General features: G+C 35.5%; 1 protein-coding gene across 1 annotated transcript; it reads left to right on the forward strand.

The window, feature by feature from the left end:
- Positions 1-29,557: 29,557 nt before the first annotated feature.
- Positions 29,558-34,539, forward strand: LOC149155129 (coniferin beta-glucosidase-like). Its single transcript, XM_089445052.1, has 13 exons — positions 29,558-29,653; positions 29,747-29,909; positions 30,018-30,084; positions 30,181-30,239; positions 30,357-30,432; positions 31,434-31,505; positions 31,640-31,727; positions 31,872-32,124; positions 32,221-32,336; positions 32,466-32,689; positions 33,576-33,607; positions 33,697-33,799; positions 33,884-34,539. Exons 2-13 carry the CDS (start codon positions 29,769-29,771, stop codon positions 34,213-34,215), a joined length of 1,563 nt encoding a protein of 520 aa, XP_089301178.1. The 5' UTR covers positions 29,558-29,653; positions 29,747-29,768; the 3' UTR covers positions 34,216-34,539.
- The last annotated feature ends 37,550 nt before the right edge of the window (positions 34,540-72,089 follow it).

Here is a 72,089-nt window from a genome sequence, read left to right on the forward strand (position 1 = left end):
GAAAGGATTAAGAAAGCACAGAAAAGTCCTCGAATACAAGGAAAACGTTTACCATAATAACTACTTATATGATTATTGAGATGTAACAACCCCTCATTGTTTTTGCATGTAAAAAAAATAAGACCAAGGTTATGAGACAAGTATTTGAGGTTGAATGGTGGGTAAACATTATAGTGGGCATTGCCTGGGTTTATTGATGGTTGTGGAAATTGACAATCACATTGGCAAAGACAAAGACACAGTAAATGACAATTTAATATAGGAAATAAAGGAAAATAGAATAAAAGGAAGGTGAAGAGACACAAATATGAATGCAAGGGAAGTTAGAGTTAAATGAATAAAAAAGGGAAATAGAAAATGAAGAGAGTACACATCAATTATTAAAAGTAACTAGAGAAATAGTTAACAAATTTTGGTGATTATAGATTTTGTCAATTTAGATTTTGGCTCTCTTTTTCCATAATCATACACTCTTGAGGACCTATAGCTTTCTTGGAGCCTCCTAAAATTCCCTTGGACGTGGAGAGGAGAAATAAAAGAACAAGGAATTAGATGACAACATAAAAGAAGGTTGGATTAGAAGCTATAACAAGAGTTAATTGCAGGTAACATGTTACATATGTAATTTCCTTGCTAAGATTTTGATCGATGGTATATGCATGTGCTCCATTGGTTATTTTTTTTTCATTGACATGGGATTTGTCTATATTAATAATTTTTTTCACCTTGCCTTGCCATTTGTTGGTCAGCCATGATATAGTGGGTTCTCTATTTGATTTAGCTTTAGATGGTAAGTAGACTTACATCCTAGTTGAGGTAGTCTAAGGAAATTCCCAAGGGTTAATGATGGAGATCATATTTCTCCTATAACTATTGATGGATCAATGGAGACAGGAAAATTCCTCTGGACCTAGTGAAGGAAGTCGAAGCCATCTAAGTGTGTTTTGATGTTAGTGATTTCTAGACTAGTTTAGGTGAAATCAATGTGGTAGAGAGGTCCTGAGGTGGTTTGGCCTCTGGAATCCCTAGTTGGTTATATTTTGATTCAATCCATATGATCCCACATTCATTCTTGGAATATGACACATGGGTGATTGGTTTAAAAAGAGGTTTGACTCGGCTCAATCTATCATTGGGTTGTATGTGGAAATCCATAGCTTGGTTGGCTTTTGCATATGTTAACATAAGCTATTTCATTATTGTGATTGATGAGAACTTGTACTAGTTATTATGTTAATCTTCTGGCTGATTTGTTACAGATTATATGATGGTTATATGCATGATTATATGATGTGATCTAGCTATGGATCTTCTTCATGATTTGAAGAATTATTTAATGATTGATGAACTCATGGGCTAACAAGTGTTGTTACAGCTGCCTTGAGATGAGATTGGACCTTCTTGATAATTATCTGATGTAGTTCTGATGTTAATGATCATATATGCATCCATTACTCATAGTTTATATCTTTAACATCTCTTTGACAAAATTTGTACCATGTATTAGGTATGTCTTGGTAAAGATATTGCTTGAGTATTGTTCATTCAAAATTTTCATCACTAAGTGTATTCTAGAAATTTTTTGGCACTTTTGGGCAGTGTTTTGAAGGCTAGCCTTGACAAAGTGGCATAGATCTTGCCACTACATCCACAAATTTGGGAAATTTTGATCATAACTGCATGTAGGCAGACTTATGCATCTAGTTGGAGCCTCATAACCACATGCATAGTGTGTTATTGGTGTAGTTATGGATTCAAGCTTATAAAGTTGAGTTCGAGGTTAGTGATTTATCATCATGGTTGGTTGTTAGGCCTTTGAGCGATCTAGTGTCCCAGAGGGGTTGTAGTATCTGTTTCAGGTTTGTAGGCTCCAATTCCATAGCTAGAACTTGAAGGTTAGTTCATATCATAGTGACACTTAGCACATGTTTTCCCTAGAGAGCTTGTAAAAGTGGTTAAATGTGGGAGGCAACATTGCAATCTGGTATCAAAGCTTCCAAGTTCAAAGAATTGAACTAGATGTGTTAAATGTGATTGTTATGCATGCATGTTAGTTGTTTATGTGTTTTTTATGCATGTATTGTTATGTTTATGGTTATAATATGAATTCTCAAAACAGAAAAATATACAATGCTCGGAACATAAAACAAATATACATAGATATTTTCCCCTGGGTCCCAAAATCTGGGAATACTAGATTGATTTTTTATTATAGTCCTTTCAATATTACAATACATATATATTCATGTTGAAGCATTCATAAACCCCAGTCTATTGCCCCTGGATTACAACATAACCATAGTTCCCTTGACGAGATCTACAAATACCATGGGAAAAAAAATTGTGCCCAAAAACCATGCACAAAAACCATGTGGAAAATCATGGATAGATCTTACCACCATCTTTACTTTTTCCCCGTATCCTTTGGTTTCCCAACTATTGTTGGGTCCACATAATTTTTTTTTAAAGGTGTTGCCTCGGACCCCATAGCGTGTGGAAATAATATAACACACTCTCAATATTCTCCTAGTTGTTGTTTCCTTTTAACAACAAGGGTCACAGGAAAGCTTAGTCATTGGTCCAATGCTAAAACTCTCGTTGTTTGTCTACACTATGAAAAAATCTCAGTGCTTGCAAACTTTGTTATTTCATGTACACATTCATTAGAGTTTCCACCTTTACCAGAAACAACCTTTTATCTTCAAACATGTCCCTCACAAAGTGATACTAAACATTAGTGTGCTTTGTCTCTGAAATATAAGAATGTTTATTTACCAAGAAAATTCCAACTTGGATATCACAATCTAGCCATATAGCTCATTTTTCCAACCCCATACTTGAACATAATCTCTGCAACCAAACTTCTAACTTGCTTGGATGAATGGATGACATGTATTCAACCTCTCTATTTGAAAGTAGCTCTATATAATGTCTCTTTCTCATGTAACTAACTACTCCTCCAAATAGGTTAAACACATACCCACTTTTAGATTTTATGTGATCCAAATCTCTAGCCTATACTACATCAACAAGGCCATGTATTTCTAAAACTCTATCCAATCTTGGCATTCCTTGATAGCACAGGCCATAATCACTAGGGCCATGGAAATACCTGAAAACTTGATTCACTACTATCCAATGCTCCTTCCATGGGTTTGACGTAAACCTTCTCAATACTACCATTACATGCGCAATTTTTGGTTCGGTATAGACCATTGCATATATTAGGCTATCAAATTCACTCGCATATGGAACATAGGACATGTCCTCTTCATCTTCCTATGTCGTAGGACACCATTCGATAGATATCTTTACACCTACAGGAATAGGAGCCTTTACCAATTTGATATCCCGCATATTTCCATGCCCACAATTTAGTTTGCAGCACCAATATCCTTCATGTTGAATTTAGAGGAAAAATGGATCTTCAAATATCGAATAATTTAATATTCATTCCCAATTAGAAACATATCATCCACATACAAGACCAACTAAATAACTTTCTCACCAATTAATTTTAAATACACATAGTGATATGCTTTTCTCCTTGTGAAGCCAAGTCCCCATATATATGTATCACATTTCTTATACCACGTCCTTGGTGTCCTCTTTAACCCATACAAATAATTTTTTAATCTGCATACAAGTTCTTTCTTACCCTTCACTGCAAAGCCTTCTAGTTTCTTCTTGTAGATCTCCTCTTCTATATCCTCGTGAATAAATGTTGTCTTCACTTCCATATGCTCTACCTAAAAATGAAAAGGAGAAATATATAAAAATAATCTAATATATCTAAGTTGGAAACAAGAGAAATAATGTGACCAAAACCAATTCCCAACACCTAGGAATAGCCTTCTGCTACCACCCCATATTTGCACTTGTCAACCATTCCTTATCCATTCATCTTTTCTTAAACACCCATTTTCTACCAATGGGTTTCCTTCCAGCCGACCACTTCCCCAGATCACATGACTCATTTTTTTCCAAATATGCCATTTCATCAACCATGGACTCCTTTTAGAGTTTTCCATCCTATTAATCCATTAGCTCCTCGAAATTTCTGGGAGGATCATCGATAATAGATAAGGAAAATTTTGAAAAAAAATAAGATGGACTATACCTCTTTGGTTGCCTTCTCTTTCAAACTGATCTTCTAAAAAATGGAGTGTGTGGTTCTTCTCCTTCTAATTCTTGTTCTCATGTAGAGTTTGAATCTTCCTCCTTCAGTTCAAACTCTATATTCTTAGGTTCTTTTGGTAGGACTTCATGTTTAATAGTATATTTCACTTCTCTAAACACCACGTCTCGTCGATACACAACCATCCTTGTTTCTGCGTTCCAAAAATTATAACCTTTTAAACCATCCTTATACCTAATAAATATGAACCTTTTATATTTAATATCCAACTTGGTTATTTTCTCCTTTCCAACATGTAGATATGCATCACATCGCAATACCCTAAGATGTGAGAGACAGGGTTTCTTACCAGTTTATAACTCATGTGGAGTATCATCCTCCAACAATGGTGAAGGTGATCTGTTAAAAAAGTAACATGTAGTATCCATGGCCTCTTCCCATAATTCTTGTCCTAACCTGACACAAATAATCATGCTTCTTTCCTTCTCCATTAACGTCCTATTCATCCTTTCTACAATTCCATTTTATTTAGGTGTGTAATGAGTAGTATTTTGTCATGTTATACCACACTTCTTATAGAACTCTTCAATTTATTTCTTGTAGAACTATCTGCCATTATCTGTCCTTAACACCTTAATCTTCTTCCCTATCTAATTTTCAACAAGAGACTTAAATTATTTAAACCTGTTAAATACTTCATATTTCTTTTAGAGGAAATATATCCATGTATTGCTTGAGAATTCATCTATAAATGAGATATAGTACAAAAAAATCCCTTATGATGGAACCAACATATGTCCAAACACATCACTATGCACAAGATGTAATATCCCTTTCCCCCTCTTAGCACCAGAGAGCAATCTCACCTGACTCTACTTCCCATATACACAATGTTCATAGAAATCAAAAGCCATAGAGGAATTAGACATACCTTCTACCATACCATTACCATGTAGTATTTGAAGGTCCTTCTCTCGATTGTGTCCCAATCATTGATGCCACAACATATTCTTTTCTCCATACATTAGAATATTTTCTGCTTCACCTTCAAGAACCACATAACTATTATGCTAATCAATAACAATATTACCCAACAACTTATACAGAGTTCCAATCTAAAATCCCCACATAAATATGAGTTCTCCCCAAACCATCTTGCAAGTATATTTCTTGAACATTTTTTTACATCTACATCATCCATATTTCTTACAAAAATCATATTTTTCGCCAATGCGGGAATATGTAGAACATCAGGAAGTGCTTTGATCCTTTCACCTTAAAACTTCATATTGAATTTTCACACCCTATGATTCTATCCTTATCTTCATGCCCTAGGGGGATGACATCACCATCATATTTCTCATCCTCACATAACCACTCCCTATACAAAGTGAAGTGAAAGGATATAAATAATTCAAACAACCATGCCTCATCTTCTATGTGTGTACTTGAAGAAGAAGTCAAGTACACATACCCGCCTTCATCTGAGGTGGTTTTTTCCTCAATAGAATAAGATTCATCAAATCCTTTTCCATTCTTAGGAGTTTTAGATATGCATTGATTTTTGTACTACCACTCATTTATGCATTTCTAGCACACCTTTATAGGTTTTCCTAGAGATTTAGATCTCCCTCTAGATTTAGATCTCCCACTTGAGGACTTATTTTTTCTTTTCTTTTAAGGTCATCCTCTCACGGACAAAGAATCTCAATTTTGACTATCTATATTTTCCATCTCCACTCCTATGACAACAAGGATGAGACTATTTCATCAAACTTCAAGGTAATTGTATTGCTACCTATTGCAACAACTAGATTATACCACAAGTCTCTTTAGAGAACACAACAAAGCGATGCACCTATCTTTGTTTGAAATTTTAATATAAATTAATAAAAAATAGCTTACCACATTATTAAATTCTTTTATATGCTCTTTCATCAAATCTCCATTTTTCATCCTCAGGTTATAGAACTTTTTCCATAGGAATACTTTGTCAACTAGAGATTTAGATTGACATAAAGTCCCTAACTTTTCCCAGAAATCTTTTGTTTTATATTCCCCTAATACATTCAACAATAATTAGTCTAAGAGACATAATAGTATTATTCTCCTTTCCTTTTGATCTAACATCATCCACACCTCTTCCAACATTCTTGTCAGTGTCGTACCTAGATCTATATCAACCCACTCATCTCTATCTGCCAAAAGATCCTCCATATTGAGCTTGCACAACTCAAAACTCTATCAATTGAATTTCTTGATCTTTATCTTCCCACTTTTCGCCATCTTCTTTCACTACAAGAATTGATCACATAGATATCCCACTAAAATAGTCTCTACCAAAAGCCTGAGAAAAATCCCTTAGTAGAGAATATGTCCCCTTGAAGCCAAAATAACTCTAATTCCAAATGAAGGTTTTAACCCTATACATAAATTACTTGTAAACGAATTCTTATAACAAAAGAAAAACAATGTCAAGAACATACAATGAATATACACAAAGGTTTCGCATGGATCCCAAAAACTTGGAATACCATATTAATTTTCATTATATTCTTTTTGATGTTACAATACATATGTATAAAAGTCAAAGCATTGATAAACCCAATCCACTAAGCACAGATTAGAACATAATTGTATCTCCCTCAACTGTATCTACAAATACCATGGGAAAAAACCAATTTACCCAAAAAACATGTGCAAAAACCATGTTCAAAACCATGTGTAAGTCATCCCACCATTTTTGGATATTCCCCCCATCCTTGCATCCACCCAACTATTATTGGGCCCGAACCCAATGATGTGTAGAAATAATATAACACACACCTAACATTTGGCATGGTATATTTTCAAGAAATAGGAGATGATATATGGAGAGTAGAGTGGTGGAATAAAGTTGACATGATTTCCGTTATAGTCGAGATGTGAAATCAATCAAATGGGAAAGGTTGGTTGAACAACAAGGAGAAGAGTATTTTCATGATCTAGCAGATACAGTGAGAAGTTTCAAGAAAAATAATAATATTTTCATTAAGGCATGGGAAAGCTTACCAAAGCTCAAGAAAATCAAGAAAAATTCAATGCAGTGATTCTTCAGAGTATTATGGTTTTGCTCAAGCATGGATTGTTGGAGAATAATCATGGAGATAGGCAATGGGAGAAGGTAAATGGGGCATATGGTTGCAGGTATTAGAGGAGATACATGATGGGAAAATATGATATAGTCATAGGTGGCAGATATTTGGATACACCAAACAGGTGGGGTAACACTTCTTCACCCCTGTGAGCATCACCCAATGCAATGAGTGCTAAGTGGACTATTCAAAAATCATGAGAAATTAGTCAGTTACGACTACCTCTCATGGAAATGGTCATATGTGAATGATTTACTTAACACAGTTGAATACAAAAAATGATATCTAATATAATGCACTGCGTAAACCCCCTAATACTTAAATTCAAAAAAAGAGTGAAGGGATCTATTCTTGAATGTTTCATGAGGCACAATACTTGCTAAGATTTTGCAAATGGGGTAGCAGGCTAAGTGGGTTTGATTGTGGGGAAAACTCCACAGTTAAGCGCGCTTGAGCCAGAGGAGATCTGGGATGGGTGACCTCCCGGGAAGTCCTGGTTACGGGGTACAAGCCCCGAAAGTGATGATTGACGCTATGTGATTAATTTCACTAGTTTCAATCCCACTTCTTCACCCCTGTGAGCATCACCTGTTGCAATGAGTGCTAAGTGAACTATTCAAAAATCATGAGAAATTAGTCAGTTACGACTACCTCTCATGGAAATGGTCATACGTGAATGACTTACTTAACACAGTTGAATCCCAAAAATGATATCTAATATAATGCACTGCGTAAACCCCCTAATACTCAAATTCAAAAAAGGAGTGAACGGATCTCTTCTTGAATGGTTCATGAGGCACAATACTTGCTAAGGTTTTGCAAATGGGGTAGCAAGCTAAGTGGGCTTGATTGTGGAGAAAACTCCACAGTTAAGCGTGCTTGAGCCAGAGGAGATCTGGGATGGGTGACCTCTCGCGAAGTCCTGTTACTGGGTGCAAGCCCCGGAAGTGATGATTGACGCTATGTGATTCATTTCACTAGTTTCAATCCCACTTCTTCACCCCTCTGAGCATCACCCGATGTAATGAGTGCTAAGTGAACTATTCAAAAATCATGAGAAATTAGTCAGTTACGACTACCTCTCGTGGAAATGGTCATACGTGAATGACTTACTTAACGCAGTTGAATCCCAAAAATGATATCTAATATAATGCACTGCGTAAACCCCCTAATACTTAAATTCAAAAAAAGAGTGAAGGGATTTCATTCAACTATTCAAAAATCATGAGAAATTAGTCAGTTACGACTACCTCTCATGGAAATGGTCATACGGGAATGACTTACTTAACGCAGTTGAATCCCAAAAACGATATATAATATAATGCACTGCGTAAACCCCCTAATACTTAAATTCAAAAAAAGAGTGAAGGGATTTCTTCTTGAATGGTTCATGAGGCGCAATACTTGCTAAGGTTTTGCAAATGGGGTAGAAAGCTAAGTGGGCTTGATTGTGGGGAAAACTCGACAGTTAAGGGCGCTTGAGCCAGAGGAGATCTGGGATGGGTGACCTCACGGGAATTCCTGGTTATCGGGTGCAAGCCCCAGAAGTGATGATTGACGCTATGTGATTCATTTCACTAGTTTCAATCCCACTTCTTCACCCCTGTGAGCATCACCCGATGTAATGAGTGCTAAGTGAACTATTCAAAAATCATGAGAAATTAGTGAGTTACGACTACCTCTCATGGAAATGGTCATACGTGAATGACTTACTTAACGAAGTTGAATCCCAAAAATGATATCTAATATAATGCACTGCGTAAACCCCCTAATACTTAAACTCATGGATTTTATTATAGCTTCAATTTTGATAGGTATCATCGTCATTACCACTAGAACCATTATAGGAGGAGTGAGAGGGCATACTTTCTAGTTGAGTTTAGGAAATCCAAGCCTCTTGCTTCTGATGGGGAAATGAATGAGTTAGAAGATGTAGAAACATGGTTGCTCGGGGTGAAGAATTTCTTCAGATTGCGTGACTATTCAGAGAACATGAAAACCAATATAACGATATTTAGTCTCAAGGGAAAAGCACATATCGAGTGGGAATATGTTAAGTGGGTTAGAGGCATTAGGGAAGATGAGCTGAGTTGTCATTGGTTTGAAAGACTCTTCAGGAAGAAGTACTTGTCTGAGAGATATTATGATGGGAAGTCCAATGAATTATATGAGTTCAGAATGGGTTCCACGATGGATGAAGAGTATATGACTAGGTTTCTGGAGATGTTGAGGTATGTGCCCTTCCTTAAGGAGGAGAAAAAAAAGGTCCAAAGGTTCATGAACATACTTTCATTATAATTCAAGGATCAGATTGAGTATGATGAGCCTCGGTCATTAGAGGAAGTCAATGGGAAGTTGAAGTATTGTTATGAGCAGTCTAATTGAAAACGTGAGTTCAAGCGTGATTAGAAAGGGAATGAGAAAAATAAAGGAAAGTGGCCTAAGAAGAATGGAAGATCTTAGGATGTAGGCGATAAGAAGAATGTGGAATCCCATAAGAAGTTCAATGTAGCTGAGAGAGAACATGGGTCTCAGCCTCAGGAGCAAGAGAAAAAATGCAGTGGTGAGAATCCTCTGAGGTGTTGAACTTTTGGTGGATATTATTGTAGGAGAGACAATCCACCACACCAATGTGACATGCCTTAGATTAAAAGTTCTCATGAGGCACCTATAGTTGGAGATATAGGATAAACTATTCCTAGGATTTATGCAATGGTGGATAATAAGAATCCTGATCATTCAAAATATATTATTGAGATGGAAGTCTGCTACATGGACCAAGAGAATATTTCATCATTGACTTAGATCTTTTGCACTTGAGATGAATCATATGCCTAGACCATCATATATAAATTTGCATCCTTTGTGATCATGTAGTATGCTTTTGAGCATGGATTGGTTGTTCATTCAGAAGACTAAAGTGGATTCTATGACAAAGATAGTGAGTTCTTGGACAATGATGGAGAAAATATAGTCTTGTAGGGAAAGAAGAAGCCTTCATCAGTGAGAATGGTTAGATATATGGGGGAAAAGCACAGTTGGAGGAAGGGATGTGTATTATTTTTATTTCATATTTCTAGTAACAAAGGGAAATAAGAGGAGGATGATGAATTCTGGACTAGGTATCCTAATTTGTAGTAGTTACAAGATATGTTTCCTACAGAGATTCTAGAGTTTATCATCATAGATAGATGGAATTTTCTATTGACATGATGTTGGGAGAAACACCAACATCTAAGGCACTGTAAAAAGATGAGTACTCTAGAATTGGTGGAACTGAAGTTGTAGCTTAATGAAATTTTTTATTAGTGATACATCAAGTCATGTGTATCTCTTTGGGGTGCACCAATATTGTATGTAAATGATTTTGGTATTCTCATATTGTACATTAATTATAGGAAGCTAAATAAACTGACTATGATGAATAGGGATCCATTGCCACAGATTGATGACTTATTTGATTGGTTCAAGGGAGCTACAATGTTTTCAAGGATTGATCTTAGATCAAGAAATGATCATGTGTGCATAAAAGAAGAAGAAATTTACATGACTGCATTCTGCATAAAGTATAGGAATTATGAGTTTTTGGTGGTTCCTTTCGGTCTTACTAAATCTCTATCCACCTTCACATCTTTATGAACAATGTGTTGTGTCCTTATCTGGTCAAATTTCTAATAGTGTTTATTGATGATATATTAGTATATTCGAAGAATGAGGAAGAGAATGCAAAACACCTAGAACTATTGTTCATATTATTGAGAGAGCATCAATTATATGCCAATCTTAGCAAGTGCAATTCCTTTAAGTTTCATATTCATTACTCAGGACATGTTGTTTCTAAGGAAAGAATGGAGTGTACCCAAAAATAAATAAAATCTATCATGGAGTGGCCAAATCCTAGGAATGTGGATGAGTATAGATTATTCATAGGAATAGCAGGTTATTATAGGATGTTCATAAGAAATTTCACAAGAATTGGTTATTTTATTACATGTCTATAGAGGAAAGGGAAGAAGTTTGAATGGACTAAGTAGTATGCATCTAGTTTTGAGCAGCTCGAGACTTTTCTTACTAATGCTCTGGTTTCGAAGATTGCATATCCTGATAAGGAGTTTCTGGTTTGTACAAATGCTTTCAAGGAAGGGCTAGGTGGGTTCCTAATGTAGGAAGGGAAAGTGTTATGCTATGAGCCAAGGAAGTTGAATAAGCATGACAAGAACTATGTGACTCATGATCTTGAGTTGACATCAATCATTCATACATTGAAGATGAAGAGAAAATATCTCCTTGGCATGAGGTTTGTTCTAATGAGTGATCATAGTTGACTAACGTACCTATTTAACCAACCTAATCTGAGTGGAAGGAAATCTAGATGGTTGGATATGCTTAGTGAGTTTAACTTTGAGATCAATTAAATTAAAGGCAAGGAGAACATGGTTACAGATTCTCTGAGTATGAGAATGCAACTAATTCATATTTATGTTGTGTGTTCTTGTCAGACATATTTATAGGAGCATATCTTACATGTAGGGAAGCATGATAAGAAGTACCACAAATAGAAGAAGAAGTTGCAGCAAGGTGATAGAGATGAGGAGTATCAGCTCACTGCAGATGGCTTAGTGAGATTTAGAAATATGATTTATGTGTGAAATGAAAGTGAGCTCAAGAAGCTTATGTTAGAAGAGCTTCATATCAAGTCATATTGAGGCCACCGAGGATATCCGAAAACTTAGATATTTGTTCATAAGTTCTATTGTTGGATCAACTTGAAGAAATAGGTGGTTGTGTTTGTTGCAAGATGTTTGGATTGTCAACAGGTCCAAGTTGGATGTAAGCATTCAACTGGCTTACTGCAGACTACTTTGATTCCATAATGTAAATGGGAGGTCATTTCCATAGACATCACTTTATGATTTCCTAGGACATCGAGACAACATGATTCCATCATGGTTGTCATTGATAGGATGAACAAAGTATCTTACTTAATTGTAGTGCAATATACTAATTTATCTAGTGAGGTAGCTCAAATATTCATTAGGGACATAGTGAGGTTTCATGGTTTTCCAAAGAAGATTATATAAGATAGAGATGTCAAGTCCACTTCTAATATTTTGAAGGATTTATTTGGAGTCATAGGGATAGATTTAGCCTTCATCACAACTTATCACCTGCAGAAAAATGGACAAACAATGAGGGTTAACAAGATTCTTGAGGACACCTTGAGGATGTATGTCATACATCAACAAACGAAGTAGGAGGAGTATCTTTCACTGGTATATTGTTCATATAATAATGGATACCAAAAATCCTTAAATATGAGCCCATTTGAGTCTATTTATTAGAAAAGTTGTAATACTCCTATCATTGGAGTGATCCAGTGAACAAGGTGATGATTGGAGTAGATATGTTAGCTGAGATGGAGCCAAAGATGTAGGTTATTAAGAGGAGTATCAAGGCAACATAGGACATGCAGAAGAGTTATGTAGATCAACGTAGAGCATTCAAGGATTTTCAAGTTGGATAGCATGTGTACTTGCACATTAAGCTCAGAAAAACATCATTGAGGATTAGGTCATGTGCCAAGTTGGCACCTCGATATTGTGGGAATTTTGAGGTCCTTGAGAGGATAGGACCAATAGCACACCAACTTGCACTGATGCCAATTGTGTAAGTCCACGAGACTTCACATTTGTTATTTCTTAAGGGATATGCGTAGGATGTTGATAAGGTGATTGATTGGTTTGTAATCCAAGTGGAACAAGAGGGAGAGTTCCAACCAAATCCACAATGTATATTATAGTCAAAACAACTCATGATCTGGGATAGAGTAATAGAGAAGGTTGAAGTGTAGTGTAAGCAAATCGGGCCCGATGTAGCTACATGTGAGATGGCTAATAAGTGTGGCCATTATATCCTTATTTATTTGTTGGTTGAAACAAATGGGTTTTTGGTGTGTATATCTATATATATATATATGTGTGTGTGTGTGTGTGTGTGTGTGTGTGTGTGTGTGTGTGTATGTGTGTGTGTGTGCATGTATGCATGTCATTGTAAATACAACACTGAGATGTGTTATAAAGCTCCAATAAGTGGTATGCTTGTCATGTTTGTTATGTTGGTTATGGTTTTTACTTGTTGTTTATTGCAAATATTGCATCTATTTTTGTTATAAATCTCCATAGGAAATATATTTTTCTATTCATGTTTGTCATCAAACAACTAAGATGGTGTTCCCATAAGGAGGGGTTGTTTGTAACGACGCTGGATTGATTTTCCATTTAAATAAAATAATACTAAGGTCATGGGAAACATATCCGAAGTTGAATAGTGGGTAAACATTATAGTGGGAATCACTTATCATTTATTAATGGCTATGGAAATTGGAAAAGGAATTGGCAAAGGAAAAGATGGAATAAATGGAAATTTAATCTAATAAATAAATAAAAATAGGATAAAATGAAAGTGAAGACACAGAAGTATGCATGCAAGGAAATTATAGAGAAATGAAAGGAAAATGAAGAAAAAAATTAAAAAGGAAAGGAAGATATTAGACATCAATGATAAAAAGACATTAGAGAAATAATTCACAACTTTTGGTCAATACATTTTTTGCCAATTTAGATTTTGGATCACTTCTTACATACTCTTACACTCTTCCACACTTCGAGCATTCTTGGAGCATCCTAGAATTCACTTGGACTTGTAGAGTAGAAAGAGAAGAACAAGAAAGGAATTAGAGGACAGTAGAAAAGAAGGTTGGATTAGTAGCTACAATTCGAGTTAATTGTGGTTAAGAGGTTGCATGTTTAATTTCCTTATTGAGAATTACATGCATGGTATATGCATGTGGTTCTTTGGTTATTTTTTGTCATTGGCATGGGATTATCCTTGATTGCGAATGGTTTTTCCCTTACCTTGTCATTTATGGTGAGCCATAATGTAGTGGGTTCTCTATTTGATTTGGCTTAGGAATTTCGGTAGACTTGAATCCTGGTCGAGGTGGTCTTAGGAAATTCCGAGAGGAGATGGGATTTCTCCTAGAACTCTAAACGATTGAGTGGAGAAAATAAAATTCCTCTGGAGCTGGTGAATCAAGTTGGAGGCATACAATCTTGTTTTGATGTTAGTGATTTATGGACTGGTTTAGGTGAAATCACTATGGTATAGGGTTGAGGTAGTTTGGCCTCTAGAAGCCCTATTTAATTCTATTTCTTTTAACCCATATTATCACACATTCATGCTTGGAATATGGCATGAGGTTGATTTGGTGAAAGAGAAATTTGGTTCAATTCAATTAAGGTTGGGTGGGACATGGAAATACTTGACATGGTTGGAAACTACATATGTTAATACAAGTCATTTTCTTATTATAATTGATTAACACTTGTACTAGTTATTATGTTGATTTTGTGGTTTATTTTTTATGGATTCTATGTTGGTTATATGCATGATTATGTGATGTACTCTTGCTATGGATGCTATGCATGATTTGACGAGTGATTGAATGGTTAATGAATTCATGGGATAACAATTGTTGTTGCAGCTACCTTGAGAGGGCATTGCAAATTTTTTATAATTCTCTGATGTAATTATGATGTTTATGATCAAATATTCTGTGATGACCTAGTTTCTATGCTTACCATCTATTTGACCAAATGTGTACCATCTATTAGGCATCGTCATTTATTTCATTGTGGAAATTTATAGGAACCTCTAGGAAGTGGCTTGAATGCTAACCCTGAAAATGTGGCATAGATATCACCACCACACGCATAAAACTAGTAAAATTTGGTCATAACTGCATGGAAGCAAGATTATGGGTGCGGTTGGAGCCTCATAACTATAAGCACAATATGTTATGGATGTAGTTCTAGGATCAAGCTTATGAATCTAAGTTCCAGCTCCGGGATTGATCACCAGGGGTGGCTGTTTGGCTTCTGAGTGATCTAGTGTCCCTTAGGGGTGGTAGTATGAGTTCTAGTTTGGACGTCCCACATCCATAACTGTAAATTGGAGGTGAGGTCGTATCACAATGACACTGAAATCATGTTTACCCGTGAGAGCTTGTAAATGTGGGCAAATATCGCAGGAGGCATTATAGGAGACTTACCCAGAAATCAAACAAGCAGAGAACATCCCTTCTAAGGAGTCTTCTCACTCTAATGATTTGCTCCAACAGTTTAATTGAAAGACTACACATAAGTGAAACAAGAAACAAGTGAGATAAATATAGATGATGAAACCTATGTACTCTAGTTATTCATAACCAATCAAGTAAATGGAACTAAGTATTAGGGGGTCTACGCAGTGCATTATGTTAGATATCATTTTGGGATTCAACTACGTTAAGTAAGTCTTTCACGTATGACCATTTCCATGAGAGGTAGTCGCAACTGACTAATTTCTCATGATTTTTGAATAGTTCACTTAGCACTCATTGAATCGGGTGATGCTCACACGGGTGAAAAAGTGGGATTGAAACTAGTAAAATGAATCACATAGCGTCAATCATCACTTCCGGGGCTTGCACCCGGTAACCAGGACTTCCCGGGAGGTCACCCATCCCAGAATGCCTGTGGCTCAAGCACGCTTAACTGTGGAGTTTTTCCCCACAATCAAGCCCACTTAGCTTTCTACCCTATTTGCAAAACCTTAGCAAGTATTGTGCCTCATGAACCATTCAAGAAGAGATCCCTTCACTCTTTTTGAATTTAAGTATTAGGGGGTTTACACAGTGCATTATATTAGATATCATTTTGGGATTCAAGTGCATTAAGTAAGTCATTCACGTATGACCATTTCCATGAGAGGTAGTCGTAACTGACTAATTTCTCACGATTTTTGAATAGTTCACTTAGCACTTATTGCATCGGGTGATGCTCACAGGGGTGAGGAAGTTGGATTGAAACTAGTGAAATGAATCACATAGCATCAATCATCACTTCCGGGGCATGCACCTGGTAACCAAGACTTCCCGAGAGGTCACCCATCCCAGAATGCCTCTGGCTCAAGCGCGCTTAACTATGGATTTTTTCACCACAATCAAGCCCACTTAGCTTGCTACCCCATTTGCAAAACCTTAGCAAGTATTGTGCCTCATGAACCATTCAAGAAGAGATCCCTTAACTCTTTTTGAATTTAAGTATTAGGGGGTTTACGGAGTGCATTATATTAGATATCATTTTTGGATTCAACTGCGTTAAGCAAGTCATTCACATATGACCATTTCCATGAGAGGTAGTCATAACTGACTAATTTCTCATGATTTTTGAATAGTTTACTTAGCACTCATTGCATCGGGTGATGCTCACAGGGGTGAAGAAGTGGGATTGAAACTAGTGAAATGAATCACATAGCGTCAATCATCACTTCCGGGGCTTGCACCCGGTAAGCAGAACTTCCCGGGAGGTCACCCATCCCAGAATGCCTCTGACTCAAGAACGCTTAAATCTGGAGTTTTTCCCCACAATCAAGCCCACTTAGCTTGCTACCCTATTTGCAAAACCTTAGCAAGTATTGTGCCTCATGAACCATTCAAGAAGAAATCCCTTCACTCTTTTTGAATTTAAGTATTAGGGGGTTTATGCAGTGCATTATATTAGATATCATTTTGGGATTCAACTGTGTTAAGTAAGTCATTCACGTATGACCATTTCCATGAGAGGTAGTCGTAACTGACTAATTTCTCATGATTTTTGAATAGTTCACTTAGCACTCATTGCATCAGTGATGCTCACAGGGGTGAAGAAGTGGGATTGAAACTAGTGAAATGAATCACATAGCATCAATCATCACTTCCGGGGCTTGCACCCGGTAACCAGGACTTCCCAGGAGGTCACCCATCCTAGAATGCCTCTGGCTCAAGCATGCTTAACTGTGGAGTTTTTCCCCACAATCAAGCCCACTTAGCTTGCTACTCCATTTGCAAGACCTTAGCAGGTATTGTGCCTCATGAACCATTCAAGAAGAGATCCCTTCACTCTTCTTGAATTTAAGTATTAGGGAGTTTACACAGTGCATTATATTAGATATCATTTTGGGATTCAACTGCGTTAAGTAAGTCAATCACGTATGACCATTTCCATGAGAGATAGTCATAACTGACTAATTTCTCATGATTTTTGAATAGTTCACTAAGCACTCATTGCATCGGGTGATTCTCACACGGGTGAAGAAGTGAGATTGAAACTAGCGAAATTAATCACATAGCGTTAATCATCACTTCCGGGCTTGCACCCGGTAACCAAGACTTCCCGGGAGGTAACCCATCCCAGAATGCCTCTGGCTCAAGCGCACTTAACTGTGGAGTTTTCCCCCACAATCAAGCCCACTTGGCTTCCTACCTTATTTGCAAAACCTTAGCAAGTATTGTGCCTCATGAACCATTCAAGAAGAGATCCCTTCACTCTTTTTGAATTTAAGTATTAGGGGGTTTACGCAATGCATTATATTAGATATCATTTTGGGATTCAACACGTTAAGTAAGTCATTCACGTATGACCATTTCCATGAGAGGTAGTCATAACTGACTAATTTCTCATGATTTTTGAATAGTTCACTTAGCACTCATTGCATCGGGTGATTCTCACAAGGGTGAAGAAGTGGGATTGAAACTAGTGAATTGAATCACATAGCGTCAATCATCACTTCTGGGGCTTTGAACGGTCACCAGGACTTCCCGGGAGGTCAGCCATCCCAGAATGCCTCTGGCTCAAGTGCGTTTAACTGTGGAGTTTTTCCCCACAATCAAGCCCACTTAGCTTGCTACCCCATTTGCAAAACCTTAGCAAGTTTTGTACCTCATGAACCATTCAAGAAGAGATCCCTTCACTCTTTATGAATTTAAGTATTAGGGGGTTTACACAATGCATTATATTAGAAATCATTTTGGGATTCAACTGCGTTAAGTAAGTCATTCACGTATGACCATTTCCATGAGAGGTAGTCGTAACTGACTAATTTCTCATGATTTTTGAATAGTTCACTTAGCACTCATTGCATCGGGTGATGCTCACAGGGGTGAAAAAGTGGGATTGAAACTAGTGAAATGAATCACATAGTGTCAATCATCACTTCCGAGGCTTGCACCCGGAAACCAGGACTTTCCAGGAGGTCACCCATCCCAGAATGCCTCTAGCTCAAGCGCGCTTAACTGTGAAGTTTTTCCCCACAATCAAGCCCACTTAGCTTGCTACCCCATTTGCAAAACCTTAGCAAGTATTGTGCATCATGAACCATTCAAGAAGAGATCCCTTCACTCTTTTTGAATTTAAGTATTAGGGGGTTTACGCAGTGCATTATATTAGATATCGTTTTGGGAATCAACTGCGTTAAGTAAGTCATTCGCGTATGACAATTTCCGTGAGAGGTAGTCGTAACTGACTAATTTCTCATGATTTTTGAATAGTTCACTTAGCACTCATTGCATCGGGTGATGCTCACAAGGGTGAAGAAGTGGGATTGAAACTTGTGAAATGAATCACATAGCGTTAATCATCGCTTCCAGTGCTTGCACCCGATAACGAGGACTTCTCGGGAGGTCACCCATCCTAGAATGCCTCTGGCTCAAGCGTGCTTAACTGTGGAGTCTTTCCCCACAATCAAGCCCACTTGGCTTGCTACACTGTTTGCAAAACCTTAGCAAGTATTGTGCCTCATGAACCATTCAAGAACAGATCCCTTCACTCTTTTTGAATTTAAGTATTGGGGGGTTTATGCAGTGCATTATATTAGATATCATTTTGGGATTCAACTGCGTTAAGTAAGTCATTCACGTATGACCATTTCCATCAGAGGTAGTTGTAACTGACTAATTTCTGATTTTAATAGTTCACTTAGCACTCATTGCATCGGGTGATGCTCACAGGGGTGAAGAAGTGGGATTGAAACTAGTGAAATGAATGACATAGCGTCGATCATCACTTCCAGGGCTTGCACCCGGTAAGTAGGACTTCTCGGGAGGTCAGCCATCCTAGAATGCCTCTGGCTCAAGCGTGCTTAACTGTGGAGTTTTTCCCCACAATCAAGCCCACTTAGCTTGCTACCCCATTTGCAAAACCTTAGCAAGTATTGTGCCTCATGAACCATTCAAGAAGAGATCCCTTCACTCTTTTTGAATTTAAGTATTCGGGGGTTTACGCAGTGCATTATATTAGATATCATTTTGGGATTCAACTACGTTAAGTCAGTCATTCATGTATGACCATTTCCATGAGAGGTAGTCGTAACTGACTAATTTCTCATGATTTTTGAATAGTTCACTTAGCACTGATTGGATTGGGTGATGCTCACAGGGGTGAAAAAGTGGGATTGAAACTAGTGAAATGAATCACATAGCGTCAATCACTTCCGGGGCTTGCACACGGTAACCAGGACTTCCCGGGGGGGTCACCCATCCTAGAATGCCTCTGGCTCAAGCACACTTAACTGTGGAGCTTTTCCCCACAATGAAGCCCACTTAGCATGCTACCCCATTTGCAAAACCTTAGCAAGTATTGTGCCTCATGAACCATTCAAGAAGAGATCCCTTCACGCTTTTTGAATTTAAGTATTAGGGGGTTTACGCAGTGCATTATATTAGATATCAATTTGGGATTCAACTGCATTAAGTAAGTCATTCACGTATGACCATTTCCATGAGAGGTAGTCATAACTGACTAATTTCTCATGATTTTGGAATAGTTCACTTAGCACTCATTGCATCGGGTGATGCTCACAAGGGTGAAGAAGTGGGATTGAAACTAGTGAATTGAATCACATAGCGTCAATCATCACTTCCGGGGCTTTCACCCGGTCACCAGGACTTCCCGGGAGGTCACCCATCCCAAAATGCCTCTGGCTCAAGTGCGCTTAACTGTGGATTTTTTCCCCACAATCAAGCCCACTTAGCTTGCTACTCCGTTTGCAAAACCTTAGCAAGTATTGTGCCTCATGAACCATTCAAGAAGAGATCCCCTCACTCTTTTTGAATTTAAGTACTAGGGGGTTTACGCAGTGCATTATATTAGATATCGTCTTGGGGTTCAACTGTGTTAGGTAAGTCATTCACATATGACCATTTCCATGAGAGGTAGTTGTAACTGACTAATTTCTCATGATTTTTGAATAGTTCACGTAGCACTCATTGCATCGGGTGATGCTCACAGGGGTGAAGAAGTGGGATTGAAACTAGTGAAATGAATCACATAGCGTCAATCATCACTTCTGGGGCTTGCACCCGGTAACTAGGACTTCCAGGGAGGTCACCCATCCCAGAATGCCTCTGGCTCAAGCACGCTTAACTGTGAAGTTTTTACCCACAATCAAGCCCACTTAGCTTGCTACCCCATTTGCAAAACCTTAGCAAGTATTGTGCCTCATAAACCATTCAAGAAGAGATCCCTTCAGTCTTATTGAATTTAAGTATTAGGGTGTTTACATAGTGCATTATATTAGGTATCATTTTGGGATTCAACTACGTTAAGTAAGTCATTCACGTATGACGATTTCCGTGAGAGGTAGTCGTAACTGACTAATTTCTCATGATTTGTGAATAGTTCACTTAGCACTCTTTGAATTGGGTGATGCTCATAGGGGTGAAGAAGTGGGATTGAAAGTTGTGAAATGAATCACATAGCGTCAATCATCACTTCCGGTGCTTGCACCCGATAACCAGGACTTCTCGGGAGGTCACCCATCCTAGAATGCCTCTGGCTCAAGCGCGCTTAACTATGGATTTTTTCCCCACAATCAAGCCCACTTAGCTTGCTACTCCATTTGCAAAACCTTCGCAAGTATTGTGCCTCATGAACCATTCAAGAAGAGATCCCTTCACTCTTTTTGAATTTAAGTATTAGGGGTTTACACAATGCATTATATTAGATATCATTTTGGGATTCAACTGCATTAAGTAAGTCATTCACGTATGACCATTTCCATGAGAGGTAGTCGTAACTGACTAATTTCTCATGATTTTTGAATAGTTCACTTAGCACTCATTGCATCGGGTGATGCTCACAGGGGTGAAGAAGTGGGATTGAAACTAGTGAAATGAATCACATAACATCAATCATCACTTCCGGGGCTTGCAACTGGTAACCAGGACTTCCCGGGAGGTCACCCATCCCAGAATGCCTCTGGCTCAAGCGTGCTTAACTATGGAGTTTTTCCCCACAATGAAGCCCACTTAGCTTGCTACCCTATTTGCAAAACCTTAGCAAGTATTGTGCCTCATGAACCATTCAAGAAGAGATCCCTTCACTCTTTTTGAATTTAAGTATTAGGGGGTTTACGCAGTGCATTATATTAGATATCATTTTGGGATTCAACTGCGTTAAGTAAGTCATTCACGTATGACCATTTCCATGAGAGGTAGTCATAACTGACTAATTTCTCATGATTTTTGAATAGTTCACTTAGCACTCATTGCATCGGGTGATGCTCACAAGGGTGAAGAAGTGGGATTGAAACTAGTGAATTGAATCACATAGCGTGAATCATCGCTTTCGGGGCTTTCACCCGGTCACCAAGACTTCCCGGGATGTCACCCATCCCAGAATGCCTCTGGCTCAAGCGCGCTTAACTGTGGAGTTTTTCCCCACAATCAAGCCCACTTATCTTGCTAACCGTTTTGCAAAACCTTACCGAGTATTGTGCCTCATGAACCATTCATTAACTGATCCCTTCACTCTTTCTGAATTTAAGTATTAGGGGGTTTACGCAGTGCATTATATTACATATCATTTTGGGATTCAACTATGTTAAGTAAGTCATTCACGTATGACCATTTCCATGAGAGGTAGTCGTAACTGACTAATTTGCCATGATTTTTGAATAGTTCACTTAGCACTCATTTCATCGGGTGATGCTCACAGGGGTGAAGAAGTGGGATTCAAACAAGTGAAATGAATCACATAGCGTCAATCATCACTTCCGGCGCTTGCACCCAGTAATCAGGACTTCCCAAGAGGTCACCTATCCCAGAATGCCTCTGGCTCAAGCGCGCTTAACTATGGAGTTTTTCCCCACAAACAAGCCCACTTAGCTTGCTACCCCTTTTGCAAAACCTTAGCAAGTATTGTGCCTCATGAACCATTCAAGAAGAGATCCCTTCACTCTTTTTGAATTTAAGTATTAGGGGGTTTACGCAATGCATTATATTAGATAACGTTTTGGGATTCAACTGCGTTAAGTAAGTCATTCACGTATGACCATTTCCATGAGAGGTAGTCGTAACTGACTAATTTCTCATGATTTTTGAATAGTTCACTTAGCACTCATTGCATCGGGTGATGCTCACAGGGGTGAAGAAGTGGGATTGAAACTAGTGAAATGAATCACATAGCGTCAATCATCACTTCTAGGTCTTGCACCCAGTAACGAGGACTTCCCGGGAGGTCACCCATTCCAGAATGCCTCTGGCTCAAGCACACTTAACTGTGGAGTTTTTCCCCACAATCAAGCCCACTTAGCTTGCTACCCCATTTGCAAAACCTTAGCAAGTATTGTGCCTCATGAACCATTCAAGAAGAGATCCCTTCACTCTTTTTGAATTTAAGTATTAGGGGGTTTACATAGTGCATTATATTAGATATCATTTTTGGATTCAATTGCGTTAAGTAAGTCATTCACGTATGACCATTTCCATGAGAGGTAGTCGTAACTCACTAATTTCTCATGATTTTTGAATAGTTCACTTAGCACTCATTGCATCGGGTGATGCTCACAGGAGTGAGCCAGAGGCATTCTAGGATGGGTGACCTCCCGGGAAGTCCTGGTTACTAGGTGCAAGCCCCGGAAGTGATGATTGACACTATGTGATTCATTTCACTACTTTCAATCCCACTTCTTCATCCCTGTGAGCATCACCCGATGTAATGAGTGCTCAACGAACTATTCAAAAATCATGAGAAATTAGTCAGTTACGACTACCTCTCATGGAAATGGTCATACATGAATGATTTACCTAACGCAGTTGAATCCCAAAATGATATCTAATATAATGCACTGCGTAAACCCCCTAATACCTAAATTCAAAAAGTGTGAAGGGATCTCTTCTTGAATGGTTCATGAGGCACAATACTTGCTAAGGTTTTTCAAATGGGGTAGCAAGCTAAGTGGGCTTGATTGTGGGGAAAAACTCCACAGTTAAGCGCGCTTGAGCCAGAGGCATTCTAGGATGGGTGACCTCCCGGGAAGTCCTGGTTACCGGGTGCAAGCCCCGGAAGTGATGATTGATGCTATGTGATTCATTTCACTAGTTTCAATCCCACTTCTTCACCCCTGTGAGCATCACCCGATGCAATGAGTGCTAAGTGAATTATTCCAAAATCATGAGAAATTAGTCAGTTACGACTACCTATCATGGAAATGGTCATAGGTGAATGACTTACTTAACGCTGTTGAATCGCAAAATGATATCTAATATAATGCACTGCGTAAACCCCCTAATACTTAAATTCAAAAAGAGTGAAGGGATATCTCCTTAAATGGTTCATGAGTCACAATAATTGCTAAGGTTTTGCAAATGGGGTAGCAAGCTAAGTGGGCTTGATTGTGGGGAAAAACTCCACAGTTCAGCGCGTTTGAGCTAGAGGCATTCTGGGATGGGTGACCTCCCGGGAAGTCCTGGTTACCGGGTGCAAGCCCCGGAAGTGATGATTGACGCTATGTGATTCATTTCACTAGTTTCAATCCCACTTCTTCGCCCCTGTGAGCATCACTCGATGAAATGAGTGCTAAGCGAACTATTCAAAAATCATGAGAAATTAGTGAGTTACGACTACTTCTCATGGAAATGGTCATACATGAATGACTTACTTAACGCAGTTGAATCCCAAAATGATATCTAATATAATTCACTGCGTAAACCCCCTAATACTTAAATTCAAAAAGAGTGAAGGGATCTCTTCTTGAATGGTTCATGAGGCACAATACTTGCTAAGGTTTTGCAAATGAGGTAGCAACCTACGTGGGCTTGATTTTGGGGAAAAACTCCACAGTTAAGTGCGATTGAGCCAGAGGCATTCTGGGATGGGTGACCCCCCGGGAGGTCCTGTTTACTGGGTGCAAGCCCCGGAAGTGATGATTGACGCTATGTGATTCATTTCACTAGTTTCAATCCCACTTCTTCAACCCTGTGAGCATCACCCAAGGCAATGAGTGCTAAGTGAACTATTCAAAAATCATGAGAAATTAGTCAGTTACGACTAACTCTCATGGAAATGGTCATACGTGAATGCAGTTGAATCCCAAAATGATATCTAATATAATGCACTGTGTAAACTCCCTAATACTTAAATTCAAAAAGAGTTAAGGGATCTCTTCTTGAATGGTTCGTGAGGCACAATACTGGATAAGGTTTTGCAAATGGGGTAGCAAGCTACATGGGCTTGATTGTGGGGAAAAACTCCACAGTTAAGTGCGATTGAGCCAGAGGCATTATGGGATGGGTGACCTCCCAGGAAGTCCTGGTTTACGGGTGCAAGCCCCGGAAGTGATGATTGACGCTATGTGATTCATTTCACTAGTTTCAATCCCACTTCTTCACCCTCATGAGCATCACCCGATGCAATGAGTGCTAAGTGAACTATTCAAAAATCATGAAAAATTAGTGAGTTATGACTGCCTCTCATGGAAATGGTCATACGTGAATGACTTAATTAACACAGTTGAATCCCAAAATGATATCTTATATAATGCAATGTGTAAACCCCCAAATACTTAAATTCAAAAAGAGTGAAGGGATCTCTTCTTGAATGGTTCATGAGGCACAATACTTGCTAAGGTTTTGCAAATGGGGTAGCAAGCTAAGTGGGCTTGATTGTAGGGAAAAACTCCACAGTTAAGAACACTTGAACCAGAGGCATTCTAGGATGGGTGACCTCCCGGGAAGTCCTGGTTACCAGGTGCAAGCCCCGGAAGTGATGATTGACGCTATGTGATTCATTTCACTACTTTCAATCCCACTTCTTCACCCCTGTGAGCATCACCCGATGCAATGAGTGCTAAGTGAACTATTCAAAAATCATGAGAAATAAGTCAGTTACGATTACCTCTCATGTAAACGGTCATACGTGAATGACTTACTTAACGAAGTTTAATCCAAAAATGATATCTAATATAATGCACTGCGTAAACCCCCTAATACTTAAATTCAAAAAGAGTGAAGGGATCTCTTCTTGGATGGTTCATGAGGCACAATACTTGCTAAGGTTTTGCAAATGGGTTAGCAAGCTAAATGGACTTGATTGTGGGGAAAAACTCCGCAGTTAAGCGCACTTGAGCTAGAGGCATTTTGGGATGGGTGACCTCCCGAGAAGTCCTCGTTACCGGGTGCAAGCCCCGGAAGTGATGATTGATGCTATGTGATTCATTTCACTAGTTTCAATCCCACTTCTTCACCCCTGTGAGCATCACCCGATGCAATGAGTGCTAAGTGAACTATTCAAAAATCATGAGAAATTAGTCACTTATGACTACCTCTCATGGAAATGGTCATACGTGAATGACTTACTTAACGCAATTGAATCCCAAAATGATATCTAATATAATGCACTACATAAACCCCCTACTACTTAAATTCAAAAAGAGTGAAGGGATCTCTGCTTGAATGGTTCATGAGGCACAATACTTGCTAAGGTTTTGCAAATGGGGTAGCAAGCTAAGTGGGCTTGACTGTGGGGAAAAATTCCACAGTTAAGCGTGCTTAAGCCAAAGGCATTCTAGGATGGGTGACCTCCCGGGAAGTCCTGGTTACTGGGTGCAAGCCCCTAAAGTGATGACTGACGCTATGTGATTCATTTCACTAGTTTCAATCCCACTTCTTCACCCCTGTGAGCATCACCCAATGCAATGAGTGCTAAGTGAACTATTCAAAAATCATGAGAAATTAGTGAGTTACGACTACTTCTTATCGAAATGGTCATATGTGAATGACTTACTTGACGCAGTTGAATCCGAAAATGATATCTAATAAATGGAACTAATTGAGTACAATTGTATAAATTAGAACACAATATAACATACGTAACTCATGCAAGAATAAAGTGCACAATCTATTAATAATTTGGAGAATAAATTATACAATGGTTGACACAACCTAGTTGTTTAGTTGATAGAAGCGCATAGAGCTACCTTCTACATTAAGAGATTTGTCAATAAAAAAGGGATTTCTTAGATGATCAGGAAACTTAAAAGATAGATAATATTTCATACCTGTAGAATGTACTTCAGTTTGATAGCACAATGGTACTTCCATTCTTTTTCCACTATTTGCTTGATTAAAAAATCCTCTTAGGTGATTGAGAATGGTATATAGAAAGTAAATTATGAGTAAAACCCATAAACCCTACCAAAAAAAAAACTATTATGCAAGAACTTTATATTTGAGTGGAAATGGAGATATATGATAGTTCCTAAAGGGAAGAAATCATATTTGTGTGCTTTGTCTTTGAAGTAGTGTATACGTACATGCATTTATTTCAAAGATATCATGTATATGCACTCCAAAATTATTTTCTAAAGATTTCCAAGGAAGAGGGATGTCTACCAAAGTATAGAGATGATGAAGCTAGAAAATAACAAAAAATAGTGGAAAATCATGTTACAACAACCATGGCTTCCACATGGCCCTTGCCACATGCCATTGTCACACTACCATATCATTTGAAAAGTGACTCCCATAAGGGCTCTACATCATCAAATATGGAAATGGTAAAAAAAATTCCATATTTTTACGGTGATGCCTAATTTCAAATTTTGTCCTTAACTAGCATGGAAACACTACAATCATGCTCCTTTGAATCAATTAACAATATGCACAATGAATTTCACCTTTGTGATCCAAAAGTTTGGAATTTTGGAACCACTTTAGCTCACACTTGCACCCACTAATTGGGATATTTTCTATATTTCCCCAACTCAGCCATTTGTACGAGACACTCTACAATTTCTCCAAGTATGACCAAAAAGACCTCTATAGGTGGTTACTTTAACCTCTACAATGCAAATTTCCTCTGGAATTCACTTAGATATTGAAAAAAATTTCAAATTTACTCTAACATGAATTTGCAACCATAATTTAGCCATTTGCATGCTTGAACTCACTTAACGAAAATAAAAATTAGACCTTTCATTCCTAGATCCCCAATATCCTTGGATTTTCCTACAATTATCTTAATTTATAATAGGAAATTCCATGAAATATATTGTAAGAAGCCACTCAGTAATTTTCTACCTCTTTGATTTATTTTATTGTAGCTTTTCTATCCTAGCCCATATTGGCCTACTGTTGAAACCTAATTTAATGAACCAAAAAACATCAAGTTGGACAACGCTACCATAGAACCATTTTTTAACACCAAAATTTTAAATTCCTTTACGAAATATCACTCTTAATTTTGATCATTACAATTATTATACCATCTTATGATTATGTCGTGGATATGCACCAAAGTGTGATTCCAACAAGATACACTACCATACACAATTAAAGTATAATTATCAAATATATATAATGCATGATATTGATAGCAACAACAATAGCAATTATACATAGAAATTAAACAAAATTAAAAATAATAAGTGCAAACAAAAGAAGAACACTTATCTTTTATTAAAAGCACAACTAGCTATGAACTAAGGATTTTCCTCCAAATCTTAGCCTATGATGTGAAGAGTACCTCAATAGAAGGCCACCCTTATGTTAAGGCTATGATAGCACAAGGGAAAAATCTCACTCTAGTGTTAGGCCAAAAGCTAACTAGCATTTAGGTTGCTCACTCAACCAACCATTCCAATCACGAGCTCCATTTCCTCCCTCGACCCATAAAATCCATTAGGGATATCCCTCCTTTTCCATTTTAGCCCCTCATGTTAACTCTCTCTTTCATGGCTCCACCTAGGAAGATTAAGACACCAAGGGTGCTTCTATGGAAATCTTACAATAGATTCACATTCAATTAAGCTACATGCCATTCTTATCCTACTCATTTATACCGCTACTCAAATTTTGGTAGCTGGGAATGGAAAGATGAAAATGGTTGAATGAATGGAAGAGCCCCCTGCACACAGAGGCATCACTTTTGTATGCATGCATCTATCTTGACACTTGTCACATGGGAAAGTTCTTCCCAACCCCTTGAAAAAATCACAAGAATAATATTCTTTGAGGTTTCAGACATATAAAAATAAGCTTTTGCCTCTTTGGTCCCTTATCCCCTTTTCATTCCCTCTCATGTGGATAACTCAATACTCTTTTCATCCCTCTATTTCATAGCTATCCATGTATTTTACTAATATTATTATTTACCTTTGTTACATGCGCACACTTGCCTTTCATCATATCCTCTTATGCATATATAAACAATATGTAAAAGCACCTAACAAAAATAAGAGTATTACGCTTAACAAAGATAATAAACACTTCTATAATATTAAAGTTAAAGCATTTATCTTGAGAAAATCTTAAAACTAATTAGAAATCAAAACAGATTGGTCTGCATTAACATTTATCTCAAAACGTTGTAACATTTAGGGAAAAAGAAGTAATTATTTGATACTCTAAGATAGTGAGGGTTCAATTTAAAGTTCTTTCATTTTCATTTCTTCAAATAAGCGAACCATCCCTTTATACACTCCCACTTTTACTTCATGGAAAAATTGAGAATTACACTTGCACATGGAATATAAATATGGCTTAGTTATTTGTGTGTACACTTCAATTTGAAATTTGTCACGGAATCTTTGCGATCCACCCTTAAGCTTAATAATTGTATAAAAAAAATTGTAAAGAATAATAAAAAATATATTTTATAGCGGATTTAAATTGACAATAATAATAAAATATTTCAAATTTAATCCGATCTAAAAATAAAAAGTGACCCGATAAGAATAATGAGATTGTAAAAGCTATACAATAAATAAATTAACATAGAAAAGAACTCTATGTTTCCTTTTATGGATGTGCAAAATTTAAATAGAATGATGCCAACAGCGAGATCCTGGAAGCAGAAATGATAAAACATGAAAATTCCACCCAAAATAAAAATCGAAAACCTTTTTGTTATTTGGATGTGCAAAATAACCCTAAACCCACTCATGCTCCGATTGATGAGTCTTTTCAAAAACTATATAGGTGACAGGTGACAAGATATTATTGGATGTCTTATGTAATTATTCAGGTTGTCTTGGAATCTTTGGTTGCTCATTCATGTCTTCGCGTCGATTTGGTCTTGTATTCTTTCCTAGTATAACTTTTGTCTCGTTCCATTGTTAGCAGATCCGCTCATTTTAACCACTCACTAGGCATCTCTTGACCCGAAACATCGCGAATACCTAATGATGAGGGTGGGGATGCTGACTGTGAGTGGCAGTAACACGACACAACCACAGATACAACCAGGTAAATTCATTTTGCGTGCCCTAGCTTCTATCCCTGAATGTATTTATTCAACTCCTTGAATGTATTTATTCAGGTTCAATTTCACTTCTCCAGTGTATTTCGGATTGGAACGAAGATGGCGAGATCTGCAGTATTTGTGTCAATGCTAGTCTACATTTTGTCAAGGGAAGCATTAGCACAGAGATGGAATGTGAGCTCAAGTAGGAAGGATTTCCCTCGGGACTTTACTTTTGGAGTGGGGTCATCTGCTTTTCAGGTCTGCGTCTCTCCAATCAATCTAAAACTAACTGTTCCCTTGGGTTTGTGTTGTTTGGAATTAACTTGATTTCGACGTAACGTTTGTATGAAATCATGTGCTCTACAGTATGAGGGAGCTGTAGCAGAAGATGGGAGAAAACCCAGTATTGTTGACACATATATTCATAAACCAGGTTATGCTGTGGATCATTAGGGGTTTTTTGAGTCATGGAAAGATTTAGGACAAGAGTTTTTAAATTTTTTAAATGTTGGATAACTTGGCTTAGCAGGTGTTGTATTGGATGGAAGTACTGCAGACATTACTGTCGATCAATATCACCGCTACAAGGTGCATATTTTCGTTTCTGGCCGCAATTGTGGCTGGTAAATCAAAATAAATGCTCCCCACCTTCTTTATATTAAGTGGCTCAAATATCTCTATTACGTTTTTTTTGGTTGGAAATAGGAAGATGTAGAACTCATGCATCAACTGGGGATAGATGCCTACCGTTTATCGATATCCTGGTCTCGCCTTCTCCCCGGTAAGTTTATTGTTTCTTGATTTGTACCGCGATATTATGATTTTCCACTTTTATATGGATAGGTGGTATTACACGGAACAAACAAATAAACAAACGAGTGCTCGAAGTCTCGGGGGAAGGTGGAGTTCTCTAATTTGCTTGTTGGAATAGCTTTTATATTTAGAGCTTATATACTTTCGGTTGTCCGACTTTTAAAATTTCTTAAAAAAAAAATTACGTCAAATATGTCTACTAATATGCTTGTTGGAATAGATTTTATATTTATAACTTGTAAATTTTCATTTGTATTTGTAAAATTTCTTAAACCTAAAAGATTGTATGATACTAAAGGTAACAAATATGGTTTGAGTTCCAGACATCAATTGCAAAAATTTAGAAATTAAATATTAGTAAAAATATAATAATAATCAATTAAAATTATAATTAATATATATATATATATATATATATATATATATATATAAAATAAATGATTGTTATTTTTTCAAATTAAATTTCACTATTGATGTGTAGATCATCTTCCTGATTCATCCCATCTCACTTCTTTTTAATTTTTTATTATATATATATATAAAACCTCAGATTACAGACCTAAACCCCTCCCCTTCTATGGATTATCTTTCTTATTAAGTCTACGCATTCCCTAGATCACAGATTTTGAAGGATTTTTAGGGAGCATAGTCAGAGAGTTAGATGGAACCAAGAATCTAGATTTAAATACATACAATTTTTTTTTAAAAAAATAATAATAATAATTAAATATAATTTTGATAGGAGAAAAACGTTTTTATTTTTTTATTTAGTTTTTTTATACAATAAATTAAACTTATAATAAACATTTCTTTATAATAATTTGAAAAAATATATATATATGTGTCCTTTCTTTTGTTTTTTCCTTCTAAATAACATGAGATACAGTCATCCATAACTATAAAATAAAATATTAAACTGTCACGCAATTGGCTTCTCTCAATATAATTGTTTTTTCTCTTACGGTGCAGATGGTAAAGGAACTATTAATCCCAAAGGACTCGAATACTACAATAATCTGATCAACGAGCTCGTTTACCATGGTAATAGAATTTGCTTTTCAAGTTGTGCATAGGGAAGTCAAAATATAGGGTTAAATTGTGCATATGGAAGTCAAATTAAATTGATTACGAATTTACTTTAGCTATATTATACATAATTGCTTACTGAATAACAGGAATTGAACCATATGTTACTCTCTACCACTTTGATCTACCCCAATTTTTGCAAGATGAGTATGGAGGTTGGCTAAGTCGATGGATAGTGTAATTTCTTGTTACTTTCTCCACTCTCAGCATTCATTCTATTTATCATATTCCAAGTTTATGATGTTACCAGTTCAGAATAAATATTCAACCCTTCGTTAGTAATACTTTTGTCGGCATAGTAAGAGTCTGGATTTATTACAGGGATGATTTTACAGTCTTTGCAAACGTCTGCTTCGTGGAATTTGGCGATCGTGTAAAGAATTGGATGACTTTCAATGAACCCAACTTTTTTTCAATGTCCGGCTATGGTTCTGATATCTTCGCCCCCCAAAGATGTTCCCCAGGGTTCGGAAACTGTAGCGCTGGGAATTCATCAGTGGAGCCATATATTGTTGGCCACTATGTCTTGCTAGCACACGCAGCAGTGGTTGAGCTCTATCGACAAAGATACCAGGTCAATTTAAGCTATTATATTTCATAAACTTATCTGAGAACTAGATGATCTTGAGAATCTTACTAGAGAAAAATCAAAACGCCGTTGCTTTTGCAGGCACAGCAAGGTGGCTCTATTGGTTTGACAATCGTTTCTCTGTGGTTTGATCCCCTCACAGACGAATTTAATGACCTCGTCGCAGCCCAAAGGATGCGCGATTTCCAGATTGGATGGTAGACTGCTGCCCTTCACTATATAAACCTAATAAATTTGTCGATGTTTACATTTCATTAGTATTTTGGTACTCCTGTTTTGATTCTATATGATAAAACTATAGAATTACTGGTTGTATTTGAATGCAGGTTCATAGATCCTCTTATTTTTGGAGACTATCCTGCTTCCATGAAGGAAAGGGTCGGTTCTCGTTTGCCCTCGTTCACCAAGAAGCAGTCGGAAAAATTAAAGGGATCCTTCGATCTAATTGGCGTCAATCATTACAGCACATACTACGTGGCCGATCTTCCAATGTCTGAAGATGAACCCAAAATAGAGAGCTACTGGACAGATCCTTCGGTGTCTGTTGGAGGTAATGACCTGTTCTATATTGGCAACATGAAATATCAAGTCCAGGAGCACTTTGTCAATCAGATTACTAGGAATTTAAGACTTTCACTATAATATCAACCATATATCCAACACAAAGGACAAAACTGTAGCCCAGCACATGGGATAACATCCATGGTGACAACTAACCGAGCACATGGGATAACATCCATGGTGACAACTACTAGGTAGTCACGAGGAGACACGGATGAAACCATTACCCACTGTCGAATATACTGTTAATAAATGTAGATACTCTTAATAAATGCTGCTTGGCGATGGGCTGAGTAGGATGGCCAATCAATGTTCTTGCTAACTTATTTGTTCTTTTAATATATGGTGCCCACATATGCCCTGAGTAGGATTTTGTTTTTTCCTTGATTTTTTTCGGAATATTTTTTATAGATATGGATTATCTTGTTAATAAAAATTTTAGAATATTCTAGATAAAAATAACCCCTAAAAGGACTATTAGTTCTAAGGAAATTCATTAACAATCATTCTCTTCTTTAACAACAATAATTAATGATCTATTTATGCATGGTTCCGCTCATTTTCGAAGAGAATTTGTAAAGAATTTATCTTTCCACTCATTCGCAATCATTCTTTTCTTTAACAACAATCATCAATGATCTATCTATGCATGGTTCCATTCATTTTCGAAGATAATTTGTAAAGGATACCGTTTTCGTTATGTTTTGTATTTGAGAATTTAGGAAGCCATATGTTTGGTCTCCGCACCGACCATAATTGATTAATCATCTCTTCTAAACAGCGTTAGCATGTATTTTGGGCATCTATGTTTCAAGAAATTTCATGATGTTTTCTTACATCGTTTCTTTTTGTCATGACTGTGGTGGAGGAACCAGTGGAGCGAAATGGAATTCTTATTTCCAATGAGGTAGAGTCATAAATTTTCTATAGTTAATGGCGTTGTGGTGCGATCAACAAAGGGGACTATTGATGTTGATTATATTGTTGCCCCTGCAGACTTCATTTTACGGAATGCCTGTTGTTCCGTGGGGTATCCAACGGCTCCTAGAATACATGAAAACACATTATCATAATCCTCCAGTGTCAATACTTGAGAATGGTGAGTATAATTCTTCAAACTGTATGGACAGTGCCATTAACTGTTAAGTTAACCTTAATAAAACGCTCATTTTACTGTGAACAGGATTCGCTCGTCCAAAGGACTCGTCTTCATTAGAAGAGGCGTTGGATGATTGGTTTCGAGTGGACTTCCTCGCTGAATACCTGAAATACGTCAGTGCGGCTATAAGGAATGGATCAGACACTAGAGGATATTTCATATGGACTCTACTCGATGACTTCGAGCTCTTGACAGGCTATTCATGGGATACTGGATTATTTTATGTGGATTTCAATGACAATCTGAAGAGGTACCCAAAGAAGTCTGCTTTCTGGTACAAGGAATTCCTTCAAAGAGATACAGAGATAGAACTGCTTGAAACACCGGCAGACCACAGGAAGGATTCGGTGCAGTGAGAATTAATCAGTTATAATTGTAAGTGGGAGAAAAGGAAATAGATGTTTTAGTGTAGGTTCGATCTCACTTAGCTCCATTTGTCTTTTAAAAACTACTGCACACTGTTTGAACTAGGAATATTGAAAGTGATTACAGACTATTAAGAGTCATACTGTCTTCTATGCCCTCTTTCCTGGATATCTAATTTTGTACTCCATCGCTTTCCTGCATGTCTTATTTTGGACATCAATTGCCTTAAGATGGAACTGTAGTTTCTTAATTGCAATATAGAAGTGAGAAGCAAAATTGGTAATTATAAAAAAGGCAGTTATAATACATAAAAATTGTTCAATTTTTATTTGTGCCAGAGTAGTCGACTCACTTTAACAATTGAAATATATTCATGTGCCACTACTTCTCTCCAAATTCTTGAACGATATGGAAGCGCATATGCTACATTTTTAAATCGCAATAATGGTGAAGCTGTGTTTATAGTCAAAGAATATGGTGAAGTATAAAGTAAACTTTTCTTGGTTGTCCAAAAAGTTAGTGAGATAGAAATTAAACATTTCAACTTTTAAGATTCGATTATCAATTTATGATAATTATGAATGCGTCAAAACATTTAGTTTTATAATTTGTATAAATTTCTTTTAAGTTTACACTCATGCATTTTTATCTTTAAAAAAGTATTATTATTAAATTAAGTATATTTTTATTCTAAATTAACAATTTATTCGGGTAGTTTAGATTTATCTTAATTCAAGATATATTGAAGACCGAATGGAATCAAATCTCTTGAGGCTCAAAGTTTTTTTTAGGAAAGAAAAAATTGAGAAAAGACTTGCACCTCTAGAAATTTGATCCCTTTATGAGCTTGACACATTCCCATTTAAGATGGATCTATGCCCATTTAATTATTAATAATTAGAAATAATAATTGTATCTTATTTTTTTATTTTATTATTACTTAAATATAAAACATATTTAACTATGGTATCAATTTACATAATTTATATATCTAAAAGGCTTATTTATTTGAGTAGGAAATAGATTTATGTCACCCTTAGAACAATAGAAGCAGAGTGGTTGATGATTGAACTCTGTCCTGAGAGCGAAACCAACATAAAAGAGAGATGGCTAGGGTTTCAGAAGCATATTTTTACACCGCCGCTGCACTGCAAACTAGCGATCGGAACTACAATGGAACAACATGCAGATCGGCAGCTGGTTTTGTTGACCATGACTTTCAATCCATGGTTTTTCTTGGACTTGAACCTGAAAACATTTCCTCCATGGCGGATCGACTCTCTCTTAGGCCAGGGGTGTGCCTTCTAACTCAAGGCGGATTTTTATGGGCAGAGCAGGGATCAATACTACCGAGAAAAGGAATGAAAGCCACAACGCACCATTGACTAGACCCTAGCTTCAATCGATTTGTCATTCACAAGTGAAATAACAAAGGTGAAGCCATCAAACAAGACAGGGTTGCACATGCAGGATAGAGGGCCGTGCAGTTCGTTGCACCCCCACTCTCATTCAAACTGGTGCGGCTCGATGCCAACAAGGGGAAGAATCGCCATGCACCTGGAGGACCGAGATTTCCTAATAAATGCAGGTACTCTGGGCATTATGATTGGGCCTCTGAAAAATGACCTTGGTCAGTGTGAATAGGAGATAACAGGGTACAGACAGTTTCCCAAACTTTTCGGTGCTCTTGGGCAGACAGAGAAGGCAGATCCAACAAATTGAGGGCTAGACAAGCCTGATCCACCAGGTATGAAGGAAGATCTGATGCAATTTTTATCAGATCGATAAGAGGCAGACATTATTGCATACAGATCAACAAGGGGATGAGAATTAAAGAGTTAAAAAGGAGATCCAAATAAAACTAGGAACCCCAAAAACATACCAAAATATGATATATACAAGATACAGTTTGCAGGATAATCACACGCTTCAGGACTGTGGCGTCACCAAAGATTCAACTATCATACTAAATTTGAGACTGCAAGGTGGATGAAGGGAGCCAGCTCTAAAACTTCAGGCTCGTTTCATGATGCAGTGAAAGGGTAGGAACACATCCAAAACAAGCCATCACCAACATCAGAGCTACCAAGCCCCTACATCGTGGATTAGAAACCAGAATCTCCAATGCTTATAGTATCTCTGCTGGAGGTAACTGTTCTATACACAGATTTAGCCCAAAATTTTGTTATCTGTAGATTTAATGGTTACTCACCAAAATCTGACACACTGCATCAATGGATCTCCTCCACATGGTCACCCAACTATGAAATTTATCTATGCCCAAAAGGATTTTTCATAGTCAGGTTCAACATAAAACAAGAATGAGATAACATCATCAATCAAGGGCCTTGGTTTTGGGGCAATGCTGGCCTTTTCATCACTCCTTGGTTCCTGGAATTTGATGCCAGTACCATGGTAGTTTCAACAATGTGAGTTTGGGTAAGGCTACATAACCTCCCACTAAATTTTTGCCATCACAAAGTTTTAATAGCCATTGGGAACTCCTTGGGGAAGTTCCTAAAATTAGATGGAGACAAGGTTATTCGAAGAATCTTCACATTTGCCAGAATATGTGTAGAAGTGGACCTGAGTCAAAGACTACTAGACCACATCACGTTGAATTTTAATAATTCATTATGGACACAACCACTTGACTATGGGAACATAGCATTCAGATGCCGTGAATGCTTGCAAACAAGGCACCTCCAATACGTCTGTCCACTAGCTAGGAAGGAGCCTAATGGGAATAAGAAACAACATAAAAAACCCAAAGGTTGGCAGCATAAGACAGATCCTCAAGGCGAGCAAATGGGACAGGAAAACATACAAGAAAAGAATACCCATGAGACAAACTTGGGGCAAAACAATATGAAACAACAACAAGAATCTCAACTTGAAGTAAGTGGCATCAAATGAACTCGCGGTTCGAAAGGATCAGAATCTGACAAAGGACAACCACTTAATACAATGGAAAACTAGCAACCATTATTGCTCCCACTCCCAACACTGGAGGTTGGCAAAGAGTGGAGAAGAAGAAGGGCAAGAAAGCATAGGCCCACTAGATCATTTTTTTATTTTCTTGTTTTTTTGTATTCTTTGACATCACCCTGCGTTGTGTAAGGGCAAACACAACATATGCTGAAAAGCATCTACAACATGTAATTTTTCAATTATAATGAAAGATTATGATTTTTCTAGTGGAAAAAAAAGGCTTATTTATTTTCACTTGGATAAAAGTTACCTCCCACAATTTTTTTTTAACTACAATATCAATTCAAATAATATTTTTGCTGGATTAATTTTACCTCACAAAATTTTTTAATGATCATATCAATTTAGGTTATTTATATTTCACAAAAAATTAACAAAATTGATTTAAATTGACATTTTATCATTTTCTATTGTTCTCTACTTTAACAAAATTTAACTCAAACAAAAGCTTTTTTAACTAACATATCAATTTATTTAATTTAAATATCTGAAATTGTAATTATGTTTTACTCTCATAAAATTTACCTCACACAAAGACTTTTTAACTATAATGTCAATTTACCTAATTTTGTAGGTATTTACATAATTTATAGATCTAAGAGGCTTGTTTGTTTTCACTTGGATAAAAATTAAGTCACACAAAAAATATTTTAACGACAACATCAATTCAAATAATTTTTTTACTTGATAAATTTTACCTTGCACAATTCTTTTTTTAATTATCATATCAATTTATAAGGTGATTTATATTTCAGAAATACTTCCTGGAAAATTTAACTCACAAAAATATTTTTAACTAGCATATCAATTTACTTAATTTATATATGTAAAATACTAATTATTGTTAACTATGATAAAATTTACTTTACATAAAGAAGTTTTAACTATGATATAATTTTACTTAATTTTTGTAGGAAACATCTTGGTTTTATAGGTATTCCAATTACATACAACATTTCGCTCATAACAAGAGTTGATTATGTTGATGAGTTTGTTTTCCCTAATTTACGAAAAAAAAAAAAAAAAATTATCTCACCACTATAAGTTACAAACTATATTTTTGAAGAACAAACATATTTTTAGATTTTGCAGCTAAAACTTTATACTCTTTTTTTTTCCCATTTTTTTTGTTCTTTGAATTTTTTTTATGTTTTTTAGTTAAAAAGTTTTATTGAATCGACATTTTCAATATTATTCTTTACTTTTCATTAATTAGCTAACATGTATTCTTTTAATGTAAGGTTACACGACAACATCTCCCTTATATACTGTGTGTATAAACAATTAATCAAAAAAAATATTATATCAATTTTTACAAAGTAAGATTTCATTAAATTGATACACTGAAATAATAAATAAATGAAACAAAAAAAATAAATGGTAAACACCAACCCATCACAAACACCAAAACACTTACTTTATCATACATCTCACTTTATTAAAATTAAAAAACATAAAACATAAAAAGTAACTACTCTATCATTTAATTATAAATAATCCAATTAAAAATCTAAAATCCCCATTAAAAACAAACCTGCCTAATATTTTGTCCATTTCTATTGGAAGAATGGCTTCATGTGAAGCCCTTGTAGCCTTTTCTACATCACTAACTTAAAGTTCAAAGTGATTTAAATAGGGGTTTTTAGGCATCCACTTGGTTCTCGGTAATTTCAGTAGGGTTTGTTTAGGCATCCACTTAAGTTCGAAGAGTTAAGACCTGTCCCATTCTTATTTTCACCCGACACACAATTTAATACCAACAGAAAAAATGGCCTTGCAAAAGTTCTCAAATATACATTCAAATGTCTCAATTGTGTGGATACTCCAATGATGATACCATATGTCACATCGGTTGCAAGTGCAAAATTATTATTTTATTTCCGGTTTATGGCAACCTGTAGAATTTATTGTTAGCTTTTTCTGGAATGTTCATTTTTGCCATCAGACTTGTAATACTTAAGCATGTAAACTATGTAATATCTTTATGTATAAGTAAATGTAAATGCAGCTTATGCTAAGCTATATAAAAATATATACCTACATCTATATTATCTTTTATTCAAGGGCTCTGTTCCTTGTGACCTATCCTATATAACGGATAACTCAAGACAAGTGATTAAATCTAGCATCTAAATTTTAATATGACATTATTTTTTCGGAGTATAAATATTCACAATATTGTAGTATCTTCTACTACAAGTACGATGATGGTTCATTCATAGAAAAAATAGTCTTTTAATTTAGAAAAGACTTCAAAATAGTTAGAAATAGCTTAAGAATATATTAAGAAAATGGTAGTTTCATGTTTAAAAAAAATGAGGACTGGAAGAAAATGGATTCTTCACAAAGTACACAGACTATGTCAACCAATATCTTTCTGATTACTCGCTAGAAGATCTCTATGTTCAGAGTTGAATCCATAGCTTTAGAAGATTTCTATGTTGAGAGTTGAATCCATAGCTTTAGATTAGGTTGTAGGCTTCATCATTATTAAAGTTTTTCGTTATGGTAAGTGTATGTTATATTTCTTTTAAGGGTGAGTTTTTTTTCAAAAAGTTTATTTGGTTCTATAGCCTTAATTTATATTTAAAAGTGCTAATCAAAATACCTACTATATTTTTCTTTTTTTTTATCACTGAAAAGAGTATTTGTATTGTATAATTTCATGCCTATTTAATTTATAGTAATAACATAAGGAATTATAGAGTTGATTCCTCAAAATTTTCTAATTGTTTTTGCCTTTATGATAAGAACACATGATATCCATGAGGAGAATATGTGTAAGCAACAAAAGAGAGGGTTTGTACGTGAACAACTTACAAAATTGCTTGAACAAAACATAAAATTTACAATGCATTGCTACTAGAGAATTTTTTTAATAGCATTTATCCGCCATTATAGAATTATAATAGGTGTGATTTGGCCATTAATATTTAATTTACCTATCTTCAATTTACACCTTTGTCACCATACTTGTTTTCTTCTATGATGAAGTCTCTCATGAAATGGAAATATGCTTTGGATTGGATATCTTCCATAATTTTCCTAATTTTTTTTCATGATGTTTTCTATATATTTATTCTTTTGTAAGGAGCCTAAGACTAGATGAAGAAGGATTGGGAGAGAATCTCCCATAATAGTAATATGTTCACTTAATGTTCTTTGAATTACAAAAGTCTCCAATAGAGACCGTATTTCTCTCCTTGATTATTTGTCATATGACTAAGACCCCATGAGTACTTGAGCACATTGTCCTCCTTGAGGGCATATAGTACCCCTCCTCCTCCTTTCGCCACTACTTTTACCTACCCTCTTAGTAAACATGGTAGTAGAAATTGAAATAGCTATGGAATAAAATGCTAAAAATAAGTTTCATTTTCATCTAAATGTGGCTATATTTTTATTAGCAATTTTATAAAACTGTAGTTAAGCATTTAACTTTATTGTTTAGTTCATCTTGATTATTGATTATTATGAGAAGAGATTCATTGGATTTTTATAATTTATGTTTTCTTCTTTGTCATGTGATTAGTCTATAAATTTAAATTTATTAAACATAACATATTTTTCCCTTCCTTCTCACACTTAAAAGTTGATATGGGAAAATGACCCTTATCATCCACATAGGCTTACGAGATGAAAAGACCCAATTACACCTTTCTTTATTGAAATGGCTTTATTTATAGCCTCATTACCTAATCCAAGGTAATATGATTAGTTATTATATATAATATAGATAATTAATTTAAATGTACAAATATAAATTAATGTGGGATATTTGATGGAATGACATTTAGTAAATGCAATACGAAAAAATTAGATCGTCTTAGTTAAAGATGAAAATAAAAATATTCATAAATGCAATTGATAACATAAACAATAATGATTTCCTCATTGAGAAATCAAACCAAATTAAGACATATCAACTTTTCCCAAAGTGATAACCTATTATTCAAGTCATCTAAACAAGAGAATTTGCCTTGATAGTGCTACAAATATGCTAGCAAACACTTATTTGATTTTTTCTCTTAAATGGAGATGAAATGCAACAAATAGTTCCTTCACCCCATAATATAATAGTGTAACTAAAGATAAAAAAATTTACTTAAATAAATAGGATGTTTGGTGTAAGATAAATCTTGTTGTTAGTAACTTTGAAGTGTTTGGTTATGGAGTATAGACTATATTCATGATGAAAAGTGTAAAGTAATACAACGAAAATTGGAGCAGACTATTTTTATCGATCATGTTAGAGATGCAAAACATTGATTCATATTGACTCATTGTATCCCACTATTTAAACATTATTATTGGGAGAGATATAATATTTGATGGGCTTTCCTTTACCTACATTTCTATATCTTCTTCATTTCCAACTCCTTATTCTTCTTATACTATTCTAAAACTTGTATATTTTTATAAGAAATGATTCTTCATATTTAGATAATGAACATAAACCTCATCTTGGATTACACCTTCATCCATCATTTTGGATTACTCCTCCACCAATTTATTTCATCAATAAGACACCTCCAATTTATCACGCTACAACTCATTACTCTACTCTTACTTGTCCACCTACTCTAGTTCTAAAATGGGTCCAGAAATCAAAGGAAGATACTTGTACTTTATTTGATGATCATTTATATCATTATAGGGAAAGGTATTAGTTTTTTATGGGTGGTTGAATTCCTATGATGTAGACCGTATGAAATAATATCTCGAAGCTTCTAAACAAGAAATAGTGCAACTTGAATGGAAAGAGACTACGTAAACGGTAATCATTTCCTCATTGTTATGATTCCCAAAGGTTGCAATATTATATATTGCATGCATGTTTATAGAACCAATTTTCTAGAAAATGGAAACCTGAATAACTTAAAATCCAAACTTGTTGGTAAAAATTTCTCACAAGCCTTTATTAAAAACATGGATTTCATCTACTTTGCTCTTTCACTTGTTATGTATCAATGTTGGGACATAATAACATGGAGTATAGTTTTTCTTATGCTAATTCTTCCCTTTTTTTCACCTCAATTTTTCACTTTTTTGTATGAAGAAATATTCTCAAGCTTGGTATGAAAAAAATACAATTTACTACTTGGTTCTAGCTTCTCTAAGTGTGAATATGATCCTAATGTTTACAATAAAAATGTAAATATCAAAGTCCTTATACTTGGCATTTATGACGGTAATCTACTACCAATAAGAGAAATCATTGTTAGATAAACCAAGTGAAATATACACTTATGAGCTAATTTGAGATGTGCAAGCTAGGCCTTATTCATTATTTCCTTGGAATTGGAATCCAACAATATAATAATGAAATATTGATGTGTTACCATAATTTTTTTCCTCCACAATGAAAGAAGACAATGAAAGAGCACAAGGAGAGAACATCATATTAATGATAAAATTACTTATTTATACATGTGCAATCTAGGTACGAGACAATTGTGTCTCGGTAAATTATTAACTGTAAAAAAAAATGTAAAACTAATTACATATTATACAATATACAATAACAATCTTGAAGGATTAGTTAACATTCTCCACTTAATTTGAAGGGACATCTGACATGCCGAGTAACATTCTGAACTTTTAAAACTTTTCAAGTCCTTGTGGCTTTGTAAATATTTCTATGATATGCTCTGAAGTAGGACAATGTGTCAGATGAATAACTTTGGCCTTTACATAGTGTCAAATCAAGTGATATATGGTGTTAATATGCTTTCTTCGATCATGAAACTTGAGATTCTTGGCCAACTGAATTACAGAAGAGTTGTCGACGAGTAGTGGAGTTGAAGCCTTTTGTTTCTCTTGGAAGTCTTCAAGTATTTGGTGAATCCAAATTATTACTTTTGTAGCTTGAGCTGCTGCAACATATTCAGCCTCCATGGTAGAATCAACAGGAACAGATTTCTTGTGTGATCTCTAAATAATGGCTGCTGATCCAAGACTCATCAAATAACCAGAAGTAGAGATGTTATTCTCCTTACCTCCATCAAAATCAGAATCTTAATAGATGGTGAGATGGAAATTTGAAACTTTGGAATATTTGGTGCCATATGTTTAAGTGCCTTTAAGTACTTGAGCACTTGCTTTGCTGCATTCCAATGATCTTCACATGGCTTATGCATGAACCCAGAAAGTATCCCTATAGCTAAAGCTATGTCAGGTCGAGTTGTAGTTAGGAAACTCAAACATCCAACAAGTTGTGTGTACTTTGATGGATCTTCAAACATACTTCCTTCAGTGGAAGTAAGCTTCAAATTCTACTCCATAGGAGTAGCGACAGGATTACAATCACGCATCCCAAATATGTCCAATAGCTGTCCAATATATTTTTTTTGAGAAATGGAAGTATATTTGGGTTTCTAATAAACTTCAATCCCTAAATAATAATATAATAAACCAAAATATGCCATGTCAAAAAATTTCAATAATTCTGTTTTAACAGACGCTATATAGTCATCATTCTTTCCTGTGATCATCAAATCATTTACATACACAACCAAGTATATAACGGACTTTCCAATTTTCTTGTCAAAAAGAGTTAGATCATCCAAATCAAATAACCTATAATTCAACTTTCAGAAGGTGTTCAGTTAATTTTTCATACCATTCACGAGATGCTTGTTTCAATCCATACAAAGCCTTAGCCAATTTGCAAACATTTTTCTCTTTTCCTTTAACAACAAAAGCTTTAGGTTGAAACATATAAACATCCTCCTTCAAATGGCCATTTAAAAAAACTGTTTTAACATCCATATGGTGTTTCATTCAACTATTCTGAGCTGCAAGAGAAAGTAGAGTTCTAATTTTGCCCCATTTTGTTGTAGGACCAAATGTCTCTGTGTAGTCAACACCTTCCATCTGAGCGTCACCTTTTGCTACAAGTCTTGCCTTGTATTTATCAAGTGAACCATCTGCTTTGTATTTGATCTTATACACCCATTTGCAACCAATGGGTTTGACTCCTGCAAGACAATCCACTAACCTCCAAGTTTTATTCTTAATAAGTGCACCATATTCCTTTTGCATTTCATCCTTCCATTCATCACAGTTCACAACTTCTTCAAAATAATTAGGTTTGCTAATTGTATAATGATTGAATTCACAATCATGAGAAACATTACCTGAATCACTTTTAGAAGACATTCTGATTTCAAAATCATCATACTTGCTTGGAACTTTTCAATCACGTGTAGATCTTTGTAAATGTTGCTAAAGTGGTTGTGATGGTTGCTCATCTTGAAAAATAGGCTCAAGAACAGGTTCTTCAAGAGAAATTTTTGGTCCTGCAGAAACATTACTATCATCTAAATTTTCTTGAGCAATAACATTGTTAGGAGTCAAAGGTGGAAGAACCACACACTGATTCAGAATGGGAACCCCCCCTTCAGTGCGTGGAACAACATTATCAGATTCAAAATAGAACTTCTTAGATGCAAATTTCTCCAAATGAGCGAGTTGATTATCAATAGTGGAATTACTTTTATATGATTCAAGGAAAATAACATCTATAAAAAGAATGAAATTCTTATTCTCCTCATCATACAATATATAAGCTTTGGAAGTAGAAGAATATCCCAAGAAAATACATTTGCGACTCGTAGAACCCAACTTGTTGCACTGATGTTTAGGAATTAATGCATAGCATAGAGAACCAAATACTCTAAAATGTTGAACAACAGGAAGATGATTATACCACATTTCACAAGGAGATTTATTACTGACGACAGAAGAAGGATAAAGATTGTGAATATAAGCTTCACAAAGCACTATTTCTCCCCAAAACATCAACTTAACATTCTTAAATGACATCATAGATCTAACCATATTAAGAAAAGTTCTATTGATAAGTTCTCTGACGTCATTCTATCATGGATTGTAAGGTACTAGTCTAATGTTTGATTCCATTGTCCTTCAAGTATTGTTCAAAAGCATGAGAAGTGTACTTGCTACCATTATCAGTTCCAAGAATGCCTATATTCTATTGAGTTTCATTTTTAATCATCAAATGAAACTTTTTAAAAATATCAAGCACTTGTGACGCAGCACATTCTCGAGTAATCTTTAATAAATGTCAACACATATTTATTTCCATTTGCAATTGCAAGAGGAATAGGTCCACATAAATCTGAATGTATGAGACCTAATTTTCATGAAGATATAGAAGAAGAACTATGAAAAGGTTGTTTACAATGCTTTCCTATAATACAAGTATAACAAGGTGTAATATTTCTTGGAACTATAGGAAGACCTTTAATACCTTTATTTTCCATAATTTTGATGCTACCATAAATGATGTCACCAAATCGAGGATGCCACAACAAGATAGGAGATAGGATATCACTTTGCTGCGCCAAATGAATAGAACTTTCATGAGAATTAGTAGATGAAGTGCCATTTAATTTTAAAAGCATACCTTCTTCCACACAGGTCATAACAACTTCATTATCATATGCTCTTCTTATCTTGATGATTCCATCAAATATATGAATAGAATTCCCCTGCTGTCGAATATGGATAAGAGAAACAAAATCTAAGGAATATAAAGTACATCATGTAGACAATAATCTGCAAAATTCGGTATCTTCAAACAAATAGACCCAATGCTAGATGGCTTAATTTGAGACTTGTTAGGAACGTAAATAACACCATTAATATCGTCACTGAAAGTTTCAAAAAAATCTTTCTTAAATTTCATGTGACAAGTGTTTCTTGAATCCCAAATCCAAGTATCTCGCCATGAATAAAATGCATTGTTGAAAACATCATTCATATTAAAATTACAGTGAGCAACAATGTAATGTGAAGACTCTGATTATTTTCCCTTGTCTAGTGGTGGTTGATCTTTATTTTCATTTAATTATTCTCTCCTTTCATTGACTTTCTCCCAAGGTATTTTACAGTTATTAGAATTATGACCAATTTTACCACATCTAAAACATTTGATAATTGGTCTATCATTAAAAAATTCCTTTGCTTTCTATCATTTTGTTGTCTGTCTCCCTAATTATTTTTGCCCCCCTGCCTCTATAATTTCTCCTACCATGACCTCTACTACTTTTATCACCTCTAGAAGTTTCAATATGAGATTTTTCATCCTTTTGTGCAAGGCACAAAGTTTCTACATTCGAGTTAGGTGGAGCCTCTTTCTTCCCAAAGGATTTTTCTCTCTTAGCTATTTTTCTTACTAGTCTATTAAATGTAATGTATTTTAGCTACCCACAACTTGGAGAGATTCAAAATAATTTTGAATAGACAAGGTGAAGGATTTTTATAAAAGTTGTAATTTGTAAATCTACTTTAATTCCAGTGGCTTCTATATCATGAAAAATGGCTTTTATTTCATAGGCACTACTCAAAGGATCATTAACCTTCATGTCCTAATTAAACAAATTTAATAATAAATGAATAATTTTGAGTTTGGAGTGTGAATCATACAATTATTTCAACTTCTTTAGTGCTTCGAATGCAGTATCACAAGAAATGATATACCTGCTTACCTTTTATGTCACCGATGCAGTTATTAATGCATATGTCTTGTTGTCTTTTGTCTCCCAAATTGCATGTTGATTCTCACTATCAGGCGGCTCTGGTGCAATTTCTTTTCCATCACTATCCTTCTTGCCTTGACAAAATTCCCCCAAATCGCTTAAAAAATGTCACTTTTAAGCTTTCTAAACCACTCTTGATGATTTTCGTTTCCATTAAGAACAACTCCAACTATGGAAACTATTAAAGTCATAATTGTTATGTAGCCAAATACTCTTCAAATCCTTTCAAATTCAAAATATATGCAATACTCTGAAAAGATATAAATTTGTGTCTCCTCTTGTTTTAACAAAGTTGGCTTTATGGTTTAGTGGTAAGTTTAAAAAACAGCCTAGCAAAGAGATAGGATCAAATCTTATTATCCTTCAAAAATAAATTTTATTTTACCAATGGCCTCTTAAAAAAATATGTATTTCAAATCACCAGAAAATTTACCAAAACTTTCAGCCACCAAAAAATATATATCCTCGCCAGAAAATTGATCACTATTATCCTTCACAAATACTTCAATAAAAAATTCAGTAAATTTTTTTGTATTCTTCAATAATATTTATGTAAAAAAAGTTGTATCATTCAAACTTTGTATCATTTTCAGTAAAAGAATGTATTCTTCAGAAATCTTTCTATAAAAAACTTGTATCCTTCGGACATCTCCCGTTTGCTGTAAATGTATCTTATTATCCTTCATAAACTTTACTATCATTAAACTCATGTTTACTATGGTAAATGCAAATACTGTGATTAAACTCTTGTTTACTGCAGTAAATGTAATTACTAAAACAAATTATGCCACTCATTTTACCAAAACTTTCAGCCACCAAAAAATATATATCCTCGCCAGAAAATTGACCACTCTTATCCTTCACAAATACTTCAATAAAAAAATTCAGTAACTTTTTTTGTATTCTTCAAAAATAATTATGTAAAAAAACTTGTATCATTCAAACTTCTTATCATTTTCAGTAAAAAAAAATTGTATTCTTCAGAAATATTTTTGTAAAAAACTTGTATCCTTCAGACATCTCCCATTTGCTGTAAATGTATCTTATTGTCCTTCATAAATTTTACTATCATTAAAATCATGTTTACTATGGTAAATGAAAATACTGTGATTAAACTATCGTTTACTGCAATAAATGTAATTACTAAAACAAATTATGCCACTCAATTTCTGCAATCATCTTTCATTATGACTAAAATATATGAAACTTACAAAGAGTCAATATTTTGGGAATCCCACTCCATTGCTCCACTCGATTAACCTTCTACTGCACTCTATCTTCACAATCTTCACACTTTGTGTCCCCTTTATGCCATGGAATTCAAATACATGGAGTTTAGGAACAACTTAACCAGGCTCTGATACCACTGTACAAGCCCAAATAAACTCCACGATGAAAGAGCACAAGGAAAGAGCATCATATTATGATGAAATTATTTATTTATACATGTGCAATCTAGGTACGAGATAGTTGTGTCGCAGTAACTTTTTAACTTTAAAAATGAAATGTAAAACTAATTACATATTATACAATATACAATAACAATCCCGAAGGATTAGTTAACATTAACCACCTTCACTGATTTTACAAGGAAGACTACAAATGAGCCCCTAGTCTTTATCAATAAAGTGTCAAATGCATTTGATATTTGAACCATAACCAACCCAAAATTCCCGTTGACGTTGTTTTAGTCTTTTCTCTTTGTAAGTTCCTAATTACCATCATTGGAAGGATATAATGCATCTCCTTATCTACCTCAATGGAATTTATTAATTTGACATTAATTATTATTTAAGGGGCTCCTCTTCTTTCAAAGGATTTATAGATTCAAAATAGATCTTGTTGTTGAAAATTAGTTTAGTTTGATCAAACCTTCAATGTTTGTTTATGTCCTATCACTTGGTCCAAAAAAAGAAAGATGCATATGTGCCTTTTTGTATAAAGGGAAACTATAATCATCCTGGTTTTGAATATTTTTTGGTTTAGTACTTTTTATAGGGTTTTAGTTTGCTAGAGAACAATTCACAACTCTTTAGTGCAATAATTAGAGTTATTGTGCCTAGAGGCGCTCTACAACCCAGTATGAGTAGATCTAACTTAAAAGGAAGTTAAAGCAAACACATAAACATAAAGTAATTATAGGGGTAAATCTCACATTAAAACGTAAACTTAAACGTAAACATAAAAATAACATTTAACATTTTTAATTTAACATCTATCCTATTTAAAAATCAATCTAATTATTATTATGTATAAATGCAACATAAATTTAAAATATGAAGAGGTTTAGAAACACTCAATAAAGAGGTATGGTAAATAAATATAAATATAAATAAATGAGAGGCATGGTAAATAAATAAAACCTATTTTTATATTTACTCCATAAACCTCTTTATTATTATTTATAAACACAACAAATTTAAAATATGAAGAGGTTTACAAACACTCAATAAAGAGGCATGGTAAAAAATTATAAATATAAATAAATGAGAGGTATGGTAAATAAATAAAACCTGTTTTTAGATTGACTCCATAAACCTCTTTATTATTATGTATAAACACAACATAAATTTAAAATATGAAGAGGTTTACAAACACTCAATAAAGAGGTATGGTAAATATATATAAATATAAATAAATAAGAGGTATGGTAAATAAATAAAACCTATTTTTATATTTACTCCATAAACCTCTTTATATTGACAAAAAACCAAAAAAGAGGTATGGTAAATAAGTAAAAATCTATCAAATACGATTAGAAATTAATATCTAATTATACCAAGCCCATGGACCAAATACCATGGACCAAATTATTATTAATACAATGCAAAAAAATATTATTTACCATAATATTAATATAAAATTATTATTATTATTATTAAATCTAATATTCATATTAATATATTATAATATTGATATTATTAAATTTAATAACTTTGGATTAATACAATATCAAATTTGTTATATTATAATATATTATAATAGATGATGATATATATATATATATATACTCTAGATATATATGGGAGGGAAGATAAAAGATGTGATAGAGGTGGAGAGATACGGGTGTGACATAGAGGGTGGTAGGGGAGAGATGGAGATAAACTGAAGCAAAGGGGAGAGGATGAATCAGGAGAGAGAGAGAGAGAGGGAGAGGAGTGGGAGAGGAAGAATAGGGTCAGAGAGGGAGAGGGAGACATAAAGATGGATGTTGGAGAGAGAGAAGGAGAGAGGGAGGGAGATAGTGAGAGGATTGGATGGTGCAGAGAGAAAGACAAAGAGAGAGAGAGAGAGAGAGAGAGAGAGAGAGAGAGAGAGAGAGAGGGAGGTAGGAGAGAAATGGAGAGAGAGGAACGACAAGAGCAAGCACATGAGAGAGAGGTAGAAAAATCGAGGGATAAAGAGATGATTTTGGAAGGGGAGAGTGTTACAGATCCATTTGGGCACATCAAATCCCAACATTCAGATTAGTGTTCTAGTGCTCATCAAACCCTAAATTTAGTTGTTTCATAACCTAAACAAGTCAACCCTTTCAATTCCTCATTCCCAGACAATTACATGACTTGAATACCTCTAGGAATTGCCTCTAGAGGGACAAGCGCAGGTAAGCCCTTATGAAGGTGCACTGTAGAGTAGTTGAGTCCGCTACTAACATGCTCTGTAGAGCACTTAGGATTCCTTTCACCTGCACTGGGCGAGAATGAGTAAAATTCACATAGGGTTTCGGGCATGTGGAGTCATCTAGAAGTTTCCCTGTCTTATCAACTCTTATGAGCTCGAAAATGGATGAGGAATGAGTTAAGGTTCATCCTATCCTCTCATCCCTTCCTCCATGGAACTAATTCTAAGTATGGAAGGCCGTTCAATGTCACCATTAATGACAAAACCTCCTTCATCTTCCTATAAATTGACCACTCATCTAAGTGATCAGGGGCTAGATTATGTTGAATTGTAAGGAGATAATCCTGCAATGCGATTTGACTTTGCAGCGAATGATGTGATGCCACAAGCTTGTCTTGCTTTTGATGTGATGTGGATGGGATCCAAGCTGGAGGAATGACTTTGAATCAGACACTAATGGTTGTAATTCCTTCTTCTATCTAATAAAGTGTTTGAACCTTTTTCCATATGATGCGTTCTTTCATAATGCTTATATATATGAATTGCTTTTGATTCCTTTCATTTATATTCAATTCATCGTATGCTTTGATTGGTTTTCATCTTTTGTTGTGTTGACAAGGTACTTTTCAATTGGATCAAGTATCGGAAGGAGCGACCGAATCGATACAAGGGAGATGAGGGGAAAGCGGAACTACAGGTAGGCCTTCTATCCTCTCTTCTTATCTATCGCTTATAGGGAAGGTCTAAGATACTTTAAACTATTGTTATAGGCAAAACTACTTGTCTAGTGAATTAGTATTTATCTGTAGATGCTAAATTCTCCAAAACAGAGAAAGGGAGGGAAGAAGAAAGACATAGAGAGTGACAAGTGGAGAGAGAGTGTGTATGTTTTGGGGTGATATAATGAGACAAAAGAGAGATGGAGAGAAGGGGGGAGAGAGGAGAGAGATAGAGGCATATAGTAACAAAGTTGGAGGTTGAAGAGAGAGAGAGAGAGGTGGGAGAGAAAGGATTAGAGAGACGATGTGAGAGACTGGAGAGAGGTAGTGAAAGAGATATGGAGGAGGAGGAGGAGAGAGAGGGAGGTAAGAATGAAGACATAGAGAGAGAAAGGTGGAGAGAGAGAAAATGGAGTGATAAGGAAGATGGAGAGAGAGGGAAGGAGGACAACAAGATGGAAGAAAGATAGAAATGGTGCAGAGGGAGAGAAGGGTAAGACAGAGTGAGAGAAGGGAGTGATAGATATATAGATTGGAGAAAGAGAATGTATTTTTTTGTGGTGCTATAGAGAGATATAGGGAGATAGAGGTATGGATGGAAGGTAAACAGAGGGAAGAAGAGAGATATGGATACATGGATAGAGGGACAAAGAGATCGATAGATATGGAGTAAGATAGTCTGTGAGTTTGGGGGGGTGAGATAGAGAGACAAAAAAGGAGAGATGGAGGGAGATATAGATATATATGGAGGTGGAAGAGAGGGAATAAGATTTATTTCACTAGATGCATTGATTTCAGTATAGATAGTGATTTTTAATCCTATTTGATTGCTTGCACCAAATGCATTGATTTTAGTGCAGATGTTGATTTCTAATGATATTCGATTACTTGCACTAGATGCATTCACTTCAATATAGATGATTTCTAATCATATTTGATTGCTTTCATTGAATGCATTTATTTCATTGTAGATGGTGATTTCTAAAAATATCTGATTTCTTGCAATATATATATTGATTTCAATGTAGATTATTTCTAATCTTATTTGATTGCTTGCACTAAATGCATTGATTTTAGTGTAGATGTTGATTTCTAATCCTATTTGATTGCTTGCACTAGATGCAATGATTTCAGTTTAGATGTTTCCTTCTAATCTTATTTTCTTACTTGCACTAGATGAATTTGTTTGAGTGTAGATGTTTATTTCTAATCCTATTTGATTACTTGCATTAGATGCATTGATTTCAATGTAGATGTTGTTTTCTAATCTTATTTTATTTCTTGAATTAGATCCATCAACTTCATTGTAGATGTTGATTCCTGATTTGATGTAATTGGATGTATGATGGTACATTGATTTTAAAGTGATCGGATTAACAGTGTGCATTGATTTCAGTGTTAGCAAAAAAAAATTATTGACAATGTACATTGATTTTTGTGTTATAGTAATTCAGCCTATTAATATTGGAGAGAAAGAGAGACAATGTATGATGTTTACTACAACAGCTCGAGCTAAACACTTAAATGGTGTATGATTTCAGTTGTCTTTTTCATATAGTCGATATGAAAATATGATAAAACTAACAAGCATCACAATAAGAATAGTACAAGAATATAGTTTGATATTGATCACAATGAAGACTATTTGTAATTGACTACATTCTTATTATTCACATTTTCTATCATTAAACACTATTACATTGTCACTTTGCATTCTATAATTTTATTTCATCATTAAAGTTATTAACAATATTTATCATCTCAACAAACTGACATAACTAAGCTAATTTAAAATTAAAATGACGAGATAAATCTCACACATATTTAGAATATTTGAAATTATTATATTAATATTAGATGTATCTACATATTATTGATAAAATTAATCATATGTTCGATATATTTTTATTGGATGCACATGAATGGAACCAACCTAGATCCATCTTAACTTTATTTCTATCAATCACTGAGAGGGATCAAATCTCTTGAGGTGCAAACATTTCCTCAAGTTTTGCACTAAAACAAAGAGGTTTGCACCTATAGATATTTGATCCCTATCGGTGATTGATAGATCTAGAGTTAACACGGATCTAGGCCGGGATCCACATTTCCCACATCCTAATTAAGTTCTAATGTTACAAATATAATAAGATCCATGTACACTACATATAAAGCTTCTTCATGATCCAGCTATTTACCTACAATTTCTCTTTCAAAATATTATTTCATATATATTTTCATGTAGAATCTCACTAGAGTGAAGGTCCTTCATCTTTGGTCCTTGCTCAAAGTGAAGGATATTGTGTCTATGGGTGGATTGTGTGCACATGATCCTCTCTTATTCTCAACTGCAAGTCAGTATTATGGCATGAAATTTTGTAAAAAGTATTTATATTTTTTTTTACTTGTAGATAAACTAATTATGCGTAATAATTAAATAGTAACTCTCCATTGCATGATTGAAGCCCAAGTATTTAAAATATTAACATGGATAATTTATAATTTATTTACTTGTTCAAATAGAAATAGAAGAGTACTTTACATGTAGCTTGTATGAAAAAATATAATCTATATATAAAGGACTTGGGCCTTTAGTGTACAAGAAGAATAACTTTCAGAGAAATAAATCAACATTGCATTTACTCATGGATTTTTCCATTTTCATTGTTTCACCCAACATATGTTAAGATAATTTCCATGCTATTTTTATTTTATCATCATATTTCCATGTGCACTATTTGACAATCTGTTAGGCCCTATATGAGCCCCATGTCAACTCAAATCCATTATTAAGCCCTAGATATTAGTGATTACATTTTTATTTCTATATTGTTAGGTAGGCTAGAATCTCTAATGGTCACATTTTATTATCATTGTACCATTTTTCTCATATATATATATATATATATATATATATATATATATATATACGATACCTGATCTTAGGATCATAAAGTATAGTCTTGTAGATTGCATTCATTGTAAAAGGAGGTTTTACCACTACTATAACATACTTTTGAAGGATGTAGAAAGTGAGACTTGGACCATATTAAGGAGAAATATTAGCAAATAATTGGTTTGATTTTTAAAATTTGGTTCACTATACTTTTGGATCTATATCCTTTGGAAGTTAGGGTTTGTGAAAAATCATGAAATAAATTTAAAATAGGTCATCTTGGTATTTTTGTTATATCTTCCTATCTAGGATTTTTTCGACCGTGAAATCCTTATCGATTTTCAAAGACATATAGAAGTACCTTATTTACAATTTTTACAAATATATTTTAGGAAGTGGACACATGGTATGCTTTACAAGTTTGCATGTGACAAGAGACCACAAAATGAACAACTTTTGGGAAAGTTACCATAAAATTTAGTGAGGACTAAATTCAATTCACAACTATGGAATTACAAAATCTACATATTAGAGTATTACAAAATAAATTTCCACATCCAGAAATCCTCAAATCTCAAAGGTATATAAAAAATATTCAACCATTATGAATTTATCCAAATTAAATTAAATAACTTACATGTGACCTAATTGTTGGTTAGAAGATCATTTTTTTCATTTTTATAAAGATGAATTCTATCATTAATTTCAAAACTACCTCCATATTCATGTGTACATCGAATAATCCATGCTTTTTGATTAAAGAATCTAATAAGTGAAAACATCCTAGTCCAAACTATTCTACCAAAGATTAATGAAGAAGGGAAAACAATACTAGAACTAAAAATAATTTATAAAAAATGACTAAGTATCTATTGACAGTGTTGGACCCACCAATATTTAGGGGGTCTCACTGATATGAAGTCCCAATTAGACCTCACATTGTTTGGTGTAGGAACCCCATCTGGAATACCTACAAATTATCAAAGTTGTGGGTTTTAATGATGTGGATTGGCTGCAATAATGCATAGAGTTGTGTATTGGTGACATTACAGAACAAGTGTGTGACTGTGCAGAGGGTCAAGTGAAATTTATGAAATGTTCTAAAACAAGAGGTGAGACATGAGTGAGACCCTTAGAATCTTATAATATTACATAACCTAAAAGGAACACATGAGCATAAATACATCATGTGTTGGAAATAATATTGAGAGGAGGGGTGAATCAGTATTATCAAATCAAACACTTTTTCATTTCCATACTCAGATTCATATACACTACTTCAGTTAAGGGAACTTGCATGTACACACAACTGTGTTTAATGCAACTAGTGTATATCCAGTAAACTTATGATTCATTTAATCCATTAAATGTTGATCATTAGTTAGTGCATCAGAACTTTATTAACCATATGAACAATAAACAGGTGCAGTAAAATAGAACAAATCATCACACACAAGAAGCACATATGAACACCATGATGTAATGTGGAAACCCAATGTGGGTGAAAACCACCTGCTACAATTCGTCTCTATCTTCTTTTAATAAGAAACTTCTTTTTACAATATTTTTGTACTAGTGTGGCCTTATACCATTACGTAGGCTTCTACTTGTAGAAGGCTACAACCTTCTCTCATTCTCTATCTTCTCCTGGAAGGGAGCTACAACCCCCTTAACTCTTGTACTAGCCGATCCTTTTACTAGTATGTAGGCTCCGGCCTACTAAATGCTCCAACCTTCACTCGTTTTGCAGCTACTACTGGAAGGGAGCTACAACCCCCCTTAGCTCTTGTACTAGCTGATGTACTAGTATATAGGTGTTGACCTACAGAAGGCTACAACCTTCTCTTTCTTCCTCTAGGTACCACATTTCATAAATTTTCAGACTAGATACTCCTGAAGCACAACACCATAATATGAAGGCCATGTTTCATCCAATTTTCATACTAGACCCATCAATATCATTGATGCATACAATCAATCAACACTAGCATCATCAATCTCTGAATCACCCAGTACTAAATCACTGAAACCCTGTCAACAAACTGCAGTCACCAGAACACAAAACTCTACAACAATGTTTGGATCTAACTGTATCATCAAAAATCATGCATCATAGTGCATACGCTACTTGGAAGAGCTGAACCAACATGTATACGCAACTTCACCAAAGCGAACCAGCACATATGTCATTAATTACTTACTTATAGCTTCGTTGCACTTCTTGACTTCAGACATACCCAGATCATTACATATACAAGGATAATATCTGTGTTAGCAACTAGATCTAGTCCATCAGATCACATAAAGATAAGTCATTATGATCCTGATCCATTATTAGAACTCATCCATCAACACTGAATCTAAACACAATCAACCACACTGAATATGCAGAATACTGACACCAGTAAACAATCATCAAAACTCATCAACAACCAGAACCACCTGTAACTTCAAACATCATAGCTCATATGGTATATGCTACTTAGATGTATCTAAGATGCATATGTATGTGCCTTTATAATAGTCAACCAGCGTATACATATGTAAATATTCATTCATGATTTGCAGCTATTCCAAACTTGAGTTATACCCAGATCATAATATTTACAGAACATTACATGCGTCAGTATACAGATCTAGAATAAACATGATCAAACCGTATAGAGATGATTCATTCCAAGCCATTAGATCCCGATCTATCCTTAGATCTTGTTCTCCATCAACTGCTGATATTCCTCATCAGCTCAAATCAAGCAAGGCATCATGAACCCATAACCTTCATACTGGATCTCATACTTCATCAGATATTCGAGACTTACTTCATGCCTTTGCCTAATGATCTTCTCGTCCTTTTATAGTCTTAGGCCTTTACTCAATACCATGGTCCAAAACCACCTAGAACCAATACCTAGGACCAAATACCTGGGGTCAACACATCAGACAAGATACCTTGGACCAATACCATGGATCACAATACCATGGTCCAAATACCATGGCCCAAAACCAAATGTATGCGCCTTTCCTTGCATGAGAGTGCGTGTATACATATACGCACCTTTTGGTCGGCTAACCCACGTGTATATGTAGCTTTCTCAAGGGTAACCTACGTATACCTCTTTTTCTTCATTCTGTGAGCCTGAGCTGTGATCTGTCATCTTAGTAAGTTGCCATCAAGGACAACACCCACATCATAATGCCAACAATCTCCCCCTTTGGACTTGATGGAAAAGTTATCTTGCCATACTGAGAACTGTCATCTTAATGAGTTGTCATTGTTCCTTACATCTATATTGATTCCTTTGAGTTGCCCTACATCCCATGCATTCTGTCACATCTGATATCTCTTCTATAGATTCATCTAGTTATATATTAGTGAGTTGTTCTACTACAAGTGGGTTGCCATCAAGTACAACACATGCATCATAGTGCCAACAATCTCCCCCTTTGGACTTGATGGCAACAACCTTAACAAGTCACTCTCCCCCTTTGAAATAAAGGGCAAAGGGTGAACCAAGATATTCTTTTCCTTGATATACATTCCGCTGTCCATACTCCCCCTGAGTACCTACTGAAATCTCTAATTAAGCTTCCCCTTTGTATATGCCAAGGTGTACCAATCTGTCCATTCTGCCTCTGAGTACATGCTGAAATCTTTGCTCTACTGAAGTGTGTTGTTCATGCTCCCCCTGACTGTAAGCAAGGTCCGCAAAAAGATGTTCTACAAGAAGAAAGTTACTCTATACATCATAAATGACCTTCCTATCACCAAAGACTCATACATACATCCATCTCCCAACCAAGTGGGAATATAAAAATATTGACTCATCCACCCAACCAAGTGGGGATACACCAGATACCAATTGTTTATACATGACTGAAATATTACATCATCCTTCCCATGCATAGTGGGGTACAAATTACATCATATGGCCAAAAGGTATTCATCAAATGACTATAATAGATAGAGACAAACTATTACACCATGAGTCTTGATATGACCTTTACATGACATTTATAACAGAGACCAAATATCTAAATAAGACCATGATAGTCATCAGCAACTATCATACACAATGTATGATCTGCTCCATAAGCATATGTCAACAACATCTAGACCAGCAACATGTATATGTCCATTAGTGTATAAGTCATCAACCTATAACAAGGTATGTCTTCATATAGATATCAACTCATCCTTTTGAACATAATTCCGCATATGACATACAAAATCATTCACATTATATCATATGTGAAAAAAATTGTAGCCATATCATCAACATCAAGATCTGCATGATCTTATATATCATCCAAGTATCATCACTTCGGAACATCTGTACTATATGTCGATAGCAACATATGAGTGACTCATCATCAAGTAATGAAATTGTGTATTCAAGCTTGTTACTTCTCCTTATCCTTATGAAGATCACCATGTAAGCACCATATATGCATCATCAAAGAATCAACCACAAATCTAATCTGAACACCAACTATGTAACCCCAAGAATCATATGAGATTTTGTCATGGACAACTCATAACCATATCATAGCAAGATGTATCATTTAGCCATATAAGCATCATCAACAAGGACTACTAACCATCATGCCAACAATGCATTAAAATCGTATGCTCCCCCTGAACCCGTGCCATCTTGTTTACAGTCAAATCTGATCATGCATATACTAGCAAGAAGTATCAAGGCATCATCATCATCAAGTTAGGATCAAAAACACTTCTAAACATCTTACAAGTATAAAGACATTTCCACACATCATTAGCAGATTGTAACCATTATCAAACAGAGCAAATAATGAACTAAATCATATTGGACCCTTTTCCTGAGCCTGTCCCACTTCTTTTCTCAAACTGACATATACACGACTGTGCAGAGTCTAACTAGCATATATACGCGACTTCTCTTTATGAAACTTGCGTATGAGATTGAGAACACTGAAGTTTTATACTTTCAGCTTCCTCTAAGTTTATTATGTTTGTACATTGTGCTGTGCCACATCTTTTAAACTGTGCTTCCTTCTTCTTCCATATCTTCAAGTGTGATGATGTTTTCTCCTTTTGGTATGGCACATGTACTTTGTTCTTGCATTCCTTTGGTATATGTCCCAGCTTGTTACATGTATAACATCTTACATTTTTCATATTCCTTCTATAGCAATCAACAACTTTGTGACCAAACATATTGCAAGAAAAACAATATCTCTTAAAGTACCTAGAATGTGATGATCTTTCTGTGTGATGGTCTTGAACCATTCCACTTTTGTATCTAGCTGCAACATGTCCAAGATTATGACATACATAACATTCAGCATTATTCATCAGAGGAGTAAAAGATTTTCTTTGAAGAATTTCTTTCCTTTTTTGTTGATGGGATTGACCTGTCATCTCCTTGTTGAGTATTTCAGATTGTGCATTAGAGTTCCTTGTTTTATTTTGTGAACTAGATTCACCTTCAATAGCTTCATGAAAACCAAGACCAGTTTTGATAGAAGGAGACCTTTGACTACTAAGAATATCATCCAAGATATTAGTACTATCTTGAAATCGTAAGAACTTGTCATTTTCTTCTAAGTTATATTTTAGAATATTTACCTCAACCTGATGTTGCTCCTCCTTTTCATGATATTGTTTCTTCATGTTTTCTTCATGTTTTCTTCCTTCTTCCAACTGATGTCTTAATTCAAGAACTTCATTTTCTTCTTTTTCAAGAGCTTGGAGTAGTTCTTTATTCTGCTTATTTGATTCTTCAAGATATTCTTTTAGCGAGAGGATCATAGCTTCAAGCCTTTCATAGTAACTGGATCTTTCTCTAAGTTTCTTGGTTGTTGTGCTCCTTTCATTTACTTCATTTCTTAATGATGTTATTTCATCCTGCAACTTTTGACATTGATCTTCCTTTTCCTTGAATAGATTCCTTACCCTATTTCCTTCCTCTAGTTGATATTTTAGATTGGCAACTTCTTCTTTGGAGACACATTCCCTTTTGTGCAATAGATCTTGTTGATCTCTAATTTTGTCTCTAATCCTTTTAAATTCTGCCTCTATTTGATATATTTCTTTCTTAGCCATAAGAACAAATTCAGTTGTTTAGCTATCATTTTCATCATATTCAAATGGATGGAGAAATGTATCACCAGAGGATAACAAATTCATACCTGATAGTTATTTTGCTTGCTCGTCCTCATTCTGAAGTGATTCTCAATCTGAAGTGTTTCTTCCACATATTCCCCAATCAATTCTCCCATTGTCATAGTTCCTTTAAGATGTCTTCTTTCTTTGAGGTGCTTTCTTCTTAAGCTTCTTTCCCATTGTTCTACGGATCTCCTTCAAGCGATCAAGCTTCTACCAAAGGACCTGCTCTAATACCAATTGTTGGAAATAATACTGATGGGGGGTGAATCAGTATTATCAAATCAATCACTTTTTCATTTCCATACATAGATTCATGTATGCTACTTCAGTTAAGGGATCCTGCATGTACACGCAGCTGTGTCTAATGCAACTAGCGTATATCCAGTAAACTTATGATTCAGTTAATCCATTAAATGTTGATATTTTGTTAGTGCATCAGAACTTTATTAACCATATGAACAATAAACAGGTGCAGTAAAACGCAACAGATCACCACGCACAAGAAGCACACATGAACACCATGATGTAATGTGGAAACCCAATGTGGGTGAAAACCACCTGCTGCAATTCATCTCTATCTTCTTTTAATAAGAAACTTATTTTTACAATATTTATGTACTAGCGCAACCTTATACTAGTATGCAGGCTTCTACCTGTAGAAGGCTACAACCTTCTCTCGTTCTCCAGCTTCTCCTAGAAGGGAGCTACAACCCCCTTAGCTCTTGTACTAGCCGATCCTTTTACTAGTACGTAGGCTCCGACCTACTAAATGCTCCAATCTTCACTCGTTTTCCAGCTACTACTAGAAGGGAGCTACAACCCCCCTTAGCTCTTGTACTAGCTGATGTACTAGTATGTAGATGCCGACCTACAGAAGGCTACAACCTTCTCTTTCTTCCTCTGGGTACCACGTTTCATAAACTTTCAGACTGGATACTCCTGAAGCACAACACCATAATCTGAAGGCCATGTTTCATCCAATTCTCATACTGGGCCCATCAATATCATTGAAGTATACAATCAATCAACACTAGCATCATCAATCTCTGAATCACCTAATACTGAATCACTGAAACCCTGTCAACAAACTGCAGTCACCGGAACATAGAGCAGAAGACAAAACTTTGCAACAATGTTCATATCTAACTTTATCATCAAAAATCATGCATCAGAGTGCATATGCTACTTGGAAGAGAAGAACCAACGTGTATACGCAACTTCACCAAAGTGAACCAGCGTATATGTCATTAATTACTTACTTATAACTTTGCTGCACTTCCTGACTTCAGACATACCCAGATCATTACATATACAAGGATAATATGTGTGTTAGAAACCAGATCTAGTCCATCACATAAAGATAAGTCATTATGATCCTAATCCATTATTAGATCTCATCCATCAACACTGAAGCTAAACACAATCAACCAAACTAAATATGCAGAATACCGACACCAGTAAACAGTCATCTAAACTCATCAACAACCAGAACCACCCATAACTTCAACCATCATAGCTCATATGGTATACACTACTTAGATGTAACTAACCTGCGTATGTATGTGCTTTTATCACAGTCAACCAGTGTATACATCTATAAATATTCATTCATGATTTGCAGCTATTCCAAACTTGAGTTATACCCAGATCATAATATTTATAGAACATTACATGCGTCAGTATACAGATCTATAATAAACATGATCAAATCGTATAGAGATGATTCATTCCAAGCCATTAGATCTCGATCTATCCTTAGATCTTGTTCTCCATCAACTGTTGAGTCTTCTCCTCAGCTCAAATCAAACAAGGCATCATGAACCCATAACCTTCATACTGGATCTCATACTTCATCAGATATTCGAGACTTACTTCATGCCTTTGCCTAATGATCTTCTCATGCTTTTATATTCTTAGGCCTTTACTCAATACCATGGCCCAAAACCACTTAGAACCAATACCTAGGAACAAATACCTGGGGTCAACACATCGGACAACATACCTTGGACCAATACCATGGATCACAATACCATGGTCCAAATACCACGGACCAAAACCAAATGTACGCGCCTTGCATGAGAGTGCGTGTATACATATACGAACCTTTTGGTTGGCTAACCCGTGTGTATACATGGCTTTATCAAGGGTAACCTCTGTATACCTCTTTTTCTTCATTCTGTGAGCCTAAGCTGTGATCTGTCATCTTAGTAAGTTGCCATCAAGGACAACACCTGTATCATAATGCCAACAATCTCCCCCTTTGGACTTGATGGCAAAGTTATCTTGCCATACTAAGAACTGTCATCTTAATGAGTTGTCATTGTTCATTAAATCTGAACTGATTCCTTTGAGCTACCCTGCATCCCATGTATTCTGTCACATCTGATATCTCTTTTGTAGATTCATCTAGTTATATATTAGTGAGTTGTTCTGCTACAAGTGGGTTGCCATCAAGTACAACACATGCATCATAATGCCAACATCATGATCTAGCCTACGAAATAGTTCACACCGACACGTTAACCATGATGGAAATAAACAACAACACGCATTCAACAAGATTCATAATAACGAAAAAGAAATAGTTCATAAGTGCTAGTGTAAGTGAAACAACATATATTTCAAACATAACAAGAATAGTCCTACTATATTCACAACATATGCATGAAAATGTGTCTCCTCTGAGCTTTTATTAAGTGAAAGTTCCAAGCATACATATACCATCAACGAACCACTAGCCCCAAAAGTGGAACATGAAGTCTACAACTATTGCAAAGAAAGATACTCCCTCTATGCTACTAAGAAGCCAAGGTTCTCAATAAACTCCTAAGGTCTTGATTCTAAGCTAAAAGTGTAGCCAAAAGCATGGCTCCCAAAATCCATTTCCATGAGATATGAGGGTATATGTATAAAAAAATGAGTGACTATTCACTTCCCCTTTATGACTCTTGGACTTCCCACATAACTCTTCAACTCATTTATAAGATGAGCCCTCAACTTTATTACATCATGACAATTCACATTCCACTATTGACACTTGGAATTTCGCTTACAAATTAATTACAAAATAATATTACAATACACTCATACCCATATAAGACAAAATTGGGTAAAGAAAATTAAAATTTTAGTACGATAAAAGTAAAGCTTGAGTTTGGGGAAACTCCAACTAAAAAAAAATGACTTGTAGGTTCTCAGTCACATGTTGGTGCCAACTTTTGTACTGTCTGATGACTTCCCCAAACTCTTCGATGGGATTAGGATGATAGTGGAATCTAACCTCCATGGCATCTGGTACACTAATTTAGAACCAATTTGCATTTCCTTCTTTACCAAGAGTTGTTATCACGTCATTTACCACATTTGTATACTTCATCTTCTAAGTCATGGCCTTGGGAAGCCCTTTCCCTTTAGATTTGGTCCAAATATTAAAAAATATAATTTTAAATTCCATACGTGACTATGCCCCGCAAAAAATGTGTTCACATGCAAGCTCAACTGTACCCAACCCAGGTATATGATTTAAAATATGAAAAAATATAAAATCCCTATTTTTTGTGTGGGGTTTATGGGTTACATCGAAAGGCTATATACAAGATCCTGTGGCCTAACTATTTCCCATCTCAAAAAAAATGTTTTGAGGGAATATAAATACACCTCATGGGGAATGCCTATGAGAAGAGAAAGATAGGATATTTATAGTATACCTAACTTTTCCCTGATCAAGTCTAATTTATGCTTGTGCCTCTTGTACTCCCACCTATAGGAAACCCATGTTTCCTCATTGTGATGTCCATATCCTTTATATGAAATCCATGCATATTTGTTTGAAAGAGAATTGTTGAGGATTGGGTTGGAGGGATCTGGAGGAAGGTTTTGCTTGGATCTGTGAACGTATTAGATTGTATTCTTCCACATTCTTTTGCAGCCATAAATAAAGAAGCCATGTCTTGTTCCTGATGTTAAGATATTAATCCTTTAATTCATGTTTTAATCTAACTAATATATGGTTTCATGTTTTATATTATATGCTTATATGATATAACACTTATATCATGAACATGATTTTAGCTATTGTTGGTGTATATGATTTTCTTGAATGAGTTACAGGTTTTGAAGCATTGGAGGAAGTAGAGGGTTTGGACCCTATGGGAACGACCTTAAACGTAGGACCTTTGGGTAATACTTCTTCTTCCTACTTCAGTAGTTTAAGTATTGAGGTTATCTATTTGTTTGCTTCTTATTGTTGTATACCCTCTTCTCTGTTGGAGTTCTCAACCCATACCCTAGGGTGTATTATTCCCATAACAGAATTGGCGACTCTGCTTGGGAATACTTCTAGTATTTCCTAGTTTGGGTTGTTTCTTGCTTGATCTGGGTATTCTTGTTTGGTTTCTTGTATTTCTAGTATCTTGAACTTGTCTGCAACCATGGCAAAGATTCTGATCTTCTAGATCAACCCTACATATCTTTTTTTCTTAATGACTTTTATATACCAATTTTTAGTTTACACAGTGGCGTATAGACACACTTTTTTCCAAAGAAACAGGTGTATAAGCATGTTTCCTTGAGAACAATCACATATACAAATGGTTATGTCTCTGTACGATAGCTTATGCCCGTCTTTATTTGAATTTTTGAAATGCTAAGTCTAGTAAAGGGTTTCTTACTTATGTTTAGTCATCATTTCCTTAGAAAGTCCCGCTTCTCGTAGATTTTTAGTTTCATCTCTCTTTGCAAAAAGGCCTAGGAACCTAGAGTTTGCTTTTTGGTAAGGTGTTTGACTCTGCATTTGGGTTCAAGGCTTCTCAATAAAGTTCTTGGCTGTTTTGAGTCTTTGGAACATAGAATTGGTTTTAATTCATTTATAACCCAGCCTTTACATTACTTTGTCTTTCTTTCTTGAAAGTTGGTGTTCTTAGTTTTTTCTTGCTTTTCAAGAAAAATTTTCTTGCAATATTGAAATTTTTTCTTGGTCTTCTTGAATTATTTCTTGTTTGTTGGAGTTTTTGTGCTACTCTTTAGATCATTTTATTTGAGTTTGTAGCCTCTTGTCACTCTAAGTCTTATCATTCTTGCGATATTTGTGGCTGGTGAAGTTTGAGATTATTTATGCTTGAATTTGATTCTGAAGCCTTTAGTAGTTTTTCTATTCTTGAAAACTCTTTGTGTCCTTAAAAAGAAAAGGTTAAAAATGTTGTTTTCTTGCCTTTTCTTTTGTGGTTTTGTTTTTGGTCTCTTTATCATTTTGAGCAACTGTGAAGTCTTTTCATTAGGTTGAATTCCCTTGATTATGTTAAGAGTTTGTGAGTGAATTTTTTCTTCCATTGTCAAGTTTGGCTTCTTGATCGTTTTGAGAAACACATTTCCTTATTTTTAGAGTAGTCTTTTGAATCTTTCATTAAGCATTCAGTTTGAATTAATATAGTTGCACTGTAAGCATTTTTAGTCCTTTTTTTGTAGATTTTGAATGTGTGAGCATGTGTTTTGAAAAAAGAAAAACAATTTTTCACTTTCATAGTTTGGTTTTAGAACCTTGTCAAAATCTCTTATCATCAAAAGAAGAAAGTTGCATCTCCATGTAGTCATGTTTTCTATTGATTTATTTTGCATAAATAACATCATAAAGTTGCACTTCCATCTTACCCTTGACTTAAGAAAATCCATTAAAATTAAGTTCTTAGTTTAAAATGAATGAGATTTTTTTTTATTTGTCATAGCAACATCAACTAGTCAAAGTCATATTAGGTCCTTGGAATAAGCAAGTGGAGTTAACTCTCCAAGGCCACTCTAAATTTAAAACATAGAAGTTGAATAAAATAGTGAAATCTAGTGTCGTGAAGTTGACCGGGAAATCTCTTCTCTTCTGGGAGTTAAGCATGAGATCGAGTGAAGGAAGGTAAGTGAGATACATGTTCTCTAACTTGTTGGATCCCGACCAAATACTATTCTGCCTGGCTACCAATACAAACTAGTGACCTTAGTTTCCTTTCCTAGGGAAAACATAGGTGACTATGGTAGGGAATACCCATAGTACCTGAGGCAGATGTTGTATCACTCTCATTAGTACTTCTAGAGGGTTCCCTTGCGAAGCCTAAGTACTTGCACTGGCAAATGGTTTTGATCGGAGGTCAACGTAATAGTTTCTATTACCTTTGCTAGTAGGCTTGGGCCTTCATTATCCCAAACTATCTTTGAAAGTTCCTTTACATTACTTTCTTTTATTTTGGTGTCCAATACTAATCACCTGTAGTACAAATACCTGAAAGTAGCTTCATTTATTGTATCTTTAGGGACATTTCATTGAGTGCTCTTTGCTCCTACATATTCATAGTTTTATAATTTTTTGAGTCTTTATAAGTTCTCATAGTAATTAAAAGTGGTTGATCAACTAGTTCATTGGTCTAGGAGGCTTCATGTGCTCTCACCTACGAGGGTTGAAACTTCTTCTAGAAGGTGTAGGAGAAATTCTACTGGTCATTTTCAATCAGTAGCAGTGAACACATCGGATGTTGATCCTCCACTTTAGGCTATAGTTGCATAGCGTAGACCTAGTGCAAGTCATGATTTTGATAGGGATGCTCGTATCATTTCTAGGGTCCTCTTCCAGTCGAAGGACGCATTTGAGGTTGAAGAGATTCTTGAGTCACCTGTGACTCATTCTTCAACTATTCCTCCTAATTATCTAGATGTTCTATTATACGATCGGACCCTATATGATGGGTCGGTAAGCCCTTGTTTTTATCATCCTTTTCCTTCGATGGCCACTACTACGAACATGAATCTGGCTATGAGTTCTACTAGTGAGCACACTCCTCTTTCAATTCAAGGAGGAGGTACTATTGCTATATCTACTATCACTCATAGTACTACAATATTTTCCTCTACTTCCATTCCATATTCGAGTCGGGGCAACCAAGATCTTCTTACCCACACCCGTCCTTCCCCTTTGGGATGCCTTCTAGTTCAATTCCCTTGGTTCCTCTATGCATCCCATTCGTCGTTTCCACAATTACAACTTCTACGGCTAGTGGTTCATCCTCTTTTCATGGTTTTCCTTTTGGAAGTGGTCACATACTTCATTCCAATCGTTATTTAGTATCTCTTCCTTTTTCCCCTCATGGTAAAAGTTTTAATCCTTTTCAAGGGTGGACTAACCCTTCTTTTAGTGTCTTAGGAATCAGGAATCAATTTTCTTTTGGTCAACAGGGGAACATGCTTTACTCATCCATGAGTTCCTTTCAGGATTTTTCACCCTCCGCTAATGCTTGGAACCCTTATCAAGGGCTCTCCTCTCCTTTTAATACTTCACTTAGGGGAAATATTCCTAGTTTTGGTAACTTTTTAGCAGGAGTTTGTCAAACTTTGAATTTCTCTAGAACACAAGGCTTTCCTTATGGTTAAGTTTCTTCTACGAGTAATGCTTGGAAACCCGGTGCCTCTACAAATCCAGGATATCATTTTTAGACTGTTTGGAACCTATCTCATAGTGTGTGGAATTCTCAAGCTCCACCACACTTACCATTCCTTGCAACCATAATTTTTCCAGATCTCTCAAAATTGACAAATGATCTTGTCTGATATAATACGTTGTGGCCTCCGGTTCCTACTCAATGACCACCAGATATTCCAAAATTTGAAGGAAATTTTGGGGAGAATCCGACTGACCATATAACAACATTTCAGTTATGTTGTTCATCTAACTCCCTAATTGACGATTCAATCAAGTTGAGATTGTTTTAGTGCACCTTAACTAGAAATGTTACTAAATGGTAAATAGAGCTTAATGGGGGCACCTTTTCTTCATTTGGTGAGTTGGATACTATGTTTTTGAACCATTTTCAGTTTCCCGTTTAGTATGATATTGGAGTTGAGTTATTGCATAGTTTCCAACAAGATACTGTAACTCACATTTATGACCATATTCAAGAATGATGGAGAAGGAAGAGGCTCATCAAAGCCTATATTCTTAATTAATTCCTTCTTGAATGGTTTTTAAAATATTTACAGCCAAAAATTTCGAAGGAGTGTTCACCAAAGAGCAGACTATATTTAGAGCCCAACAATTAGAACTTATATATTCTCAGTCTGAGATTTTGAGAAGATTTTTCCTGATGCTCCTCAATCCAAGATCAGCTTAGCTAAACTAAAGCCAGGTCCCCATGCTGATGGGATTGTTGGATCGATTGATCGTATCACACCTAACCTCTTAATTCAATTGCAACAATTTTCCTTACAAATAGCTTCTTCAATTCAGGCATCACTATCATTGTCTATGTCTTCTCAACCTTCAGCTATTAATGTTATCTAATATTCCAACCCCAAATGAAATCAGCGATTCGATGGGAAGATGTTAGGCCCCTATACTACTAGTGTAACCCCTTATTGTTATTAGTACAATGCACTTATTATATTGATGTACCCATGTAGTGCCCATATTGTTACTATTTTGCCCCATAAAAGCCCGCTAATGTTATTATTGTGCCCTTACATTATTATTGTTATGTCGGCTCTGATTATGTTATGACCCCTTAGACTCCTACATATAGAAGGGAGGTCTTTTCATTTGTATCATCCAAGAATTGTTCATTTATGTAATGTAAAGGAGTATTCACCCTCAAAGAGGCTGAATTCTAAGGTGTTTATCTATCTTTTCTATCTTTTCCTGAGCTGGTTTCCTAACATTTGGTATCAGAGCTTTGGGTTCTAGGGTTTCCCTGCTCCAAATAGGTCATTGTGGCATTTTCTCTATAACTTTTTTATGCAATGTTTCAAAAGCCAAAAAAAACCCATTTGAGAAGACATCGCGCTAAAACTTGGGTCTGAATTTCAGAGGTTTTTGCGATATATTTGTGGAGATATGATCTGACAAAGTTGGTCTTTTTGCAGACTCCTGAATTACATTCCAAACAGGTGACCTGGGGAAAATCATCATAACTTTCTCTCTGAGCATTGGATTGAAATTTCGTAAGAAGGTATAGAAGGAGGATGGAATGTAGTTTCTTGTAGGTATTTTTTAGAGCCAAAGGTCGAAACAGTGACATGTTGAACTTCATACAAGTTCGCTCTTCTGAAAAGGTCTATAATCAGGTCATCTTAGGAGATTTTGCATAACTCTTTCTTGGAGAAGCCAATTTGGATCAGACTGGTGGCATTGGAAAACAGAAATAGAGGGCTACTATAGGTCGCAATTTAAAAACTTAAAGATACGAAAGTATAGAGTTACAGTCATTTCAACATCGAGCTCCTAAAATCAAGAAAAAGCAATATGAGGAAGTTTGATGGCAAGGATCCGGTAAATTGGATACTTCAGATGGAGCAATATTTTGATTTGCATGGTGTACCACTATTACAAAAGGTATGTATTGCATCTTCATATTTAGAACCAGATCAATTTTTATGGTATGAAAGGCTTTGTTCTCATAAACAACTTGTTACGTGGTAAATTTTCACGGAGGAAATGATATCACATTATGAGGATACGAAGAGCAACGCCTTCTTTAGAGCAACACCACAACAATTGGAAAGAGTAAAAGGGCTTTGTGACATAGTGGAAAGAAAAATTATGGAAACCAGGAAGCATACCCTTCACAACTAAGAATATGAAGAGGAGGAAGAAAAGGATCAAGAAACATCAAAAGAAGAAGAGATACGCCAAGACCCCACCCCAGAGAAAGAAGAAATGAATCAGACCATATCTTGTAAAGCATTGGCAAGAATTACCACTCCTCAAACTCTCAAGATAGAAGGACATATCAAGAAGAAAAAGGTGCAAGAAGTGAAAGATCACATTGAGAAAGAAGAAATGAATCCAACCATATCTTGTAATTCATTGGTCTAAATTACCACTCCTCAAACTATCAAGATAGAAGGACATATCAAGAGGAAAAATGTTCAAGAAGTGAAAGATCACATCAAGCATCAAGAAATGAATCCGACCATATCTTGTAAAGGATTGGAAGAAATTACCACTCCTCAAACTATAGAGATAGAAGGACATATCAAGAAGAAAAAGGTTCAAGCAATGAAAGATCACATCGAGCATAAACAACAAGTTCTCCAAATTTTAAAAGATAACACCACTTCGGTGCGAAATCAAATGAAACAGCAGGTAGATCAACATCATAGTGAAAAATGTTTTGATGTAGGTGATTGGGTATTTTTACTGCTACATCTCAAGCAAGCTATTTATTAGAAGGAAATGTTGGCAATACTACATGCACTTAAAAAATGGTGACCTTACCGAATGGGAAGACTCTTCAAGTATGAGGATGTGGAAGCATTGTTTTGTGCTATTTCTATTACCCAACTAGATTGGATAGACGAAGCAAGGGATGAATGGAAGAAGGAAAAAGAAGTGTGGCCACTTATTCAAAAGTTGCAAAAGATTCCAATCCAAACAATATTGCCAGAAATTGAAAAGGAAGGAAAAATCATATTGGAACCTAGAGCAGTCATAGAAACAAGAACCTGACAGCTACGAAATCGATCAATTTCAGAGTATCTCATCAATTGGAAGAACTTACCTACAAAAGATTACACATGGGAGGATAAGAATTTTATACAGAAGCATCAAGAACTACTCAAGCGTTGAGGACAACGCTTTTAGAAGGAGAGGGGCATGTTAGGCCCTTATACTACTAGTGTAGCTCCTTATTCGTATTAGTACAACCCACTTATTATATTGATGTACCCATGTAGTGCCCATATTGTTACTATTGTGCCCTATAGAAGCCCACTATTGTTATTATTGTGCCCTTACATTATTATTGTTATGTCGGCTCAGATTATGTTATGACCCCTTAGACTCCTATATAAAGAAAGGAGGTCTTTTCATTTGTATCATCCAAGAATTGTTCATTTATGTAATGTAAATGAGGTTTCCCCCTCGAAGAGGCTGAATTCTAAGGCGTTGATCTATCTTTTCTATCTTTTCTTGAGCTGGTTTCATTACATAAGAAGAAGGGATGAGGTAGGAAAAAATATAAGGATGGGAAGGGTAATGTAAGAAAACCCAATAATAATACTGGGGAGGGTAAAAAGGAGTCTAAAAAGAAAGCTAAGTTCCCTTGCAAATTGTGCAAATGGAGACAATTTAACTCATATTTTCCCTAAGATTCATGACGCTCAGTGCAGGGTTCTTCTAGCTCCCAGTCAGTTCTAGCTAACCCTTTTCCGCTAGGGAATCCAATGTTTGTTGGTGCACATCCTAGTACTCGAAACCCCAAAGGGGGCAACCAGGAAGGGGAAAATCCATCAAATGTATATATGATGAGTATTCATGTCAATGTTGCTACATGATCACATGTTTATGGTGAACCTGAATCATCTAAGGCTAAGGATGCTCTCCATGTTGGAGAGTCATTCCATATCGAGAGGCCCACAACTGATTCTATCCCTCAGATGCCAAAAGGCTCTACAAAACATTCAACAATTAATCATAATGCCAGGTTTGCCCAGAACTAATCCATTGTTGAAGATCAGGCCCAAAGCCGTTATACGATGTCTACGTTATAGGTACTCTAGTCATGTCCAAAACAAAGGAGTGCACTGCTCACTAAGATCGGGTCTATAGATCTGAAAAACTCTCTTATTGTTCCTTTTGACATGTAAAATATTAAGAAGAGACTACCTCATGAAATGGATTTCCAAATTAAATCCATATATCAAATGATCAATATCTTTCAAGGTATAGTTAATGAGGGATATTCCTCATGTGTCATGTCCATTAGATGTTCGAAATCTATCAGATCTCCACAAGCGATTCCTTCACCTACTCCCTTGAATACATTTAATTGTCATTGTTATAGGCCGCATGGAATTATTCTAGCCTTTCCCATATGTGTTGGGGGAAAGGTGGTCAATATTGAGGTGGAAACAGTTGATACAAATTTGGATTATAATATTCTATTGGGATGAAATT

Source organism: Pinus tabuliformis, chromosome 9 (assembly GCF_031772625.1).
Source record: "Pinus tabuliformis cultivar Carrire ecotype Pingquan chromosome 9, CPIR1, whole genome shotgun sequence".
In the NCBI taxonomy this organism is placed as follows: Eukaryota; Viridiplantae; Streptophyta; class Pinopsida; order Pinales; family Pinaceae; genus Pinus; species Pinus tabuliformis.

Excerpts from the sequence above, each read along its gene's own strand:
- LOC149155129 (XM_089445052.1), top strand. The coding sequence starts at position 29,769 with ATGGCGAGATCTGCAGTATTTGTGTCAATGCTAGTCTACATTTTGTCA. Across the intron at positions 32,690-33,575 it reads TCCTTCGGTGTCTGTTGGAG|TGGAGCGAAATGGAATTCTT; the intron begins GTAATGACCTGT and ends TGGAGGAACCAG. Across the intron at positions 33,800-33,883 it reads AGTGTCAATACTTGAGAATG|GATTCGCTCGTCCAAAGGAC; the intron begins GTGAGTATAATT and ends TACTGTGAACAG.